General features: G+C 41.5%; 1 protein-coding gene across 2 annotated transcripts; it reads right to left on the minus strand.

Moving 5' to 3' along the window:
* Window positions 1-23,024: 23,024 nt before the first annotated feature.
* LOC142075056 (ubiquilin-1-like) lies at window positions 23,025-52,265 on the minus strand. 2 transcript variants are annotated; one of them, XM_075136047.1, is made up of 11 exons: window positions 51,970-52,265; window positions 42,200-42,351; window positions 38,599-38,714; window positions 37,177-37,439; window positions 36,202-36,360; window positions 35,275-35,515; window positions 34,594-34,736; window positions 32,888-32,971; window positions 28,585-28,700; window positions 28,086-28,254; window positions 23,025-26,230 (listed from the first exon to the last, which is right to left on the minus strand). In XM_075136047.1, the coding sequence occupies exons 1-11, from the start codon at window positions 52,126-52,128 to the stop codon at window positions 26,078-26,080; spliced, it is 1,755 nt and encodes a 584-aa protein (XP_074992148.1). In that variant the 5' UTR covers window positions 52,129-52,265; the 3' UTR covers window positions 23,025-26,077. The 2 variants fall into 2 exon arrangements, with proteins under 2 accessions (XP_074992148.1, XP_074992147.1); XM_075136046.1 differs by having other exon boundaries at window positions 23,025-26,233.
* Between the last annotated feature and the right edge of the window lie 5,428 nt (window positions 52,266-57,693).

Consider the following 57,693-nt stretch of genomic DNA (forward strand, 5'->3'; position numbering starts at 1 on the left):
CACATGACACAGCACATCAAGGACACAGCACTTTTTGCTATTTTTGCTGCATGTTTCCAAGTGCTTTGTAATTCTATATAAATCCCAATGGTCAATTTAATTTAGAGCATTTTAAATCATTAGTATTAAGTACAGCCTACTCTTCATCAGAGGAAATGAATGTCCATTCTGACAAAACAGATCATTTCACTGTTTTCTGTATTCCTTAATAGTGAAGAAAGAAAAGAAAATCTCCACCTAATACACTCAGTGTGAACAACTTTCTGTCACCACTTCGCCCAGAATTCATATATACATAATGTATGTTCTATTTCCCAGTCACTAATTTCAGTCCTCACTTGGGTCACCTGAGACTGTGATACTTTTTAAATGAATATTGGTAATTTATAAACCAGCTGCTGAGTCTGAATCTTTTCATAGTGAACTGAATATTTGTAGAAAAAATGCAAATTAACCTTGTGTGACTTTAGAAATATGTATATGTATATAAATATATTGATCCTTGATTAGTTTCCTTATAGGGTTATTGTAGCAACTGAAGTCCTGCATCTGTGACAAAAAAATAAAGTCTGGTATTAAACCATGAAAAGCCAACCACATATTTAATTCTACTTCTGTGCCCCAAATCTAAGGATGCTAACAAAACACCTCTGTTGCTCTCTAATTCTTTTTTGTTCTTGTTGTGACCGATCACTTTTCACAGTGATAAATAACCTCATACTAGCCTCATTTTAGTTGCTTTTTTTCTATGCATTTATGTTTTCAGTCCTCAGAGTTTTGATTAGGATTCTACCACAAAAGCCAAATAAGTCCTTGTCCTGGTTTTGGCTGGGATAGAGTTAATTTTCTTTCCAGTAGCTGGTATAGTGCTGTGTTTTGGATTTAGTATAAGAATGTTGATTACACACTGATGTTTTTAGTTGTTGCTAAGTACCTTGCTAGTCAAGGACTCTTCAGAGGCTGGGAGGGGACACAGCTGGGACAGCTGACCCCAACTGACCAAAGGGATATTCCATACCATATGACGTCATGCTCAGTATATAAAGCTGGGGGAAGAAGAAGGAGGGGGGGATGTTCGGAGTGATGGCGTTTGTCTTCCCAAGTAACCGTTACACGTGATGGAGCCCTGCTTTCCTGAAGATGGCTGAACACCTGCCTGCCAATGGGAAGGAGTGAATGAATTCCTTGGTTTGCTTTGATTGCGTGTGCAGCTTTTGCTTTACCTGTTAAACTGTCTTTATCTCAACCCAGGAGTTCTCTCACTTTTACTCTTCCGATTCTCTCCCCCATCCCACTGTGAGGGAGTGAGCGAGCAGCTGTGTGGGGCTTAGTTGCTGGCTGGGGTTAAACCACGACAGTCCTCTGATGAGCCCATCACATCATAACATCTATGGAATTTATGGAGTACCATTGATCACATCTAGGCAACATCTATATACAGATAGAGTTGTTCTGAATAAATCAAAACACTCTCAGCATGTCTGTTGGCAGAGTTCCTGAATATGTTGCTATGCAAAGTGCAACAAGAAGCATGAGCTATTATGCTTCACTGGGTAAAAGAAATTCTATAAATGGAGATTAGAGGATACTTTGAGGAAACTGTCTGTTCTACTTCTGATGTCATGTAAGAAAGAAGGAAGAGATAAGGACAAAATGATTTGTAATTATTACAGTCCCTCATTTTTTCCTTCACTACCACTGCAGAGGAGCTACTTAGTTTTATCTTGGCATTCTTGAACTTGCTTATTTCTACTGGAGAATACTCCAGCTACCTAGACACTAAATTTAACAGTTCTTATCTGATATTCTTGGTATATGCATGCATGCTTATGTGTACATGTACACACATCCTGCAATTACTGCGGTATTAATGGAAGAATTTCTTGAAGCATTCCATGTAGTCCAGCCAATACCCTGAATTAATTGTTTTTACATATTAGATAATCTCTTTAGCCTCATCACATTATAAATAATAAATATATTATCTATCTACCATGCAGTAGACACCTTGTTGATAGGGAGTAACATCATAAGTCTCAAAATGATGTAGTGGATATAGTTTGTTAAGATTTGTTGTTTAAAAGTTAGGTAACTAACAGGTGTTGCGTTTGTAGGTATGTAGATAAATTGTGTATCTTGGAAGCATTGTTAGGCTCCGGTGAGCAGTAACCACGGAAACGGAACAACCTTATAAGGAAGGAAAGGAACAGTGAAGAGACATGAGATTCTTTGGTTGAAATTATGTATATGGGTTAGGAATGCTTTATGAATAGATAGGCCGGACATTCAATAGATAAAAGAACCTTGAAACTTGGTACTCTACGTAAATTAGATGGAGAAGCTAACCTTGTAGGGTAGATAGGGAAGGTATACTGGAATAAGCTAGCTTGTTACAAGTGAAAAACATGTAAACCAAGCCAAGGGACAGACAGAGCATGCGTAAAGACTGCGTTCAACCAGAGGGCACTGTGATGAAGACTATCGACGACCACCAGAGGACCCCGAAAGACCACCAGAGAGCACAAGGGCGCATGCGTCAGAGACTTTTGCATATGTTAATGAATTCCGTGAAAGGACATGAATATTTAGATTATTTCTCGGAAATGTAATGAATATGTATACTCTAATTGCATTTAACCCCTATGGTTAAGTGATTTGGCACGCACACTAGGTGGAGCGATCCCCTGTGCGTCCAGCGCTGCAATAAAGAATACCTGCTTTCTAAAACTCTAAATTGAGTCTTAGAGAGTTTGTTAGGAACGTCTTCATTTCACTAGAAAGAAAAAAAAAAAGCAACAGGAATTTTCTGCTACCTGCATCAGTATCATTAGTAACTCTCCTAAAAATGTTATGCTTTCTTGTTTCAGCTTTTAGTATATATTCTCTGAAAGAGACTTCAGAGTATAGAGCTTAGTCTCCAGCTTTGTCAATGTTTAATATAATCCCTTGTATAAAATGATAGAGATCTATCTTAAAACCAGTTAAATTTTTGCCCCTACTGTTCCCATTATGGCTGTTCCAGACTCTACTGCTCTCATTGGCTTAAATATGAAACTGCCTCACTTGCTTAAACCTTTCTTTTTCTCTCTAGTTTATACTCTGACACATGTATAAGCAGTAACCATATCCTCTTATCCTTTGCTTTGCTGCACTAGATAGGCTGTGCACTTAATAACATCTCAAAACCAGGCTCTCCATTCTCTTGATCATTCTAATGCTCCTTCTCCTGACTGAGTTAAATTAATCTTTCTTGAATGCAGATACGTAGATTAGAATAGACCTCAAGTCTCATCAGGGTCCTGTATAATGGTATTAATACTGTCCTGAAAATACATAATCTGCTACTTCTTAGGGTTGTATTGTATTTACTTTTTTCATTGCCACATCATGCATTTCTGTTTTGTAACACATTTAGTAACCCATAGGAGGGTATTACAGAAAATGTCTCTCCCTTTTTTCCGTGATGGGACTTGCAAGAACTCACTGGAGCTCAATAAGTCTCTTCTACATGGCTCTCTTTAAGCACGCCTTCCAGTAAGGTGGCTACTATGATGTGACACTCCTCCCTGTGACCCCACTACATCTTATGCTTGCCACAGGAGAAAAAAATATATTGTGCTGGATCCAACAGCCCGAGGGAGGCGAGGCTGCTGCAGCTCCATGCCCCCAGATCCAACCAGTAGTGAGGCTGAAGGTGTATTCCCAGTAGGCACATGCACACAAAGCACACATGCTAATGATACTAAACTGGGAGGTGCTGTTGACTCTCAAGGGACAAGAGGCCTTGCAGAGGGATCTAGATAGATTGGAGCATTGGGCAATCATCAATGGCATGAAATTTAACAAGAACAAATGCCGGGTTCTGCACCTGGGATGGAGTAACGCCAGACACAAGTATAAATTGGGAGTGGAGTGGCTGGAGAGCAGTCTCTTCAGACATTGTGCTCTCAAGTCTGCACCGATAGCAACACAGGGTGTCAGTCTGGCCCTTCTCTATTTATTGATGAACACCGGTCCCCTCCCCCCCCCACCCCTCAATATGTAAATGGCTGGCTGCTCTGGCAGGAAAGGACCAGTCCTTAGCCTAAAAGCCTCACAGGTAGTAGCATTTAAATCGACAACCAGGTACCCCTACGGTGCCTTTGTAGCATCTTCAAATGCTTTTAAAATGAATGGGGCCTTGCCAGGATACATCTACCTGGCTAGGGACGCAACCTGGAGCTTATCTTGGGGGTTCTTAAATAGCACCATATATTTTGTGTTGGGAGTGATGGTGTGGCTCTTTTTACCCTGGCAAGAAACATTCTGGACAATCTACAGGATGCTAAGATTCCTGTGATGCACATACTTAGTAAAAGCTTTCTCAATTTCATCACTCTCATAAACAGAGTTCATCAAATCATCCAACACAACCATATTTACTTTATTAGGGGGAAATAAACGGTTATCACTAAGACTTCCACATAAGTCCTCCACAAATTTGATAAAAGGATATTTACAGAGCGGTTCCTGGTACAATGGCTGCCAACAACTGTAACACCACACAATATTCTCAGGCATAACAGACAGCAAGCGGTCAGCATTCTCCAAAAGACTTTTTACAAAATAACTTTTCCCACAGTTGCTAGGGCCTGCCAGAATAGCAGAAAAGGGGTGCTTCCAGTGCATATCCGTGATCAAAAAACATAGGGGAGGCTTTTAAAATTTTTAGTTAGCACCCTTTTGTCATAGACCACCTTCTGCGTCTCCTGGAGGGGCCTGTTTCTATTCTGCACTTCTGCTTGTTCCTAACAATAGAGTGCTGCACTATCATGGTCTTTTTAGGCTCGTCACTGTCTGGATTTATGCCATAATCCAACACAAGATCCCTTAAGGCCTCAAAATTGATCTGTTTTCTCTGTTTGTTGCATTTAGAATGATGCCTTTGACGTTTAAACAACACTTTCCTCCAGACTGCAAAGTAGCCGTAGGATTTGGGGCGCTCTAGGTGCATGTATGCTGTGGTGAAGCACGCTATAAAAATGTTAGTGTCGCGCTCCAGGGTCACACATCCTTTGGCATGCTTCCATGAGACAGTGGCCGCATCCTCATCAACAAAATCCAGGAGGACACATCGTAAACTGCAGAAAAGAGGTAACCATACAACTCATCTGGTTCTCTTACTGTGGTGGTGTTGGGTAGGTTGGATCGCTGTCTGCATTTTCCCCCACAGAGAATTTAAACACAGTTTTGCAATTTGGCGTTTGACAGGGTTTTTCTTAATATGTTCAGGCTGCAAAACGACATCTTCTTTCTGCCTGTAAACTTCAACATATTTAGCTTTTTGGTCATCATCTGTGCACCAGGCTGGGTAGCCTGAAGCTTCCTGCTTCTGGTGGAGGTGGAGCTTTATATAATCTGAGAAAAGACTGCTACCCCTCTGTTCAAAATGCCAAACTTCATAGATTTCACAAATCCTGTAGCCCTTCTCCAGAACCTTGTTCAGTTCCGTGGAACACCAGGTACCCACAAGGGCTCTTTCTTCATCACTGTGAGTGCAGAGGGCCTGGCAGGTTTCAGCACAAGTGTGGCACAAGGGAGACAATAGCTTGCCATTTACCCTCACAGGAAGCACAGGGAAAAAGAGCCCATGAGGCGGGTACACCTTTACTTTGATCATCCCAAAGTAGGCCGTCAGGGTGTCAACAGTCTCAAAAATAACTTTGGGGTGCCCAAGAGGTTATTGTTTTGTTTTGTTGATGAAGGGATAGAGGCTAGTAAAATCATAGTAATATATCTTTTCATCAGGGGCTGCTTTGTAATACAGACAAATGGCATTTGTCCTGCCGCCAAAAAGCGCATCTCTGGGGATCAGTGGCGTGGGCAGTTTGATCCTGGCTAATAACTCTGCAAGCTCCCCATCTGATTTTGTCATAGCGACCCACTCATGCTCCCATAGAGAGCTGATGTTAAAACCCGCTCTCTTTCAGTGGTTCATCTTTTGTTGTGCTGTGTAATACAAATATCCAAAGGTGGCCCCCGCCAGAGGATTCCAGTCATTTTCATGGTAGCATTCGATACAGCCATGGGAAAAGCATCCATTAAATATGAAAGCTGTCGGCATCCCATCAATGACCGCATAGCCATCCAAGAAGTAGGATCCTACTTGATATTCGCCACCTTGTAATGCATGATGGATTTGAATATTTTCCTTTTCGGGCACATAAATAAGCTATTGAATAGAGGCGGTTGAATAGCTCTTTTTCCTCTGATGAGAGCCATCTGGAGGGAGGATTGCTACCACGTTAGGTTTAAGGAACATAAAGCGGTACGTGGCCATTCAAGCAGTGGCCAGCGTAGCGTACTGAAAGGGATCTATACAGCAATAAGCCTTCACCTTTTCGTTGCACTCTTTCTCATAGAATGTGCGACGGGTCATCACCATAATCTCATTCCTGTATAATCAGCAGGCCTCCCTCAAAATTTTTACATCTTGCTGGCAATAGTAACTCAGTTCTTTTTGCAAGTCAAAAATCTTCTCCTGCTTAGTTGTGTGCCATGCCAAGAATTGCTTTTTCTCCTCAAGCATCATGCTGTCCACCCCATCATATTCTGGTGGTGGAAGAGGGCCCACATAACTGGGTAAAATTTTAAAGAGTCTATGAAACTCAGGCTGGGTACTTCTTTACCACCTTGGGGGATTAAATGCACATCCATTTTTTCCTTCAGAAGCTGACTAACAACAAAGTAGCCATCATAGCCTTTGGCATTATGCACTAGGATTGTGTAGCCCCAAAACTTTGTGTCCATAAACAGCTGAATAAAGTCCACGAGACATGTAGCCCCTTTCAACTCCCATTCCCTTTCAGTTTTCCTTTCTGCCCCTTCTTCTTTATCCCAAGGGGCATCCGGATCTAACTCCATAGCAAAAAAAAATGTAGTTCAGGACGTGTGTTCTGGTTTCCTGCATACATTCCATGTCATATAAAACATAACCCTGCCCTGCTTCTGCATTTTTCATTGTGGGCATGAAACACTGGTGCTGGTTAAATTACAGATCTGTTCATAGCACATTCCAGGCTTCCAGCCTTTACATTTGTGCTGGTTTTCTACATAGGCCTTGCACTTCTCTCAGAAAGCCATAGCCAAGCAATCAATTTGTGTTTTAATAGTCAGGGCCTTGTGCCTCTGTAAGTATTCCCCAGACCTGAACAACAGCCTGCAGCTGCGGCACCTTATCCTTTTCTCCAAGTTAAACGCACAGTCAAAAGACAAGCAGATCCAGCTGTATTGGATTTACGTGGCAAGGTTTTGGTAGTGGCAGGGGCTGCAGGGGTGGCTTCTGTGAGAAGATGCCAGAAGCTGCCCCCATGTCAGACGGAGCCAGTTCCAACCTGCTCCAAGACGGACCCACCACTGGCCAAAGCTGAGCCAATCAGCGACGGTGGTAGCGCCTCTGTGATAACATATTTAAGAAAGGGTAAAAACTGCTGCGCGACAGCAGCTGGGAGAGAGGAGTGAGAATATGTGAGAGAAACAACTGTGCAGACACCAAGGACAGTGAAGAAGAAGGGGGAGGAGGTGCTCCAGGCGCCAGAGCAGAGATTCCCCTGCAGCCCATGGAGAAGACCATGGTGACGCAGGTTGTCCCCCTGCAGCCCATGGAGGTCCACAGTGGAGCAGATATCCACCCTGCAGCCTGTGGAGGACCCCACACTGGAGCAGGTGGATGTGCCCTGAAGGAAGCTGTGACCCCGTGGAGAGCCCGCGCTGGAGCAGGTTCCTAGCAGGACCTGTGGCCCCGTGGGGGACCCACACTGGAGCAGTCTGTTCCTGAAGGACTGCACCCCGTGGAAAGGACCCACGCTGGAGCAGTTCAAGAAGAACAGCAGCCCATGGGAAGGACCCACGTTGAAGTTTGTGAAGGACTGTCTCCCATGTGAGGGACCCCATGTTGGAGCAGGGGAAGAGTGTGAGGAGGAAGGAGCGGCAGAGACAATGTGTGATGAACTGACCGCAACCCCCATTTCCTGTCCCCCTGGGCCACTCGGGAGGAGGAGGTAGAGAATTTGGGAGTGAAGTTGAGCCCAGGAAGAAGGGAGGGGAGGGGGAGAAGGTGTTTTTATTTCTCATTATCCTACTCTGACTTTGATTGGCAATAAATTAAATTAATTTCCCCGAGTCGAGTCTGTTTTGCCCGGGACGGTAATTGCTGAGTGATCTCCCTGTCCTTATCTTGACCCATGAGCCTTTTGTTATATTTTCTCCCCCCTGTCCAGTTGAGGAGGGGGAGTGATAGAGTGGCTTGGTGGACACCTGGCGGCCAGCCAAGGTCAACCCACCACACCGGCATTAACGTTTACAGCTATGGCCATGGTTATACAATGCGTGACAAAGCTCACAAAAGTTTCTCGCCCCAAATACCTTCCTGACATCTTTAACGCCATAATAATGTTCATTGTGTAAAAGGAGGAAACAGGTCTTGGGATATCTAAGACTGTTGCTTGGCTTAAAAATCCCCCGGGCCTTTTTCCCCTCAGAGAGGAAGATGATGCCTATATTAACATGTTGCAGACCCTCCAACAAAGGGATGTCACTCAGCATGTCCTTCCTGTGCACAGACCACCCCAGTTTGTCATGTAGCTCTTTTGCTCTGCTTAACAATTCTGCATCTGTCAGATACCTCACAGCTGTAAGCGCTGCGAGTCTCTCAGCAAAACAGAGATTATTGTCGCTGTCATTTAGATCAATTACATAACACCGCTTTTTGTCTATAATTTTGGAATGGGGGATAGACTGCAGGGTTTTGTGTACCCCACCCCCAACGGATTTTACAATGATGACAGCCAGGCGGAAAATCTGATCAAAACACAGTTGTATTTTACTTGACAGGAGTCTAAAAATTTTGCAACCTTCATATTGTTTAAATTAATAGCGGGAGAATATAGTGTCATGCATACTAACAGCCTCAAGACAGAGCTGAGCGTAATCACCAGGTTCAAACAGCTGGCGTAAATGATCAAAAATTTGCTCTACACCCTGAACAAATGTTTCATAAGCTTCATGTACTGATATTTGATCTAAATTAACATATCTGTATTCTTCTACTTATTGTCTAGCTCTGAACCTCTGGATTGGCCATCCCCACTTCCTAACATGCTCCATGGAAGCCACGGTGCAATCTGCTGACTCCTCCACCACCCTTGCTACAATTTGAGGGTGGGGGTTGGGCTTTCAAATGCATCTTCTACACTCGTGACAATGCAATCATCAGGCACAGTCAACATGGGTTCACAAAGGGAAAGTCCTGTCTAACTAATTTGGTATCCTTCTACGATAAGGTCACCCGCCTAGTGGATGAAGGGAAGGTAGATGTAGTTTTTTGGGATTTTAGGAAGGCTTTTGATACTGTCCCTCACAGCATCCTTCTGGACAAGTTGTCCAATTGTGAGATGAGCAGGTACACGGTGCGCTGGGTGAAGACCTGGCTGAACGGCAGGGCTCAAAGGGCTGTAGTGAATGGGGCTACATCTGGCTGGCGACCGGTCACCAGCGGTGTTCCTCAGGGCTCAATTCTAGGGCCAGTTCTGTTCAATATTTTTATCAATGATCTGGATGCAGGAGTTGAATGCACCATTAGCAAGTTTGCTGATGATACCAAACTGGGAGGTGCTGTTGACTCTCTCAAGGACCAAGAGACCTTGCAGAGGGATCGAGATAGATCAGAGCATTGGACAATGATTAATGGCATGAAATTTACAAGAACAAATGCCAGATTCTGCACTTGGGACGGAGTAATGCCGGGCACAAGTATAGATTGGGAGAGGAGTGGCTGGAGAGCAGCCCTGCAGAAAGGGATCTGGGGGTGCTGGTTGACAGCAGGCTCAATAGGAGTCAGCAGTGTGCCCTGGCAGCCAAGAGGGCAAACTGCATTCTGGGGTGCATCAAACACAGTATAACCAGCCAGTCAAAAGAGGTGATTATCCCGCTGTATTTAGCATTGGTGCAGCCTCACCTTGAGTACTGTGTGCAGTTCTGGGCCCCACAATTTAAGAAGGATGTGAAGGTCCTTGAATGCGTCCAGAGGAGGGCAACAAAGCTGGTGAAAGGGCTGGAAGGCATGTCCTATGAGGAGCGGCTGAGGACTCTGGGTTTGTCTAGTTTGGAGAAAAGGAGGCTGAGGGGCGACCTCCTTGCTCTCTACAGCTTCCCGAGGAGGGGAAGTGGAGACAGACATGCTGATCTCCCTGGTATCCAGTGACAGGACACGTGGGAATGGCTCAAAGCTGTGCCAGGGGAGGTTCAGACTTGACATTAGGAAACACTTCTTTGCCGAGAGGGTGGTCAAACACTGGAACAGGCTTCCTAGAGAGGTGGTCGATGCCCCATGCCTGTCAGTGTTTAAGAGGCATTTGGACAATGCCCTTAATATGTTTTAAATTTGGTCAGCCCTGAAGTGGTCAGGCAGTTGGACTAGATGATCATTGTAGGTCCCTTCCAAATGAACTATTCTGTTCTATTCTACTGATGCCATCCAGCGTGACTGCTTCCTGCTGCCCAGTTGTGTCTTTGTAGAACAGCCCAGTGGAGAAGTGCGTGGACAGTGCGTCACGGCTGTAATTGAGAAGCAACTCAATGAAGGTATGGTAGGGTTAGCCATTGTTGCTCTGGCTTATCAGTCGGTGCCCCAGTGTAACATTCAAATGGCTGAAAATAAAGGCCAGTGGATAATTCACAAGGCCCACGACCTCAATGGATCTGAGGTTGGACTCATCAGCTTTTACAATCTTGCAGCAAAGGTACAGCAGGCTGTGGTTCAGATCTATGTATCCTTCCCCATTCCCAGCTATGAAAAAGTCCAGAGGTGCAGACTCTGCAATAGTGGGAAGTGGAGGCACCTCAATAAACAGGCTTTTCTCAATGCCGGTCTGTGTTGGGGACATTTCAAACAAATCCAGCTCGGATTTGGGTACATTCTTCTGAGCAGCCATGAAAAAAAGCCATCCCTTTTAAAATATATTTCCTTTTCTAGTCGTAGAATGGGACCTCTTTCTCTGGGTTTTCTCTTTCTTTTGCACTGTTCAGCCTGGCTTGTTGTTCTTTTTCTTCTTGTCCTGGTCAGACTGTTGTCTGGTGCCCCCCTTCCTTTTTCTTTTGAAGGGCTGGAAGGGGCCTTCCCTCCAGGGGTATGACATGGCTCTCTTTCTTTCAAGGCTTTTTCTTTGAATATACACAGGTCCCGAGTCCTCCTGATTTGACAACATTTCCAACTTGTCCATGACAACCTTGGAAACATGTCCAAACACTTTTTTTGCAATATCTTGACCAGTGCTTTTAACATGTGCCTTAACTATTTCCAAGCCCCTTTTCAAAAGCGGGATGGCCTTTCTAAACAGGCTATGCAATATACCTCCAATGCTTGCACCATACATCACAGGAACACCTTGAAAACCAGGAAGACCATTGCTGGCCTGGGCTCTGTACATTGTACATGTATCCATGTACAAGGACAGATCTCCATAATTTTTTACCACTACTATGTCGGCGTGGTTTCTTAAAATATCAGAAGCTTCTGGGACCAAAGTTCAGCTTCGTGGTCACCTTCCCAAAGTGAAATGAGACATGCTTGTTCTGCTGAGTCTTTATCTCAGTGCAGATTGTGTCAATGTGCTGGCAGTTTACCAGCACGTAGAGTGGCTTATCATATGTCACTGTAAGGATCTTCTTGTTATTACCACTGGTTGGAACACAGCGCAATAAAGGAACCACAAATTCTCTGAAAAACTGGTGCTCTACAAGGTCCGTGTAGAGGTAGAGCGAGTTAAACCCTCCAGCGATGTCCGCCACACAGGGAAATTTCTTAGCAGCAACACCCAGGAGAAACCCCCAAAATATGTGCCAGTTGTAGAGAAAGTGTAAAGCTTTTCATATATTTTGAGCTTTGTTTTCTTTATGATGGGGTCATAGACTAGGCACACTGCTGGAGAGTTGACAGCTGAAGCTTTGTTGTGGGGGTTAATAAGATGGTTCATACGTTCCATTAACATGGAGAGGGACGGATAATAGCCTTTCTGCAAAGTATACTGCCATGTCTTGCCCTGCAGCCCTATTTCAAAGATGGCGTCTTCATTGATGTTATTCCAGCTGTGCTGGTACCGTATTTCTGCCAGCCCCACCTCCCACTTCCCCAAGAGCTCCAGGGGCCTCACCAGCTGTACAGTAAACATCAAGCTGGTGTTTTGTGGGAAGGTTCTGGTGCTGGCCTTGCTGGGTAGTGTGGTGTAGAAAACCCCATCTGCCATCCTTCTTTTTCCCCCAACTCCACTGCCAATTACTGGCATGTCCTGGACTTGGGAGGCTTCTATTCAACTGTTAAATTTCTGGGGCTGGCCACATCACTTCACCAGCAGCTGTTTCTTTCTTCCTTTCCCTTTTGCAGCAATGGTCCTCCCAATTTTGTAGATTCTGTCCTCCTCAGAATTCACTTTTTGAAGTTCTTTAGGGCAAAATGTCCCCTCAATTGCTTCGTGATCATAGTCTAATAAGCAGTACACAGGTATCTGTCCCCTTCTCGCAATTTCAGCTACTATGAAAATTTCATCTGAGAACGTCTGCTCACAACCTTTCTCAAATCTCTCTTGTTCTAGGCATGTGTCCTCCCTTTTTGAGCAAAGGCACAGATTCTTTAATTTTAAACACCCCCCCACATATGGTTTTCCATACCCTTGTGGAGTTTTGAAGTGTTCACGTCCACAGGCCTGGCTCTGATAGTTCTGTGGAAGCTATGGTTATAGCTCTTTAAAAACACATCAATATAGCAAAAAGTGTTGCATGCTGTAAAATATCTCCACATCTTGTTTTTGAGCATCCTGTTAAAACGTTCTATGACAGAGGCTTTTACTTCATTATTAGTAACAAAATGGTGAACATTACACTGCTTTAACAGCTTGTTTAAAGGCTGGTTTAAAAAATTATTTTCCTCGGTCAGTCTGTAATTTCTGAGGCTTGCGCCCCATGCTAAAAATTGTTTTAAAAGCCCCAGTTATTTCAGAACCTGTTTTGCCTTTTAGGCTAATGACCCCGGGCATTCTTGGATAATATGTCTATCACCATTCAGATGTACTTAGCATCATTGTTGTGTTTGGAAAAGAGTTTGCGCATCCACCAAGTCTGCCTGACATTGTGCATCCACCTCTGCCACAATCACCTTGTTTCTTTTAAAGTGCTTTCTTGTAGGCTTGTGTAAGCTGCAAGCATCCTGGCTTGCAAGCCAGGTGGCTACTTGCCTTCTTTTCAGATCAGCAATTTTCCTTTTAGCAGCTTCAAAAAGCGGATTTATACCCCCAAAGCTTCCCACCTCCCCAGGAGCATAGTAAATCTCTTCTAACAGAAGCGGCGGCGTAGATATGTCTACCGATATACTGCTACTTCACACATGTACAAAATGAAACACTGGACAATCAATTTAACTCAAAAACAGAGAAATTTTATTAACGGGGTAAGAGGGGAGTTGGTTGCCAGTCAGACTTCTCCAGGCTTTTTCCATTTTTTCCTTGAACGCCTCTGTCACTTCTATGCCCATTCTCCTTTCTTTGGCTGATGCAGGCCCAGAAAGGAAGGCAGACCAGTCATGACACACTCCTGACTTCTCCTCAGTCAGTCAGACGGAGCTTTTTGAAACATTCTATTGGCTTAAGGATAAGAAAACACATATAGCACCAGCCTGTACCCCAGAATGGTCTTACAGGTAGCTGTAAGATCCGACACAACGATGGGCAAAGGGAGCTGCCCCCCACCACCCGTCCTCTCTGTGTGACTCTTACCTCGAAATCCAGTTTGTAGTTCATGGGCCCATTGGCCGATTCTTCTGGTTTGCGTGGTCCTTTTCGGGAATCCCTTAGGGTCTTTTCCTTGTCGTCCCCACTCACATGTTCTTCTCAAGTTGGCATTTTGTTCTGGTTTTTAATTTTTGCAGCCAGTGTTGCCTGTGTCTTGCAGCACTGTGCAAAGCCCAAAGTCTGCCCCAGTAATCCTGTATGGTCATCCTGTTGGGCTGGGGCCAGATGCAGGGGCCTCTCAGTCCATCTCAAAGGATTGACCTCTTCTTTGCACGTGACAGGGTTTGTGCAGGTGGCTCCTTAGTGGGCTTCCTAGGAGGGGTCTATAGCCCTTCATAGTCCATAGTCCAACTTGTCCATGCTCCCCCACTCTTTTGTCACCCCTCCACCCTCTTGAAGTTCCCCCCCACCCCAGACATGTCAGGGCTTGTTCTGCAGCCTGGTAAAGTAGGGGTCTTCAAACCTGCCTTTTACTTTTGTTTAATTCCTTTCTATTCACATTTAAACTTTAATTATTCATCCCACTAGCTCTTATTAAAGAATGTTTAATCCATTTTATATGTATGCTTTTACCAGGGTATATATATATATTTAATTTCTACAGCTTTATAAATGTATATACATATAAATATATACACACAAATAGAACTATATATATAAAATAGTGTACCAATGTATAAATAAATAAAATAAAAAGTATACATATTTGTACACTCCTTTATATATATTTCTATATATGTATATATTGTATTGAAATGTATATAGTTTATATCTGAGCACTTCCTGGTCCAAAGGAAACAGGCAGCCAATCACAGGGCTGCCTGAGAACACATGGGTAGGACGGAGTCAAGAAATGGCCATCAGCAAATCACAGAGCAGTATGACATTTAACAAAATGGCAGCTCCCTGCCATAAAATGGCCCAAGCCCTGTCATAAAATGGTGGCCAAAACAAAATGGCACCCTACTGTGTATGTAGGGGAAGGACCTTCCTCGTCTGATGTACTTCGGGGTAAACCAGAAGTGGGGGGTGCTGTTCCCACCAGCCAAACACAACAGAGGATGTGACTGGAAGAGGGGACTTCTGGGGCAAATGGCCCATGAGGCTTCTGGGAGGAGGTGGGACTTCCATCAGAAGCTGGGGGCGTGGCATCTGTCACTTTTTATCTTCTGCATCTGTGGTGGGTTGACCTTGGCTGGCCACCAGGTGCCCACCAAGCCACTCTATCACTCCCCCTCCTCAGTGGGACGGGGGGAGAGAAAATACAAAGAAAAGCTTGTGGGTCGAGATAAAGGCAGTTTAATAAAGAAAAGCAAAGGTTGCGTGTAAAAGCAAAGGAAAACAAACAAACAAAAAGATTTATCCTCTATTTCCCATTAGCAGGCAATGTCCAGCCACTTCCTGGAAAGTAGGGCCTCAGTACATGTAGCAGTTGCTTCAGAAGACAAACACCTTAATAATGAATGCCCCCCCCTCCTTTCTCTTAGCTTTTATTGCTGAGCACGATGTCATATGGTATGGAATATCCCTTTGGTCAGTTTGGGTCAGCTGTCCTGGCTATGTTCCCTCCCAACCTCTTGCCCACCCCCAGCCTACTGGCCTTTGGGTGGGTGAGGGTTGGAGAGACAGCCTTGATGCCGTGGAGCACTGCTCAGCAGTAGCCAAAACACTGGTGTGTTATCAACACCGTTCTAGCTACAAATACAAAGCACAGCACTATGAGGGCTGCTATGGGGAAAGTTAACTCCATCCCAGCCAGACCCAATACAGTATCAGTGGTACCTATAATACTGCCATGCAGATTATCTCCCATACTGGCACAGTGAAGTTCTAGGGAATCATTGCGATATGGCTCCATCCACCTGCTTTTTAGACTGGCCATAAGCTCTTGAATGGAGTCACAGATCACATGCTCCTGACATCTGCATAATGTCAAACCACAATGTTTTTGAGTACTTCTAATTTAGTTTCTGGTTTGAAAACAGTGAGAAGGAGACACGATGCAGGGTTCTTTCTGGAGCTCAGTAAGAAATGTCCAATAACAACTGGCTTAATAAAATAGTTGTTTTAATAAGACAGAATAAAAAGAGGAATATAGGTAGCAAATATATCTTACATCCCTTCAGGTGCTGGGAATCCTGTGTTCGTGCTGCATCGGACAGAAACCGGATGAATTTTCCCACAGCATGTTGCACAGATTCTGTCCGTGGAGAGGTTTCCCCTTTTTGGTCCTTCGAGCTATTACAGGATTTTCTTACAAGAAAATCAACCATATTCATCATTTCTACTGTCAAACAAAGGATGTTCCCATGAGAACTTGTTGCTGCACTTTTAGATAAAGGCAAGGCCACACAGGTGGCACAATTGCCCATACCAAGTGGGAGCTACCAGCAGGCTCCTCTGTTAAGATGAGCTGGCTGAGTTTATCCTGCGGCAAAGGAATATGCGCAGCACAACACAGGCCTGAAGTCCATGCTGTACTTGCACCACAGCGCAGCACAGCACAGGCCTGGGCCTTCTCAGGTTAACTGTATTGAGGATCACGAACTTCTTGATGTACAACGGTCTTCCTGTCAGGATCACTACACAAAGTTGTATCCAAGGAAGGAAAGAGAACACCTCATCTCTCAGAGAGAAAAGAGATTATGAAGTGATATTTATATAATAGACTCTCTGTGCTCTCTTGCAGAACCACAGTTGGGTCACATTTGGCAGCAAAGATATGGTTGTATTATATTCCAGATGTGGGTTGCTGATCACCACTTTTTTGATAGGATTTTTTTCTTACTGCTTCTGGCAACCTATAGTTCACAAATAGCTAGTATTTACACATGGCATAACAATTATAATTTAACAGTTTAGTCTGTGTCCTCACTAAATTGGGTTTGGGTGGCTATCACCAATGCTGTGTAGTCTAAATTGACTGAAAGAACAACCATTACGCATCAGCTGTTGCTGTTTCTTATTAAGCTTACTTTGTAGTTATGGTTAGAGCATCATTACATACATAGAATCATAGAATGGTTTGGGTTGGAAGGGACATTTAAAGATCATCTAGTCCAACCCCCCTGCCATGGGCAGGGACATCTTTCACTAGACCAGGTTGCTCAAAGCCCTGTCTAACCTGACTTTGAACACCTCCAATGATGGGGCATGCACAGCTTCTCTGGGCAACCTGTTCCAGTGTCTCATCACCCTCATCAGAAAGAATTTCTTCCTTATGTCCAATTTAAACTTACCCTCTTTCAGTTTAAAACCATTGCCCCTTGTCCTGTCACTACAGGCCTTGGTAAAAAGTCTCTCTCCATCTTTCTTATAAGCCCCCTTTATATATTGAAAGGTCACAATAAGGTCTCCCTGGAGCCTTGTCTTCTCCAGGCTAAACCACCCCAACTCTCTCAGCCTTTCCTCATAGGAGAGGTGTTCCAGCCCTCTGATCATTTTTGTGGCCCTCCTCTGGACTCGCTCTAACAGGTCCATGTCTTTCTTGTACTGGGAGCCCCAGAACTGGATGCAATACTCCAGGTGGGGTCTCCCGAGAGGGGAGTAGAGGGGGAGAATCACCTCCCTTGACCTGCTGACCATGCTTTTTTTTATGCAGCCCAGGATTCATACTGTGGTTTAAGAGGCCTGTAATTTTTTAGGTATTGATAAATTCTGGGATCTTGATTTGCTAATCTGCTGATGACAGAAAACTGGGAAGAGTGGCTTATATACCAGAGGGTCGTGCTGCCATCCAGAGGGACCTTGACAGACTGGAGAAATGAGGTGGTGGACACCAGGTTGAACACGAGCCAGCAATGTGCCCTTGCAGCAAAGAAGGCTAATGGTATCCTGGGCTGCATTAGGAGGAGTGTTGCCAGCAGGTCAAGGGAGGTGATCCTTCTCCTGGAGAAGCTGGCGGCTCATGGCCTAGACAGGTACACTCTTCGCTGGGTAAAAAACTGGCTGGACGGCCGAGCCCAGAGAGTTGTGGTGAACGGAGTTAAATCCAGTTGGCGGCCGGTCACGAGCGGTGTTCCCCAGGGCTCAGTACTGGGGCCAGTCCTGTTCAATATCTTTATCAATGATCTGGATGAGGGGATTGAGTGCTCCCTCAGTAAGTTTGCAGACGACACCAAGTTGGGCGGGAGTGTTGATCTGCTCGAGGGTAGGAAGGCTCTGCAGAGGGACCTGGACAGGCTGGATCGATGGGCTGAGGCCAACTGTATGAGGTTCAACAAGGCCAAGTGCCGGGTCCTGCACTTCGGCCACAACAACCCCAGGCAACGCTACAGGCTTGGGGAAGAGTGGCTGGAAAGCTGCCCAGAGGAAAAGGACCTGGGGGTGCTGGTTGACAGCCAGCTGAACATGAGCCGGCAGTGTGCTCAGGTGGCCAAGAAGGCCAACGGCATCCTGGCCTGTATTAGGAATAGTGTGGCCAGCAGGAGTAGGGAGGTGATCGTGCCCCTGTACTCGGCACTGGTGAGGCCGCACCTCGAATACTGTGTTCCGTTTTGGGCCCCTCACTACAAGAAGGACATGGAGGTGCTGGAGCGTGTCCGGAGGAGGGCAACGAAGCTGGTGAAGGGCCTGGAGCACAAGCCTTATGAGGAGCGGCTGAGGGAACTGGGACTGTTTAGCCTGGAGAAGAGGAGGCTGAGGGGAGACCTCATCGCGCTCTACAACTACCTGAAAGGAGGTTGTAGCGAGGTGGGTGTTGGTCTCTTCTGCCAAGTAACTAGCGATAGGACGAGAGGAAATGGCCTCAAGTTGCGCCAAGGGAGGTTTAGATTGGACATTAGGAGAAATTTCTTTACAGAAAGAGTGGTCAGGCCTTGGAACAGGCTGCCCAGGGAAGTGGTGGAGTCACCATCCCTGGAAGTATTTAAAAGATGTGTAGATGAGGCCCTTAGGGACATGGTGTAGTGGGCATGGTGTGTTGGGTTGACGGTTGGACTCGATGATCTTAGAGGTCTTTTCCAACCTGTATGATTCTATGATTCCCCTGTACTCAGCACTGGTGAGGCCACACCTGGGGTCCTGTGACCAGTTCTGGGCTCCCCAGTACAAAAGAGACATGGACATACTGGAGGGAGTCCAACAAAGAGCCACAAAGATGATGAAAGGACTGGAGCATCTCTCATAAGAGGAAAGGCTGAGAGAGCTGGGACTGTTTAGCCTGGAGAAGAGAAGGCTCAGGGGAGATCTCATCGGTGTATATAAATACCTGAAGGGAGGGTGCAAAGAAGATGGAGCCAGGCTCTTGTCAGTGGTGCCCAGTGACAGGACCAGAGGCAACTGGCACAAATTGAAACACAGGAGGTTCTTGTCTGATCATAAGGAAAGACTTTTTTACTGTGAGGGTGACTGAGCACTGGAGCAGATTGCCCAGGGAGGTTGTGGAGTCTCCCTCCTTGGAGATGTTCAAAGGCCGTCTGGACGTGGTCCTGGGCAACTGGCTCTAGGTGGCCCTGCTTGAGCAGGGGTGTTGGACCAGATGACCTCCAGAGGTCCCTTCCAACCTCAGCCATTCTGTGACTCTGTGATAACTTCATCCCAGCCAGACTCAGTACAATTCTTATTAAGACTAATCTTTCATTAATGGTTGGAAGTTCATATAAGCCAGTATCTCATGTATGGCAGCATTGCACAATTGAATGAATAAACCATTGGCGTATGATGCTAAGCAAGAGGGAAATATCTCTTCTGAAACATCAGTGATGCAAAATTTTGAGGGCCTTGAATGCCAGGGGGAAGTTGTTCTATAATGACAATAGCAAATGCATTTGTCCACATTGTCATTTATTGCACTCGCCCAGCAGTAACTGTTGAAAGATGAAATGGGAGCAATAGTTTAATGCTTGGTAGGTATGACAAAAGTTGCTGGGAGCTTAAAGCTTAAAATTAGATTATATTGAAAATCTGATCAATCACTCACATTGTATTTGCCAAACTACTGAGCAAAGGTGTTACAAAATTGTGACTTCTATCAGATACTTCTAGGTATTTGTAATAAAAAAAGTACTATTTCACTAAAACCCTTTTATTGATAAAGTGTCTAGCACTTCTTGTTAGCCTTCAGGCAGTGGTAGCAAATTTACATTAGGAAGAAAGAGACACAAAACTGAACTTGGTGTGCATTATAATACTAATTTTCATTTCCAGTCAAATGCTTTAAATGTTAGAAGTGATTGTTTCAAATACATTTCATAAACATTTTTGAACTAACTTGTTTTGTTTCTAGGACAGGATTCCCTAGCTTTGTGCATTGCATGATATATTGAAGACGTAAGAAAACCCCTATCTTTACTGAGTTCTGGCTAAAGACAAAAAAACTTAAGTATTTTCACCATTGCATTCCAAATCAGAAATGTATGTAGTAGTATAATATTCTGCAGCTAGTAAAGCCATTATGTTTTCACTAATCTAAGGTATCATAATAATTGCTAAGGGTAAGCTAACCCCTGAATAATAGTGCAGGGAAAAATGCTGCAAATGATAGTTGTTTTTCTGCTGTCTGTATAAAGATTATTTCAAGGATCCAGTTCAGTAATAAACCTAACATTAGCTACTTCCGGACAGCATAACCACAGAATATACTGATAATGACTACAATATGTTTTCTAAAATATTAGTTTCAGTAAGGTACAGTCCAAAATGATTAGGCATTTGGTAATCATGATTGAATCTCTTTAGAAATGTTGATTTTTTTAAAATTTAGATCAGCTGACCAACTCATCATTCAACCTTGAATTTTATTTATTACATATTTCCTAAGCTCAGATAGTCCTACAACTGTTCAGACACAAGCAAAGATAATTCAAAGGAAGTTTTTTGAAACTTGAAAGTAATAGAAAAATATATAGCTTTAAACTCAAGTATTTTATTTTTCACTCTGCTTTAATTTAGTATGTTATACTAAACACCTAACAAGCCTTCTCTGTAAAGAGGAATCAGAAGCAAGTTCTAAAGAGCTCTAGCATCCTCAAAATGCTGAATTTGTGTTATCCATCTTTGGCCACGTCTTTTTAGATTATCTCCAATATTAGCTTTCCTTTTGATGTTTCAGTAGGGTAGGAGACAGAAGAATAGATTTTGTGAGTTTCATGTGGCAGGAATATGCTGAACTGCTGGGACTCAGCCCTTGGGGGAATTTGATTCCTATTCAGAAGTGTTTAGGATTTGAAAGTCAAATAGAGAAGGGGGAAGACTGACTGACAAGATACCTACTGAAAGCCATGGAAATTGGCACTTGACACAGCTAGCTAGAGCTATGACTCATCCATGATGTTTCTCTGGTCACAAATACGTTTCTGTGATGCTTCATTTCACCTGTTTGTACCTTTACTGCAAATAGAAAGAGGAGTATTACAGCCAGACACTGCCCTTTCCTTTTAGCCTGCTACAAGCATGCTGTGTCACTTCTTGGATCCTGGGATCCATTTTTGGGGGGTAGGTGGAAGGGGAAGCAAACCACCTATCCTACATACCATCAGCCACTTATCTCCCATAGTGTATGGGGCTACCCCGCTTACATAAATAATCTTAAGTTATTCTATCAAAACTTCATGTCTAGCCCAGTGTGGTGGGTTGACCTTGGCTAGCTGCCAGGTGCCCACCAAGCCGCTCTATCACTCCCCCTCCTCAACAGGACAGGAGGAGAAAATAACACGAAAAAAAAGCTCGTGGCTCAAGATAAAGACAGGGAGATCACTCGCCAATTGCTGTCACAGTCAAAACAGACTTGACTTGGGGAAAATTAATTCAAATTATTGCCAATTAAAAATAAGAATCATAGAATCATAGAATCATTAAGGTTGGAAAAGACCTCTAAGATCATCGAGTCCAACCATCAACCCAACACACCATGTCCACTAAACCATGTCCCTTAGGGCCTCATCTACACGTCTCTTAAATACTTCCAGGGATGGTGACTCCACCACTTCCCTGGGCAGCCTGTTCCAAGGCCTGACCACTCTTTCAGTAAAGAAAAAAGAGTAGGACAGTGAGAAACAAAAACAAAACTAAAACCATCTTCCCCCCACCCCCTTCTTCCAAGGCTCATTCATTCCTAACTCTTCTACCTCCCCCTCTCCGAGCAGTGCAGGGGGATGGGGAATGGGGGTTGCTGTCAGTTCATAACACTTCATCTCTGCAGCTCCTTTCTCACACTTTTTCTCCTGCTCCAGTGTGGGGTCCCTCCCACGGGAGACAGTCCTTTCCACAGGGTGCAGTCCTTCAGGAACAGACTGCTCCAGCGTGGATCCCCCACACCATCACAGGTCCTGACAGAAAACCTGCTCTAGCATGGGCTCTCCATGGGGTCACAGCTTCCTTCAGGGCATATCCACCTGCTCTGGCATGGGCTCTCCACAGGCTGCGGTGTGGATATCTGCTCCATGGTCCTGCAGGGGGACAACCTGCTTCACCATTGGCTGCAGGGGAATCTCTGCTCTGGCACCTGGAGCACCTCCTCCCCCTCCTTCTTCTCTAACCTTGGTGTCTGCAGGGTGGTTTCTCTCACATTTTTTCTCATTCCTCCCTCTCACAGCTGCTGCACAGCTTTTTTTTCTTTTTTTTCTTTTTATCCTGTTCTTAAACGTTATCAGAGGCACCACCAACTTCACTGATGGGCTCAGCTTTGGCCAGCAGCAGGTCCATCTTGGAGTCAGCTGAAACTGGCTCTGTCCAACATGTTCTCTTCTCACAGAAGCCACCCCTGCAGCTACTACCAAAACCTTGCCCTGTAAACCCAATAGACCCAGCTTTCTCTGCATCTCTTGCTCCCACAAAGCTCTCCTTAGTCTGGCTTCACACCATGGCTGTTGCATGTGCGCATCATACCTTGGTGGAGTGTGGGTTAATTTACTGAGAAATTTAGATTGTTATGTTGGAACATGATCCATTGCTTCTTGTGACATGCCTGCCCAAGGTCACTGCCCAGCTCCAGAAACTTTGCAAAAATCAAGTATACATTAACAGTGCCTAATTACAAGGTTTAATTACTAGCACTGATAAGTAGCTGAGGTTGACATTGGCTCACCTAGATGATAACACTAATTATGACAAGTTCTCATTTCCTTGTGAACCAAAATGTGAAAAATGTGTCATGATTTTTGAATAGGTTTATACCTAATTTTAATTTGACTACAGACATTTCAGTCACTGATTTATGATGACAACTAATTCCGGATTTGCTTTTTGGTGTAACACACACATCCACAGTTTAATGCTTTTATTTCTTTATTTTAGGAAACCTTGCCAGTAAAAAAAAAAAAAAAATAAATGCACAGGCCATTAGTTTACATCCAATGCGTTGCATAACTTGAAGTGAGCACATGTGCAGTACTGCCACTGCACAGGGTTACAGCAAACATGACATTTAACATTACAGTTAAATCTGAAAACAGGTATTGAAAGTATACCTTTAATAACAGAACTCTACTGTTCAGCAGACAATATAATAATTTTATAGATGATGGATCAGAGTTTCTAAAGATATTCAGTTGCTGCTGTTCTCAGGAATTAAGGAAGTGCTCATGGCACTTCCTTATGCTATATTAGAATTTAATTGGAGTGAAAGAATGGTGGCTAATATAGAAACTCTAAGACAGAGATTTTAGCAGGAGACAGGCTAGCTTGACTTCACTTTCAAATCACATCCTTACCTGCATTATAAATTTGATTTCAAAAGTCTGTCAAAAAAAAAAAGATACTTTTTTTTTCCTGCTGTCAGTCTAGAAAAATGTCTTAATGAAATAATGCTTATTTTCTTAAGTTAATCAAAACAACTTATTTTTCCACAATATTTAAATGGATTACAATATTAAGAGCTGGTTTATTACTCTTAATATTTCTATCATGAATGTAAAGGACACGTAAGATGAAATTTTCAAAAACTATCACCATTGTTTAAACACTTCTCCCTATGAGGTTAAAATTGCCATTAGTATGGGTCAAAGGGAAGCTATCTCAGCCCAGCCTGCTTTTGAAAATCCCATCAAGGGTCACACAGGAATTGAAATTCTTAAGTTTTAATTTTCATTCTGTCAAACATGGAGAGGGGCACAGTGATGAAATATTTTACAGCTTTGTAAAAAGCAGTGTATTTCTTTTTCTACAAGTATAAAAGGCAGGAACTTGAATGATGAAGTTCTGTTCCTGACACTACTGCTGACTCACTGGCATATTTTGAACAAGTTGTAGCTTCTGTATTTGTGTCCTTGCCAACCTCACCAGGGTGCTAAGACTTCATGAACTTCTGTTATATGCACTGAACACCAAGCTGGAAAAAGGGGGGGGGGGAAAAAGTGGTGGTGGGGAGACATACAAAATAGAACTCTCTGGAAAGCTTGGAGATAAAGTGTAAGAGGCATCCTATTGGCTTTGAATTAGCATCTTTCATGTGTAAAGTGTACCCATCGATGAAATGCAGTGGACAGCAAATCAGCCAGTACAAGACTGATGGATATTTCCTTCTTTAAAACAAACAAACAAACAAACACACACACACAAAAAAAACCACAACACAAAACAAACTCATTCTCATTCTTTTCAGAGTTGGACCTTCTCCTTTACTTCCCTTTTCTGGCTTGCTTTACTCTTCCACCTCATCCTATACCCAGTCCAATATATACTTATGGATAGGTTTTCATACAGCTGCTTTAAAACTTAAGATCAAACAACTTCAAATACATATTTCAACTTTTTTGTGATCAGAAAATTCTGAATATAGTCAGTTACATAACTCACAGAATTTAAGGTTAAAATCCTCTTTTCAATTGCCAAACTGTTTTTTTTTTTTAAAAAGTCCTTGTTACACAAGAGATGCCTCTTTAGCTTAAATTCATGAAAACTCTGCAGATAGTTTCTGTAAGATTCTACAAGTTAGACCTGAATAGAATCATCCCCATATACAGTTGCACATGGATTATTATTTTTAACATTGCCATGCAAATTTAGTCACTATGAAAATTAAAGAAATGGCACCCTCTTGTGGTACCAATAAAGACCAATAAAAAGCAAATGCTATTCAGTAACACACAGCAGAATGCTTTATTTCACTACTTTCACTTTATCTAAATAGTCTTCAGTATCATATGACCCTTCCTCTCTATCCTCCACTTTATACTCCAAGTGTTGTTTGCTAATATTAGCCCAAAGTCTGTAAATAGTCCCAGAGCTAACACTGAAAGGTCAGTCATCTTGAATGCTGGATAATCACCAATTGCAAACACACTGAAACAAGATGCTTAAATACTTTTTAATTCATTTATTACCTGTGCACAAGAGGTAACTACCAATAAAAACTCAAGAGATATACAGTATTTTTTTACATGGTGGTTAAAAGTAATTAGAATACCACATGACAATGGCTGAAAGTAATGTTTCCAATTACAAATCATAATGCATGTTAGAATCTCAATGGAACAAGCCAAAATGCCTTAGAAACAGTTTCAGAGCACAAGGCAGTGCTCCTTTACTTTGCACAAAGGTAATTTACAGTTAATCTGTAACAATGTTGCAATGAGACAATGTTACAGTGCAAGTTTCTTTATGGCTAGATGTGAAGATATAACTAGAACAGCAATTCTAGTATATTTTAAATGAACTTGCCTAAGCATTTTTTCTGAGATGTTTACCAAAGATGCTGGAAGATTCTACACTAAAAACCATGTCTTACTACTTATTTTTTTTCCCTGGCCTTTTTTGTTTACTTATAATTTCATTCTATTGCAATGTGTAAATTTCTAGAAATGAGCTGTCTCCATTGTATATGTTGTGTTTATACTTCATACAAATAAAAGCAAAAATGGTAGATTACTCAAGTGGTATAAATCTTACAGCATTTTGCTAGCAAAAAAATACATGCCAAAATCACCATAAGCAGCACTGGTACCCACAAATTATAGCCTTCAATATTTTCCTTTTAATTTGTATCCTACATAAATTACTACTGAAGGCTAATGGTTTAGTAGTAAATAAATTGGACAGTTGTAAGTCAGACAAAGCCTGCTCAACCAACTGTGAAAGCTGATATTGTTTCAAAAAAATTAAGAAATAATGAAGAACAAGTGTGATGCATGCAACAACTGAGTGAAAATGCATCAATTCCCCATTTGAAGAAAAAACTACTGCACTTGACCTTAAAATGCATGACTGATTTTAGTTATAACAAGACAATCCCAAGAGTCAGAATGAAATAAAGCAACTATTTTAAAGATTTAAGAGCTGTTATCAAAAATAAATTACATTTTTTTCAAGTTAAAGAAACACTGCTATGAAGGCTGAGAGGCAAGCAGCCTTTCAATAGCTGCACTGATATCTCCTCCTGTTGCTATTAGAGCTTGTAAGTTTGCTTCATGGTTCAAAAAGCCCATTGCACTCAGCTGCTCCAGTTGTTGCTGAAATCTAACTTCTGGATTTTGTAACTGCTAAGAAGAAAAATCTCAAGCTATAAAAGCATAATACACATTTGGCAAAGTACAGGATTTAAACAGAGTTGGTTCTGAACCACTTCTTGTCTTTACTAATTTCTGAATGCATCTTTTTCAAGTTCCCCAAACTAGACTATGACAAATTTCATTCACAATTGAATTATTGATTAAACAAGTCAGATGAGCCTCAAATTTTAAGAGTATCTTCACTTATATGACATTTTTGAACTACAAGAAGAGCTGCTTGTTAGATAAAAAAAGAATAGTTAAATCTGATAAATGCATCCCAAGAATAGTTTCTTAAAGATGTGCATGCAGACCTTTTTTTTTTTTTTTTTTTAAATGAAAGAGTCTAATCTAGTAATGTGGGACAGCAGGATTTTGAGAATTTCACTGTTGGCAACAGTGAATGTGGTAGGCTTTTTTTTCCTTGACATAAAAGTTATCTCTTTAATGCTCCAAGTATTTGTTGACTAAATTTACCAAAATTCTAGTTAGAAAAACTTCAGCCTAAGGCAAAGTGACAGCTGTGCTTTATGAGTTGACCTTGCTCAAATAAACTGCTCATAAACTAATAGCAAAATTCTCAATAATTTCAGTTGTATGATCTTCAACTCAGAGGCATTTTTGAAACAGAACAATTATATGAAAACAATATGCTTTAGGTATATAGGGTCAGAGTAATACTGAGAAGCCACTTTTCAAAATGAGTGAGACAGTTTACATATCAACACAAGATTTTTGCAGCTACTGCTAATTTTCCTTTTGTTCTACTTAAAGTTTCATCCATTGAGAAATTCCTACCAGTATTTAAAAACTGCATATACTTCCAAACCAATAAAATGCAAATATACTGGCTGAAATTTAAACATTCCTCCCCCCCATCTGCTTCCCCCAAGCAAAACCAAATAGAATACCGAATTGGTAGTGTAAGATCTGGCAGGATAAAAATATCTACGGGAACATGGTTTCCTACAGCTACGCCTACCACCACTTTCTCATGGTTACATAAAATAACATTTTCCTGTCAGATCAGCAAGCTGAACTACCTTATTCTGTGGCAACAGAGGAGGTAAGAGCAGGACTGTCCCTTTTACCAGCAGTCTGCCATTACACTGGATATGTACCACAGTGTAATGGTGCTGTTTCACACAGCACTCTTGAGATACCTTTCCACTGTTATGGGTGTGCCCCCTTTAAAGCCAGTCTTGCTCACCACCCTACATTTACCTACAAAGCTGCCACCTTTGCTTGACTTCTGGAGCTCTCCAGAAAGTCTGAATCCCACTTGGTATGTTAACACAATGTACACTGTGCAGTCTGGACCTGCAGGATGTCAGGGAAGCATACTACAAATTCAGGCCCCAAATAACCTGAGCGTGGCCATTGTGAAGCATGGAACAGAGGCTGTCACAGCTACAGAGTAACAACCAGCAACACAGATACAAAGTACAGAGATAATGATGTTCAGTACGCTTAAGTTCTTTTCTTGTCTGAGCCCACATTTCACTTGCCAGGGAACCAGTCCTCCCTTTAACACCTTAATCTGCTTCTTTCCAGGCATTTCAGAAACTCAAGGGTATGAAAATAGGTGTACAACAATCAACCATTCAGAGGACACTTTTACTCAGATGTGATGTTTTTCCAGCATTTATTTGCACAGCTAGAACATCACTTTTAAGCTTCCTCTGCTCTCCTTTGACCAGAAGCATTCTGTTGGTTTACATGGGGGGGGGGGGTGAGCTGGATATATAAAAAACCCAACCAAACAAAAAAAAACAACCACCACCCCATACCCCACCCCACCCCCACCCCCCACCCCCCGCCAGAATACAGTGATCTACTTTACCTGAGCATTTGCACCAGCAAGTGCCTGCAACATTTGTTGGACAAACTGCTGGTGACCAGGTTCAGCAGCCCCTGATGTTGGACTTGTATTTTCACTGGGAACAGAACTAGGTACAGTGGACCCTGTAGGAGCTCCAGTGCTTCCCAATCCACCTAAACCAGGATTGAATCTGCACAAATGACAAAGAGAAATACATCACTAACATAGAAAATGGCTTAGTTGTAATGTCTCTTCCCATTATATTCTGTCAAATAAAAAATGGATGACAACTTAAGTAAAGCACCAAAACAAAGACCATAGCCATCATTGCTTAAAAGTGCATTGTAGACAAAAGTGTGACAGATTCTACAACAAGTTTAGGGAAACTAAAAAATGCAAGAGGAACAGTCTGTAAAAACTGGATAAACCTCTACGTGTTAAAAAGAAAGACAAAAAGCTGAAAAAAAAAACCAAACACAAGAGAAAAGTTCTTGTATAAATTTGTATGACCAATTCTTACCCTGGTATAAGTCCCGGTGCTTCCGTTGCTAGTGTCTGCAAGCCCTGCTGAATCTGTAGCAAAGCCTGCATTGCTCTAGGGTTTGACATAGCTGATAACGTGTCAGGATTCTGCATCTAAAAACAGGAGAGAAACTCATAATTGAATAATATAAAGACATTCAAAGTTGATCTTTATCACTAGATGTTTTATAGAATCTGATATCCTTTCAGAACTTGTTGTTTCTCAACTTTGTATTTGAATGTTTACATTAAATCCTTCAGATTTTTTTTTTTTGAGAAAAATTTCACAGGAGGTGACCAATGAGCTCTCTAGACTCCTTTTAAATAATGAGAACATAAGGAAAAGTATTTCTCATTACTTCTTCTAGTAGACTTTATCATCTTCCAAAGCCACAGGAGTGTATTAGTTCAAGGTAATTCTAAATTAGACTCCTATATCATACTACTGGTAAGCAACAGGGCTGAATACAGTGAAATCTGACTAGTAGGTATCTAATACAGAAAGTTATAAAACATCTTTTTCTAGCTAAATTCAGACCACAGCTATTTGATCATGATAATTTGTGCATGTGTTCATATCTGTAGTGCCATCAACACCTACAGACATACAAATACTCTGCAAAACATACTAGCAAACATATAATATTCAAGGACCCTCACTCTACTGCAAATTCAACTCAAAACTGGCTTTTGCATCCACAGATAAAAGACATACTTTTGATTTCTGAAATTAAACATCTAAAAACCAGACTATTTTAGATACAAAACCAAAACTAATGGCTTATGCTCACCTGCTTATAGATGCCACATGCAAGTGACAAGTTATTTGTTTCAATTAGAAGTCTTAGTAGCCAGACCTGCTTCAAATAGCAGACAGGCTGATTAATCTCAGCAGTCTTCACTTGGTAACTAGACCAAATTCCTTCTGCTGCAAAAACATTTTTTGATTCAAAGAACTGCACAAATTAAGGTTAAGCTTCCTCTGGTGCAAAACAGAAGAGCAGAATAGGGCACAAAGATCAAATGTTGATTCTGTCCTGAAATATGGGTGTGTAATGAGACTTGAGCACGGCAAGTTTTTAAACACACTCCATTTGTCTCTTGGATTTGTATCTTCGTGATAGCTAAAAGTCAGAGGAGAATAACTAAATGTATAGCTGGTGAAGTTAATCCAAATCTTTAAAGGAGGAAAGCATTTTAGATTCACTGAAGTAAGCTGCTGTGATTACTTTAAGAAAATAACCTTTAAGCCATGACTTACTGTCTGACAGAGTTGTTTTTACAGAAAACTGACCCAACGATCCTCTGAGCACTTAGTTGACTTGGATATCTATTAATGTTTTTAATTTCACCTGTAGAGTAGCAGCAATTCTAGGTAAAACTTATGTAAAAGGAGTAGAAAGAGTAGCTCACAGATGTGTTTTCCTAGTTGTGCTGAGCAACTGGCCATTTATTGCAAGTGTTTTCCATTATACAGAGGAACATTTCATAGTTTCCATCACCCAATCCCATAATATAATGACAACAGATGAGTGAGGAAGTATGGGCTGTGATACTGTCAACATTCTGAGAACACCCAGGTATTTCTCCAGTTTACTTCATCTGTTAATGTTGTTGATCACATGACCTAACATGCAGAAGACAGCAGAGAACTAGCTGTGCAGATAAACCCCAAGGTGATACTAATGGAAAGAGATACAAAAGCATTAAGAACATCTGGGTGAAGATTAGGGGGATGGAAAACAAAGCAGATGTCATAGTGGGTGTCTACTATTGATCGCCCAGCCAGGATGATCGCACTGGTGAGTTATTCTACAGGCAATTAGGAGAAATCTCTGGATCGATAGCCCTTGTCCTTATGGGAGATTTCAACTTCCCAGGCATCAACTGGGAATACCATACTGCTGTGATGAGCAGGTCTAGGAAATTCTTGAAGTTTGTGAACGATAACTTCTTGTCACAAGTACTCAGTGAGCCAACTAGGAAAGATGCCCTCCTAGACTTGTTGTTTGTGAATAGAGGACTCGTGGGAGATGTGATGGTAGGTGCCTGTCTTGGCCACAGTGATCATGAAATTGTTGAGTTTAAAATTTTCAGTGTAATGAGAAAAAAGGACAGCAGAGTTGCTAACTCTGGATTTCAAGAGAGCAAACTTTAAGCTACTCAGGGAGCTACTTAGCAGTGTCCCCTGGGAATCTGCTTTTGAGGGCTTAAGGGTCCATTGAGTGCTGGTCAGTTTTTAAGAACCACCTTTTAAAAGCACAGGCGCAGGCAATCCCATTGTGTCATAAGTCAAGCAAGTGGGACAGAAGACCAGCTTGGCTGAACAGGGAACTCCTTGTGGAACTCAGGAGGAAAAAGAAATTGTATGATCTCTGGAAGCAAAGTCAGGCTTCACAGGAAGATTACAGAGCTGTGGTTCGTATATGCAGGGAGAAGACACGAAAGGCCAAAGCTCAACTAGAGTTGAAACTGGCCAGTGTTGTGTCAGACAACAAGAAGGGCTTTTTTAAGTATGTTAATAGCAAGAGGAGGTCCAAGGAAAACATTGGACTGATACTTGTTGAAGATGGTCACCTGACAAATAGGGATGAAGAAAAAGCAGAGGCATTCAACGCTTTTTTTGCCTCAGTCTTTAATAATACTGATAGACCTTGGGCCGCCGGGTCCTCTGAGTTGGAGGACCACGACTGCAGGAACAGTGACTTTCCATTTGTGGACACTGAATTTGTAAGGGACCAGCTGCATCAGCTGAATGTTCATAAGTCCATGGGGCCTGATGGGATTCATCCCAGAGTACTGAAGGAGCTAGTGGATGTTATGGCAGGACCCCTCTCAATCATCTACCAAAGGTCTTGAGAGTCTGGGGAAGTCCCTGCTGACTGGAAGCTAATCAACGTTATTCCAATTTACAAGAAGAGCTTGAGGGAAGATCCAGGAAACTACAGCCCTGTTAGTCTCACCTCAGTACCTGGAAAAATTATGGAGAAGATCATACTGGGTGCTACTGAAAGGCATTTAAAGGACAATACAATCATCAGGCACAGTCAATGTGGGTTCACGAAGGAAAAGTCCTGTTTAACTAATTTGATATCCTTCTATGATAAGGTCACCCACCTAGTGGATGAAGAGAAGGCGGTGGATGTAGTTTTTCTGGATTTTAGGAAGGCTTTTGATACTGTCCCTCACAGCATTCTTCTGGATAAGATGTCCAACTGTGAGATGAGCAGGTTCACGGTGCACTGGGTGAAGACCTGGCTGAACGGCAGGGCTCAAAGGGCTGTAGTGAATGGGGCTACATCTGGCTGGCAACCAGTCACCAGCGGTGTTCCTCAGGGCTCAATTCTAGGGCCAGTTCTGTTCAATATTTTTATCAATGACCTGGATGCAGGAGTTGAATGCACCATTAGCAAGTTTGCTGATGATACTAAACTGGGAGGTGCTGTTGACTCTCTCGAGGGCCAAGAGGCATTGCAGAGGGATCGAGATAGATTGGAGCATTGGGCAATAATTAATGGCATGAAATTCATATTGTTATTTATTTTACTCATAACACTGCCTACATGCAATGAGATCCTGGTAACACACATTTAGTTTGATTTGCAAGGACTACCTAATGATGGAAACTCATGCGCTGGATTAAATTTTTAATTCCTAAAAATTTTGCTTAGTCCTATTTAAAGGACACAGTCCTAGTATACACTGTGACAGTTAAGATAAAGCAAATACTGGGGCTGCAACCACAATGGTGTAAGAGGGAAAGCTGGTGGTAAGGCAATCTTTACAGGCAAATATCTTCAGAACCCACTCCACTTCTTTTGAATTAGCTTATGACTTGCCTCTTTCAAGGCATGCTGTAAGGTCTCTTTACTCCAAATAATCAGGGTAGGGTGAAGGAGGTATGAGAAAAGTACCGTAAAAGCTTATCTTAGTAGCGGGAAAAGTAATCTTTTTTCTTTAATTTGCAAAAGAAATCATGTAGGAAACAGGTTCTCTCTGGCTGGTGCGCAGTAAGAACAAGTCATTTCTTCTAAGCAAAGACACAACAGCAAATCAAAGCAGTTGTGCTAGTCACAGACAAAAACCATCTACCAAAAGCCAGATTTAACTTTTGAAAGGGATGGAGAGTTAAATCAAGCATTTAATTATCAAGGAACAATGCAACTCAGTGTCTAAAGCTAATGAGAATACACATAACAGAATCTAGCTTTAAGTGAAATCAAGGAAAGGCACCAGTTTATTGCAAAAATTGCTCACTGAATTTCAGACATTTATTAACAACACTTAGTATCTCATCTTACTTGTTGAAGGAAAGTAGGAAGCTGTTGTCTCATTTGCTCCTGAAGTTGAGGATTTCCAGCAAATAAAGGATTATTCAACATCATCTATGGGACAAAAATATTTAACATCATAGATCAAGCAGTAGATCAAAAAGTAAATACTAGAGTGGATTTTAAGACAACTATTTACCACATATGAATCAGAGAACAAGATAATATAGTCTATGATAACCTCAGAGTAATTATCTTCCACTTCTCCTTTGGCCAAAACTTGTTCTGAAACAATGAACCACCAGCCTGAGAATTGACTGAAATCATTGGTGGTGTGGCATTGGGTTTTTTTTTTTGTTTGGTATTTTTGGGTGTGTTTTTTGTTGTGGGGTTTTTTTTTGGTGGGGTTGGGGGGGGTGTTAAACTTTTGAAATGAATCCTTGCCAGATCCTTGCCAAAGCAACCTCATTTATGTAACAAGAAAAGCCTTTTCTGGTCAGCCTCCACTACAGATGTGATGGTTTCCCTGTAAACATCGTCTGCAAAAAGCCTGGAATATTTTCCAATTAAGTGTTTAATATACAAAAGATAATAATATTATCTCAGTTCAAGATTTGACTTTGGATATTATTGCTGTAAGTAAAATTGGAAAGCACTTCTACAATACCATTCATAAAACAGCAGTAAGTATTAGCACTTTTATCGTGAGCAAGGATCACAGATGAGAAATGAAAACCAGAATAACAGCCAGATATGGCACCAACTCCTTCCCCTCCACTTCTGTCCTCCCAAGCTAGGGTGGGTATTTATTTACTAGCAGAGCTACCTTAATTTATAATCAAAGCATTTGTTTTGTTTAACTGGTTCTTATGCTAGGCCACAAAAGTTTAGGGCTGTATGAAACATATACAAACTTACAAGTTGTTACAAGAGAATGTCATGATGTCCAACTACAAATTGAAGAAACTTACTGCAACAGATTGCTAAAGGTAACTAGGTAATAATTTCAATAAGTCAGGCATTAACATACTTTAAAAACTGGACCATTCACAACAGACAAGTTATTGTTGAGAAGTTGGCACAATTACTCTGTAGTGAAAATATAACTGTATCATAAATTCAATTCCTTTTTTCACTTCAGTGCACACAACACATTGCTACACTGTCCTGGTTCCGGCTAGGACAGAGTTAACTTTCTTCCCAGTAGCTTGGGGGGGGTGTGCTGTGTTTTGGGTTTGGTATGAGAGGAGCCTTGATGGCCCATTGATGCTTTGGCTGTTGCTGGGTGATGCTTGCACCGGGGACTTTTTTCTCAGTCTCTCATGCTCTGCCAAGTGCAGGGGAAGCTGTGGAGGGGGGAGCATAGCCAGGGCGGTTGACCCAGCTGGCCAATGGGGTATTCTATACCATGTGACATCATGCTCAGTATAAAAACCAGGGGTGTGGGGGGGTCACCCCCCTGTTCGTGACACGCGGTCAGCAGTCGGTGAGCAGTTGCATTGTGCATTGCCTGCTTTGTATATTCTGCTATTGTTGTTGTTCTCATTGTTATTATTACTGTTCTACTTCGGTTTATTTCAATTATTAAACTGTTTTTATCTCAACCCGGGAGTTTTCCTACTTGTGCCCTCCCGATTCTCTCCCCCATCCTACCAGAGGCGGGGGGTGAGCGAGCGGCTGCATGGGGTTTATTTGCTGGCTGGGGTTAAACCACGACATACACCAAAAGCATTTACCTGTACTGCAAGATCAGGATTCTGGCTCAATGACTGCATCATGCTTCTCATATAGGGTGCAGACAACATATTTTGCATAAGTTGTGGATTTTCTGTTATCTGCTGTAACAAGCTCTGCATTCCTGGTGTGTTGAACATACCAACTTTAAAAAAAAAAAAAGGTAAAAGATCGCTTTAGTAAAAATCTTTACTATAATCAAATTAATTAGACTGCCTAGAACTGGGATACAACTGTGTGGTTTTGGTTTGGTTTTTTTTGGTTGGTTTGTTTTTTTTTTAAATGAGCTTTAGCTCCTTAAATACATCTCAACGTGGTTCTGCTTACACAGATACATCTGCCCTAGAAACAAGTTAAGCCAGAGGTCATATCCAACAAGCAGTCCCACTAAATATCTACATTATTAGCTGTTTTCCTGTTTGTCTCCAAACAGAATAAAATACTATCATTCATCTACAGATTCCCTACTTTTGTTATTTTAAGGCAGTACATAAGTATTGTTAGTACTCTTGGTTTACTTTTCATGTTTGTTTTTCTGCAGAGGACTTTGATACTAGTCAAATGTTCTATGGAAATAAACAGCAATACAAACTTTGAATCAAAACATCTCTTTCTAATAACAGAATCATTTCAGCAAACTCCTGAATATTTGCAAATATATACAATTGCAATAACAGACACACCTCCTAGTCCGGGTCCCAAATTTGGTATAGTTGAGCTCTGTCCTGTACTGGTAGAGGTGCTATTTCCGACATTACTACTGCCACTGCTCCCACCACTGGTGCTGGTACTTGTGGAACTCTGAGAGCTGGACTGAGGAGCCCAGGGATTTGGTAAAGGATCTCTATTTTCTGTACGAGATGGCTGACTGTCCCCTCCTGATGATGCATTGCTTACTAAGGAAGCAAATGGGTTACCTCCAAACTACAGAAGGAGAAACAAACACATATCATCTATTAGTCAACTATTTTTAAGTCTGCTAGAAATAGCAAATTACCTTTCCAAAATTACACGTGAAGATAAATGTTGATGGCTCTTAATCAATTATAATCACCATCCTAAAATAAGCCATTGTAAATATTCTGAAAAGAGACCAACGTTGAAAGAGATATTATCTCCAACAACAACAACAACAAAAAAGATAAGTTAATCACACCTCGTTTTAAACAGTGTTTGCTACTACACCAGTACTTCGATCACAGTAAGATTATATCTTGCATAGTGGTTTCCAACTAAGAAAAATTTCAAAGTCTTTTTCCTTCCCACCTTAGGTTCCAAGTTACTAAACACACTCTTAATTTTTCCTGGACCTCAGGAATTTTATAAGTCCAAGAATTAAAAATAAATAAATTTAGAATATATGTAACAAAAATTTATTAACATTAAAATAGCTTATCAATCTCACAAAACAATCTTTATTCCTTCAAGTTTAAAGAGCATAGGAACAAGCCACACATTGACTTCAAGCTTCAAGAAATTAAGCTTTGTCAAGTACACATTTGAAAAGTTACATTATTTATCTTCTTTCATTTTGGGAAAAAAAAAAAAACCCACAACAAAAAAAAAACCCACCACATTTACTTTCAGTGGCCCCTACAATCATTTCTCACCTGTTCCTGTGCTGCATTCAACATTGGCTCCTGAATATCTGTGTACATACGTCGCAAGGCATTGTAGCCACCTGGTATACTTTCAAGGTTGCTCAAGGCTCGGTCTTGGTTTCGCATCATTTCCTGCATCATTGCAGGGTTTCTAGCAAGTTCTAGTGTCTAATGAAGTAGAACATTTAATTTGTATTAATAAAAAAATCCATTCTAAAGCAAAAACATCAGCATTTAACAGTATCTCGGTTACTAATGTCTAATTCCATTTGAAATTAGGATTAAAGCCAAATCAAGATGTCAGCTTAGTGGGAGGGGAGTCAATGGAATTTGATATTTAGCCAACATTCTGCCACAACTGTCAGTATGCTGGCTGAGTCAGAAAGCATTGACTAAACAGAAGAAAAAACCCTTGAATGTACCATCCTGTTCTTTCTTGTCTCTTCTCAACACAATATATTTCTACCATTTCTAACATCAGTACAGAATGCAGCTTATAACATGAACTTGAAAAATAAATACCTTAATTTTCCAAAGCCTCCATTTGTTTCTTGATGGCCTCTGCCACATAAGGCATATCTTACATAACACATAACTTTAGAAGCAATCAGAAGTACCCACAGTTACATAAACTGGAAATAAGCAGTATTTTGGAGAATTATTACTTTATAGGAAACTCACTGTTGACTAGACAACAGAAGATTTCAAGCGGCATCCAACTCTAAACTCAGAAGATATGATTATACAGTCTTCAGCATCTTTCAAAACTACGCTGCATTTTTTTTTTAATTATCAGCTTATTTCAGACACCAGCAGCTAGAAATAAAAACATCAGTTTCCTATAGTGACCTTTTACAGATTGTCTAACAAGCCTAAATTCCTCAACAATATTTTGGCACTCATCTAAGCATGTCCAATTCTTGCTCTTTTGTTCACAGTTACAGTATAATCAAAGGTCATGAACTTAGAGATCTTTCTACATACCTGTCTCATTATATCTGGATTATTCAGCATGTGACTGATTTCTGGATTTCTCTGTATCAGTTGCTGCATTTGAGGGTTAGCCATAATTAACTGCCTCATCAGGTCAGGATTTGAAAGCATGCTCTGAACAAATGGATTTTCCATTATCTGAACCATCATTTCTGGGTTGGACATAAGTTGTCGTTGCATCTGACTTTGTAACTCTGAAAAATTTGATGCATTTAAGCCCAGGCTACTCAGGCCTGCCAAACCTCCAAGGCCACCTTTAAGAGGAAAGAAAGAAGAAAAAAAAAATTAAACTTTCAGCTTCTAGTACATTTCTAAACACATCCAGGTTCTTTCTAAGTACAAAATACATAAACATAACCCACACTTCAAAATAATGAAACTCAATGGAAATTCTATCTTTGCAAGGCTGTTAAGGAGTCATCCACTAAGAGTTTGCTTCTTTACATAACAAGACACCTAGAAATCCAAACCACATCTGAAATATAACTTGTTACAATTCTAACAGCTTTTCTTCTACTTTACTATAGCTGAGGTACAAGGGATGTTTGAGTTTTGGGGCCTCAGGTTAATTCCCAACACTTTCCAATACATTTGTAATAATCATTTATAGACAGACCACCGCCACAAGGAATCTCTTAATACGATGCATACTCCCTATTCTAACCAAAAATTAGAGCTCTTCTTTTTGCTGATGCAACAAGAACTAATAATGCTTTAAATTCTCCTCCTTTGCAGAGTTCAGCAAACACAAAAGTTTCACATTTTTAGAAGGTACTAGTCAGTCTGGAGAACCGTTTACAACTAAAAAAAGCCAATTGCTTAACATAGTTTTTCCGGGGTTTTTTGTTTTGTTTTTTAAAAAGAAAGCAAACAATGAAAGAGCATGAATAACAAAACCCAGTAACTATGGAAAGAGATAATATTTTTAAAACAATAGACTTCTGTCTCTATTCCTGAAAGAGAAGACCGATAACGCAATCAGACTCAGAACCTGAGAAATACTGGTTTGTAGGACAGGAGTAACTTTGTTACTTCTGTTCCAAGTCTTAACTTGATGTTATAGGTCCAACTTCAATACTCTCTTCAGGCCAATTCAAATGCACTGTTAAGGAGGAGGAGGAGACTGGAAGGAGTTTAATTACCTATAGTGCCAGAATACAAGATCAGTGGCACCTTACTACTGAAGATGAAACAGCACAAGCCTGAAGTTCTGTACAGAAAAAATAAGGAAACAACTTACCTCTGATAACTTACTGATCAGAAACTTATTACAACCAATACCACAGATTTTTGTAATCAGTAATTTTATAATTTTTCTTAAGTCCCGTTTGCATTAGAATAAAGCTCCAGGGATACTTACCTGAAACCAAGATACCCAAGATAATCACCATGTTACCTAAGAAATATTCTTACCCAAGCCAAAAGAGTTGCTATTTGTTGAAGTTGGTGTTGAAGTATTACTGCTTGATATTGATGTGGTAGCAATACTACCAGTGGTGTGTGTTTGTTGACCTGGATGGTCTTGTGATCTATAAAAAGCAAGTTAAAAAAATTACAAGTTGAACAAGGTGTGGTAGGTTGACCCCGACCAGTTAAATCCCCACCCAGTCACAAGCTCATTTTCCCCCCACCCCAGGCAGGATGGGGGAGAGAATCGGAAGGACAAAAGTGAGAAAAACTCAAGGGTTGAGATAAAGACAGTTCAATAAGCGAAAAAAAAAAAAAATATACAGAAAAGTGATGCAAAGGCAATCGCTCACCACCTCCCACCAGCAGACCAATGTCCAGCCAGTCTCTGAGCAACAGCTACTTTGGAAAAGTTCCCCCCCAGTTTTATTGCTTAGCATGACATTATATAGTATGCAATATCTTTGGTCAGCTTGGTTCAACTGTCCCAGCTGTGTCCCCTTCCCAACCCTAGCCTACTCACTGGGGGGGGGGGGGTGAGCAGGCACAGAGTGAGAAAGAGAGAAGGCCTTGATGCTGTGTGAGCACTGTTCAGCAATAGTTAAAACATCAGTGTGTTATCAACACTGTTAGGTCAAAAATCCAAAACACTGCACCATAGAGGCTGCTATGAAGAAAGTAAAACTCTATCTGAGCCAGACCCAGTACACAAGGTCTGGCATTTAATATAATGTAATAATGACATTTAATACAGGAACAGTATCATACTTGAGAATCTTAATTTACATTTTTATTATTAAAAAAAAAAAAAAAAAACAAAACCCCTATTATCTCTAGATGTCTTCCAGGCCAAACTCAAACAGGAAGTATACAGATGATGGAAGCAAGGACGGGTAACCTGGGAGGAATACAAAGACATTGTCCAAGTCTCTCTTTCTTAAACAGAGTTAGGAAAGACAAAGCCCAAATGGAATTGAATTTGGCAAAGGATGTCAAAGACAACAAGAAGGGCTTCTATAAGTACATAGGTGACAAAAGGAAGACTAGGGAAAATGTGGGACTGCTGCTTAATGAGACAGGGGACCTGATGACACAGGACATGGAAAGTCTGAGGTACTGAATGCCTTCTTTGCCTCAGTCTTTACTAGCAAGACTGGCTTTCAGGAATACCAGGCCCCTGAGACCAGGGGGAAAGGCTAGAGCAAGGAAGATGTACCCTTGGTGGAACAGGGTCAGCTCAGGGAATACTTAAGCAAATTGGACATACACAAGTCCATGGGCCCTGGTGAGATGTACCCATGAGGGCTGAGGGAGCTGGCAGATGTCATTGCAAGGCCACTTTTTATAATCTTCGATTGATCATGGTGACTGGGAGAAGTGCCCGACGACTGGAGGAAAGCAAATGTCACTCCCATCTTCAAGAAGGGCAAGGACGAAGACCTGGGGAACTACAGGCCGGTCAGCCTCACCTCGATCCCTGGGAAGGTGATGGAGCAGCTAATGCTGGAAACCATTTCCAGGCACAGGAAGGACAAGAAGGCCATCAGGAATAGTCAGCATGGATTTACCAAGGGGAAGTCATGCTTGACCAACTTGATAAGCTTCTGTGATGAAATGACTGGCCCTGTAGATGAGGGGAGAGCAGTGGATATTGCCTATCTGGACTTCAGGAAGGCTTTTGACAGTGTCTCCCATAGGATCCTCATAGAGAAGCTGATGAGGTAGGGGCTGGATGAGGAGAATGGAAAACTGGCTGAGTGACCAAGATCCAGAGGGTGGTGATCAGTGGAACAAAGCCTAGTTGGAGGCCAGGAGCTAGCAGTGTACCCCAGGGGTCAATACTGGGTCCAATCCTGTTTAACATCTTCATTAATGATCTGGATGATGGGGCAGAGTATATACCCTCAGCAAGCTTGCTGATGACTCAGAACTGGGAGGAGTAGCTGATATGCCAGAGGGCCATGCTGCCATCCAGAGGGAACTTGACAGGCTGCAGAAATGGGCTGACAGGAACCTCATGAAGTTCAACAAGGGGAAGTGGTGCAAAGTCCTGCACCTGGGAAGGAACAACCCCAGACACTAATATAGGATGGAGGCCACCCAGCTGGAAAGCAGCTTGACAGAAAAGGCCCTGGGGGTCCTGGTGGACACCAGGTTGAACACGAGCCAGCAATGTGCCCTGGCAGCAAAGAAGGCTAATGGTATCCTGGGCTGCATTAGGAGGAGTGTTGCCAGCAGGTCAAGGGAGGTGATCCTTCCCCTGTACTCAGCACTGGTGAGGCCACACCTGGGGTCCTGTGACCAGTTCTGGGCTCCCCAGTACAAAAGAGACATGGACATACTGGAGGGAGTCCAACAAAGAGCCACAAAGATGATGAAAGGACTGGAGCATCTCTCATAAGAGGAAAGGCTGAGAGAGCTGGGACTGTTTAGCCTGGAGAAGAGAAGGCTCAGGGGAGATCTCATCGGTGTATATAAATACCTGAAGGGAGGGTGCAAAGAAGATGGAGCCAGGCTCTTGTCAGTGGTGCCCAGTGACAGGACCAGAGGCAACTGGCACAAATTGAAACACAGGAGGTTCTTGTCTGATCATAAGGAAAGACTTTTTTACTGTGAGGGTGACTGAGCACTGGAGCAGATTGCCCAGGGAGGTTGTGGAGTCTCCCTCCTTGGAGATGTTCAAAGGCCGTCTGGACGTGGTCCTGGGCAACTGGCTCTAGGTGGCCCTGCTTGAGCAGGGGTGTTGGACCAGATGACCTCCAGAGGTCCCTTCCAACCTCAGCCATTCTGTGATTCTCAGACATCTATAAACTCATCACTTCTTCAGAACAGTAGTTTCTAACATTAAGAAAATGGATGGGCATCACTGCAACTGTTACCACCTTTTCATCCTATCTCTGGGATGCCTGTTAATGAATTGCTTCCTCAGTCCTTACCTTGCTTTAGGGATCCTGATGTACTCCTACCCCCTCAAATAGTACTAACTCCATGTCCAGGGCTTAAAGAAGAGAAGGCTAGCAAGATCTATAATCCAGGATTTATTCCATACCACACCTTTAGTAGGATGCCCACTGAACATCAAATTAAGGTAAAGTCTTATTTCATCACAAGACTAATATCAGAATTTCAATATTCTTTAAGACTGTAAGAGCATGGTAACAATGTAGTTACACAAAGTTAATGCCATCATAAACTAGCACAAGCACTAAAGCCTGCTTGCCCAATTCGTATGCTCACCACACCTGTCTACTGCAGGGGCATAAGCATGGGTGCTACCACACAGTGAAACAGATCAAGGACTGTTCAGATCGTCTTCAAACTGTTATTCTGCACCAACTGTAACTAAGGAGCTGATTCAAGTGATTTAATGTTATCTTCTAAACTGAGCCATTACTATTAACTTTCAAAAGGCGTATGTATGATATCTAGGGACACAACCTTACAGAATTTGGGTTGCTTCTCTTGTTCAATAGCAGGAGTATTTGTACTGCTTTTGAACACATTTTAGTCAAACCTAGGTTTGCCCAACAGAAAGCTATCACACTAGGAATTAAGAATATTTTTACTACTTAGACGTAAAAAGAAGATTGCTCATCAGTCAGGTTACCTGCTTTGCGTTTTGATGACCAGGTGAACAGTGAGTCCATCGTGAATCCCATGCTGAATCAAAGTATCTTGATCTTTTAAAATTTTTCCAGCAAATATCAAAACAAGCTGATCAGTGTGGGACTTGAAATGCTTAGAGATTTCTTCCTTGAACTAAACAGAAGTTAATATTATATAGTTATGTAATTGAATACTGAACTATTAATTTTTTAATAATTTAAGGAAGAACTATTTTGCTCACATTTATTATATTAATTCACTTGCACGATATGTTTTGCTTTATACAACCTAGAAACACTTCACTAAGTTATCTCAACTTTCTTTTTATCCAAAGGAAGATGGGAAATCAAGTCATTCTTTTTCCGTACAATTAAAGTCAAGTGTTTCATATCTAGATCGCTAACTATATAGCTGGCAATAACAGAAATTGGCTTTCACTTAAAGACTATACTGTCATTTCAGTCAGGCATGTACCCATGACGCAATAAATACACATGCCATTGAAACCATCCGTTGCTGACATGCTGAGGATGCAACAACACGTTATGTTAATTCAGTCCACATTTGTGCAGGCACTGAAAGGATCAGTATCCTTTCTTCTTGGACATATTACTGCTATCTTTCACATGTCAAAACTAGCAATCCTTTCCATACAGTCAAAAATTATTTCTTAGGTGGCTCTGCTCTCTCATCCAACTCATGACAGCTACATGAAATGTGCTTCCAGCCCAGGGCATGGTGAATAGCCACATATTTCAGCTGACCGTGAAATCATACCTTCATTAAAACAACTGAACCTGGAAAAGCAATTGTATTTCTTCCTGCCTTCTTAACCAATAACAACCACATTATGCTTTGACTGACTTCTGACTGAGATTCATTATTCTATAGAAAAGTACTCTCGCAGAAAAAGCAATTAGTTCACAAAATGTAAAAAGGCAAATATAAGAAAACCAAATCAATTTATTCAACGTGACTAGTCAGTAGACTAAATGTTTCTGAAAGGATCTTAGGCAGTTAGGAAGCCCTCCAGAAGTTCTCAATATTTAACATTTCTCAAGTAGTATGGTCAACTTGATTTTTAAAAGAATCCTATTCCAAACATCTTAGTGAACTCCAAATATATATATATCTATAACATACAGGAACCCCAAATATTAATTTTGCAATGACTTATTATTAAATAATTATTTTTTATAAGAGGCAGGGCTAAAAAAAGGAAATCCCCACTATATTATATTCTGAAGGCGAGTCCCTAATTGAAAAGGTTTATAGTATAGGAAGAAATAAAACAGACCCCCAAAAAAACAAGCCTGAGACACAACAGAGGTAAGAAATCTCTGTGCCTGGGTAGCAGGAAGCATTTGGTCAGTTAGAAGTCTGCTCACATAGAGTTGGTTCCAGTTCTTAGAGAAACATCTTTTAAGTCAACCTTTATACTGGTAATATTTAGCCTTGCAAGCATTCTAGGACGCCATTTAATCCGTTCCTGCCTGAAGTGGATTACTTACCTAAATTATTCAGACATTGTGGCTAGCCAGCAGGTACCCACCATGCCGCTCTATCACTCCCCCTCCTCAACTGGACAGGGGAAGAGAGAAAATATGACGAAAGGCTCGTGGGTCAAGATAAGGACAGGGAGATCACTCAGCAATTACCGTCCCAGGCAAAACAGACTCGACTTGGGGAAATTAAATTAAATTATTGCCAATCATATCAGAGTAGGATAATGAGAAATAAGAACAAATCTAAAAAATACCTTCCCCCCACCCCTCCCTTCTTCCCAGGCTCAACTTCACTCCCGATTTCTCTACCTCCTCCCCCCGAGCGGCACAGGGGGACGGGGAATGGGGGTTGCGGTCAGTTCATCACACATTGTCTCTGCCGCTTCTTCCTCCTCACACTCTTCCCCTGCTCCAGCGTGGGGTCCGTCCCATGGGAGACAGTCCTCCACAAACTTCTCCAACATGGGTCCTTCCCGCAGGCTGCAGTTCTTCACAAACTGCTCCAGCATGGGCCCTTTCCACGGGGTGCAGTCCTTCAGGAACAGACTGCTCCAGCGTGGGTCCCCCATGGGGCCACAGGTCCTGCCAGGAACCTGCTCCAGCACAGGCTCTCCATGGGGTCACAGCTTCCTTCAGGCACATGCACCTGCTCTGACATGGGGTCCTCCACGGGCCGCAGGTGGATATCTGCTCCACCATGGACCTTCATGAGTTGCAGGGGGACAGCCTGCCTCACCATGGTCTTCTCCATGGGCTGCAGGGGAATCTCTGCTCCGGCGCCTGGAGCACCTCCTCCCCCTCCTTCTTCACTGACCTTGGTGTCTGCATAGTTGTTTCTCTCACATATTCTCACTCCTCTCTCTTCCAGCTGCTGTTGCACAGTGTTTTTTACCCTTTCTTAAATATGTTATCACAGAGGCGCTACCACTGTTGCTGATTGGCTCAGCTTTGGCCAGCGGCAGGTCCGTCTTGGAGCTGGCTGGGACTGGCTCCGTCTGACGTGGGGGCAGCTTCTGGCATCTTCTCACAGAAGCCACCCCTGCAGCTCCCCCCCTCCTACCAAAACCTTGCCACACAAACCCAATACAGTAGGTTATCAAAACACAGCTCTACTGCAAGAATCACTATCTTTTTTATATCCCTTTCCAATCAAAGTGAATTGTTCCAGATCAGACTTGCTCTGTTTCCATCTGTAGTTTGTGAAGTGCTTTTACAGAGAAAGGAAGTGTTGCTAATCCCTCCTCCTAAGTCAAAGTATAGAGGACTGGAGTGGTTTGCTGAAGGTTGTCTGGAAGGAATAGAACTGGCTAGAACATAAGTCCTCTTTCCACTAGATAGCACTACCTCAGTTTTCTTTTCTGGACTACTAGCTTTGTAAACTCATCAAGAATTGGGATTTGTTTCTTGAAATAATATTTTATAGGTTTGGTTTGATTGTGGAGATTTGAGGAAACAATTTGGTTGCGTAACTAGCATGCTTAATTGGCAAGGGCTAACTTTTAGGCACAGGAAGATAGTAACTCTCTGACAAGTCATGAAAGACTGAAAAGGCTTCTATAGAAGCCGTATTTGGGTGAGCTTTCTAGCTACGCTTCATCTGCTGAAAACCATAGGCAGTGTCAAAAGTCCTATCCTGTGTTCAAAACAGAGTTTGGTTTGGGAAGAGTCAGCAATTTTGTTGCTTTTTTTTTTATTGTCATCTAGATAATATTTTCAAAGCAGTCACAGTTTTAGGAGCCTGTTTTACATTAGTTTTCAGTGGAAGTTGGATGTTTAATTCTTTGAGGCCTCTTTAGGACTGTTAATGTAAATTTTTTTTTTTTTTAAATGCATCTTATATTAAACCAAGGTTGAGAGGAATTGGGAAAGTATCTCATTTTTTTTCTTTCACAGCACTTTGTCATGTGAATGGGCATTAATGCTACTATAGTTGCTGCTTTTGATGGCATACTTTGAGTCAGCAAAAGGCTTTTGAATCATTGTATGATGGTAACATATCAAAAGATGACAATTTGGGTTTTAAGATTTTCTGCTTTACCTAGGATAACTTTTTTTTTTTTAAACGGGACCTTCCTGGGCCAACTTATCAGATGTTAATAAGTTAATGTTAACTAACTGGAAGGCATGTCCTATGAGGAGCGGCTGAGGACTCTGGATTTGTCTAGTTTGGAGAAAAGGAGGCTGAGGGGCGACCTCCTTGCTCTCTACAGCTTCCTGAGGAGGGGAAGTGGAGAGGGAGGTGTTGATCTCTTCTCCCTGGTACCTAGTGACAGGACGCGTGGGAATGGTTCAAAGCTGTTTCAGGGGAGGTTTAGACTGGACATTAGGAAGCACTTCTTTACTGAGAGGGCGGTCAAACACTGGAACAGGCTTCCTAGAGAGGTGGTCGATGCCCCATGCCTGTCAGTGTTTAAGAGGCATTTGGACAATGCCCTTAATAATATGCTTTAACTTTTGGTCAGCCCTGAAGTGGTCAGGCAGTTGGACTAGATGGTCGTTGTAGGTCCCTTCCAACTGAAATAGTCTATTCTAATGTTTAAAGTATGGATCTGCTCTGCAAAGTGACTGTACAGAAGTGTCTCCTTTTTAGTCAGCTGTTCTACTTCATGTGTATACAAAGACATTGGCTTTGTTCAGTGATAAAATGTTTACTAGAATTAGTTCAGCTACAAGTGCAAGTTGGATTCTTTTTGCTTCCCCCCTGAACTGTGCATCAACAGACTGCATCACCTATGCATGTCCAAAATCTTCAGAGCCAATCAAGTTGAGCAGGTGTAATAAGTTCTAACTTGACTTGTGGAGCCTGTTCTCTTCTGTTACTGTGGAACAAAAGAGCAGAGTTCTGTTGTTAAGAGTTTTGGGTTTTGAGATCATGTGAATTTGAGGATATTTGGTATGGCAATCATTGAGAGTGTAAACAAGAAGTGGTAAAGTGCTGCTAAAAACATTCTCAGGGTAAAAAAACCTATACTATTCCTGTCCTTAAAAAAACCAAACCAAAACAAAACCACCAAACAGGGGTGAGAAGATGCCAGAAGCTGCCCCCATATCAGACGGAGCCAGTTCCAACCTGCTCCAAGATGGACCTGCCGCTGGCCAAAGCTGAGCCAATCGGCAACAGTGGTAGCGCCTCTGTGATAACATATTTAAGAAAGGGTAAAAAACACTGTGCAACAGCAGCTGGAAGAGAGAGGAGTGAGAATATGTGAGAGAAACAACTGTGCAGACACCAAGGTCAGTGAAGAAGGAGGGGGAGGAGGTGCTCCAGGCGCCGGAGCAGAGATTCCCCTGCAGCCCATGGAGAAGACCATGGTGAGGCAGGCTGTCCCCCTGCAACTCATGGAGGTCCATGGTGGAGCAGATATCCACCTGCGGCCCGTGGAGGACCCCATGTCAGAGCAGGTGCATGTGCCTGAAGGAAGCTGTGACCCCATGGAGAGCCCGTGCTGGAGCAGGTTCCTGGCAGGACCTGTGGCCCCATGGGGGACCCACGCTGGAGCAGTCTGTTCCTGAAGGACTGCACCCCGTGGAAAGGGCCCATGCTGGAGCAGTTTGTGAAGAACTGCAGCCTGCGGGAAGGACCCATGTTGGAGAAGTTTGTGGAGGACTGTCTCCCATGGGACGGACCCCACGCTGGAGCAGGGGAAGAGTGTGAGGAGGAAGAAGCGGCAGAGACAATGTGTGATGAACTGACCGCAACCCCCATTCCCCGTCCCCCTGTGCCGCTCGGGGGGAGGAGGTAGAGAAATCGGGAGTGAAGTTGAGCCTGGGAAGAAGGGAGGGGTGGGGGGAAGGTATTTTTTAGATTTGTTCTTATTTCTCATTATCCTACTCTGATATGATTGGCAATAATTTAATTTAATTTCCCCAAGTCGAGTCTGTTTTGCCTGGGACGGTAATTGCTGAGTGATCTCCCTGTCCTTATCTTGACCCATGAGCCTTTTGTTATATTTTCTCCCCCCTGTCCAGTTGAGGAGGGGGAGTGATAGAGTGGCTTGGTGGACACCTGGCGGCCAGCCAAGGTCAACCCACCACACCTACCCTTATACTGAAACATCAAAATGATATTCAGTCTGGATAAAAGTATCTGCAAAGAAGAGACTTTAGAGTATTATTTAAATAGGTATTCATATTTTATTATACCTGCCAGTCAGAAAACATTTGTCAAGTACCTCGGTTAGATAGATGCATCTTGAAAATATCAGTTAAGTCAACTGTCAGGGAAGTCAATATACTTTCTTCTAAAGGTTTCTATGCTATCAAACAGCAAATTACCATTATTCTAAATCACTTTTAATAGATTTTCCAAACTCTGAGAAAAATAAAATTACTTAAGCCCTGAATAGTTAATCAAACAGGGTTTCTTTATTTCAAAGAAGTGCGAATAACCAGAGCATATTACAAGGCTGACTCCATAAACAGTCACACAGATGTATCAAGTTATGTGCTTCAGTGCATTGAGACATAAGATGGTGAAAAAAACCAATGCTTTAACTTTGGTGCTAAACAATTAATGCACTCAAGTTCCTTTAGTGCCAACAGAAAGCTAGATCGTAATACTGAAAAAGAAGAACAGATTGGACTATATTAGTTCCAACCTCTTTTGGTCGTACCGTTCAGTAATCCCTAGACTACAGAAAAGACAGAACTGGTTATGTTAAAAGAACTGAAATTAAGCTGCCTTTATGAAATAAAACATTATAAGAAATATTAAAAGCATACAGAAGTTAGGAAAGATGTTCCACTATCAAATCACCCAATGTTCCCCCTAACACATACACATAATCTTTATATGCCAAACATGGCCAACCTGTGATTGTGAAAACCAGGCACAAATCTGAAACACTGGATTTAAAGTTTCAAAAATAATATTTATTCAAATTTTAATCAGAGAATACAACTCTAACCAGATCTTTACTTGTCAATGAACAGAGTCCCAACACAATGTATACATTTACACATATAGTTCAGTAGGTGAGTTTGTTTATAATTCAGTGTAGTACAGAAAGCACAATTTTCAGGTATATAATTAGTTTAAAAATATACTACACGCTGATAATAATAATCTATTACTACTGAAAACTATATTCCTCACTGAAGAAAGGTTGACGTTAAATAAAACTAGCAAAAAAATAATTTAAACTGTTTTCTATGGTTATATGAACTAAACTTGATTTCACTAACTTTTCCAAACAGACATTACCCTGAAATTTTCAGATAATCATAGGATTGACAATAATTCTCTGCAAGAACTGCAGGCTTTTAAAATTAATAGCGCACATTTGCTATATCCAAACTCTGTTAGCCTAATAATTAAAAATATAAAGCATAATAATTAAAAATATAAAGCAATCTATGTTATTCTCTAAGAGTTATAGTGTTCACAAAATGCATAATTTGATATCTTAAAGTCTGCATACATGCTGGTGGATAGTAACTCTGAATCAATTACAATAACATCTTGAACTTTGCCAATGTTGCTATGTTGGCATTCCAAGAATGCCTACAGGGTAAACAGACTAAATGAAGAAAGTAAAATTGCTTTTAATATAACCAGTTCCAACACCTCATCACTCAAAGAATTCAAGTCATTCACTAAGAAGAGACAGTAATGCACGAGTAGTCTGTAACATGACTGCTCACTCTCTCTGTGTATGAGTCTTACCAAAACACACTGTTAAGTCAAGCCCACAGAACCCACAAAATAAAACAAAGGAAAAAAATGAAAGACAAACAGAGCTAACTGAGCTAAAGTCTCCTGTGTATTGGGATTTCAAATCAGCAGGCTTATAGGTATTCATCTTTACCTACCATGAATAGAAGTCTTTGTACAGAGCAGTGTATGGACCTGCAAGTTCAGTATCATACCAAGTCAAGAAAGCAAATATTTGGTCCTTGTCTTAATACTGAGCCAAGCTGTGCTCAGCATAATCAAATAAGTTCCATGGAAAATAAAGACAGATGGGTGACACTTAAAATCAACTGACCTCCCAGAGCAGTTTGGTACTTGAGGGTTATTTTCCATTCTAACCTACATACTGCCTGTTCTAGAGGCACAACATAGGATCAGCAATAACAAACCCTACGTTACTGAAATCTTCTAACATAGGAAAACCTTCTTCAACTTTGAACGGTTGCAAACCTGACTTAGATCAATGGAGCAACATAAAATACACTTTGTGCAGCCCTAAATTTAGCCCCAATAACCCAAAATATTTATCTAAAAGTCTTAGGGGGTTGTTTTGGCTGTATTCTGAAGTGACTGTAAACAAAAACAAGTCACTAAGTCATAATATTAGCTACAGGAACACGCAGCAAAATAAAAGCTATTCAGTTGTAGAGTTTAGGCCTTCGCCCCCCCCCAATGGGGGGGATATTGCCAGCTTGCCTATACCAACAGAACAATCCACTTGCTGATCCCAGATGCATTTGAACAGATGCTCAATTTGTTTATTTGAGGCTAACCTATTTTCAGGGCTGGCTCTAGAAATATCACATCTATTGTTATTATGCTATATAATGCTTATTATTAACAACAACTTATTTTGACAGTTTAAGAAAAACAGCCAATACTAGTCACACTACAGTCTTGCATATTTTTTTGTGCTAACTGTAACTTTGTCCAGGAATCAAAGCAAATGGCAGACCCACAGGGGCAGCAGCAGTCTTACTTCACAGGAAGAGTCAACTGCAAATCTAATCTGTTAATATCAGCTCAAAGGGATACCAAGACAATATATAAAGTTTAAGATATCTATAGACAATGAAGACATTTTAAAGCAATATGTTCTATTAATCACTTAAATTTTTATGATTGTTTTCGGTAAAAATTTATGGTTTTGTTAGCTTGTATAACTATTTCAGTTTTTAAGACAACCGTCTACTAGAAAAACCTGATATTCCCATTGGGACTCACATTTGAAATCACGTTGTTAAAGTTAGATATATTACAAATTCACGTCTTAAATGATTTTGTTTATAATTCCTGAAGTCCCCAATATTATTGCAATCAAACTGCTTTTCAGGACAAATGTGATCCTTAAATTAGAACCAGCATGTTTTATAAAAAACAAAACGCAACTACAAAGAATTTTACAACTAGGTGGCGCAAGAGTCTGTAAAATGTATAGAGCCAGCACCCTGGCTAGAATATCACTCAGAGCTTTTTAACTCACGTTTTGCATTTCCCCTCTGAAAAAAACCACGTGTCTTCCGACTCATCAGCAACTAACGATTTAAAGCTCCATTTCTATACATCAGTTGCACTCTTACATATATAACCGTTTTTTTGGTGAGGTTTGCAGTTACCAACTGCACAAAAAAAATAACATGATGTCAAGTTGCATACATTGAATTTCAGAGAAATTTTATAGAAAATTAAGTAAGCTCTGAATCTCCTTCAGGGAACTTCACCTTTTTAAGTATTTTAGCATAGCAATATCTACATCCTTCAAAAGTAGGAGAGACTGGCTTTATAGATATCTGCCTTATGCTTTGACCACACCTTTCCTATGATTTGTAGCCTTCTAATCTAAACAAATTAAGTCCTGGTAAATACTCACATGGAAGGCCTCCAAAAAACTGAAGTGCTGCAGGAAACAGTGTCAATGATTCAGTAGGTGCCACTGTTTCTCTTGAACCAAAGGCACAATGAGATACTAACTTTCATAAAAACTTAGAACAAAGACCCTAACAATTCAGAGTTATCAGACACCAGTACACTGAAGCACAGCAGAAGCTGTGCTTTATTTGTAGTGGAAGTTTTATACAGTCTAAAGACGTGGCTTTTCTAAAATTAAGAGATCTTTGCCATAGCCTACTCGCTGTTTCTAAAGCCAATTTTAGATCAAGATAATTATTGGCACTATAGCACTGCCACGTAGGTGATTGCATATGTTTTCTACAGTTGTACTAGTTAGCCAGCGAGCCTCCTACTGCCAGACTGAGTCAGCTCGGCAGGGCAACTCAGAATTACGAAACGAGCTACGTCCACCTCCCGGGCCGACTCTCAGCATCGCAACAGGGAGGAGCCGTGAAGAAGACGACGCAGAAGGTTTTTTCACCACTCCCGATAGCCTCAGCAGCGGCCCTCCACAAGGCCGGGCCAGCCCCGATACTCGCCCAACAGCGCCGAGAACAGCTCAGATAAGCAGAAGCTGCTTTGTCATCGCGAAGGGCCCTCGCCCTCCAGCGTGGAAGGCGGAAACCACAGGCCAGGGCTCTTCCCCCTGGCTGCGCTCCCCACCCACCGCCCCCAACCCCTCACCTGCTGGATGCTGCTGGTCTCGGGCACAGCGAACTCTTCCTTCTCCTTGGGAGTCTTCACCGTGATTTTGATGATCCGCGGCTCGGCAGCAGCGAAGCCCTGAGCGGAGGACTCAGAGGAGCTGTGAGCCCCCGCGGAGCTCTCTGCACTCTCCGACATGGCGGGTGGGACCTGACTCGCTCCAACCGCACGGTTCCAGGCGAGTCCTCCGCACCGCGGCCTCGCTCCCAAAGCGGCGGACAGAAACAACCCAGCTTACCCGCAGCGCGCACTGATGACGCCCCGAACCGGGGAAGTTACTAGAAAGGGGGAGCTGTCTCTCCGGGCGTGGGTTCGCCTTCGGCGCGCTTGCGCGCTAGGGGCGGTAGTTTGAAGATTTTAAATCTTAAAAAGAGATAGTGACAAATAGTTCCTTAAACTGCCATATGGAAGTTTTAAATTTATTTTCGGATATAGTCAGGTGACTTCAGTACTCTGAAGTTCCAAGTAAATACATTTAAAATGTTATTATGAATTTTACAGTATTAAAGTGTTGATGTCCTACATATAATTACACTATTACTTGCATATAATATAATGCACAATGATATTGTATGAAGTAACAAAGCCGTGCCATGACCTGTATGACGTTCATGTTAAAAAGAGAGGGAGAAAAATTATATACAGCTTCTGAATCTATGTAAAGAGAGATCATAAAATTGCCTTTTGCTTCTAGGTTACTTGTTTAGCATCAGCTTAAGGGTAAAACTTAATATCTCAAATAACAACCTTTTACTACTTTAAAAATAGAATTACTATGGAAGCATTCCATAGCTGGAAATCAGATTTTCCTCAAACTTAGACAAAAAAAAGACACCAAAAAACCCTCCATACCACCCCCCCTTAATCCATACTTAAATTTAGTATCACCAAATTAGGTCTGTGATAAATGATTTAGTCCCAAACAGGATTCCAATTTAAGTTTACAATTTATTAAACGAATAGAGGCAAGCAAACGGCGCTGGGTGCGCCAGGAGTCTCTGCTCTACCAAGATGCACACCGTACAGTTCCTGCCTTCGGTTTATATCCCCCCTGCTAATACATATTCATAACTATTCCACGAATGGTGTATCTTCTTTGGCGCATGCCCTCTTGCTTATCACTATGCAGTTAGCAACAAAACCAGTTTAAGCTGGTATTCCAGAGGTGGATTTTGCAAGAGGCAAGAACAAAAGTTGAAACTTAATTTCAAAGATTGGGCTCCTCCACCCAAACAACCAGGACGCAGAGGCCCCGCAGACACACCCACCAAGGCACCATCAGGACAGTCCGTCTGGAACAGACCTGATGACTTGAACTATCTTCTTTTTAAGGCAACCATTAGCCTGCGGTTATACAAGAACAATCAAAATGGTTAAAGATTACATATACAGAGAGGGTCACACTTCACCATGCGGCCCTAGCATTGTTCTATATTGACACAAATCAAGTGAACACATTTCACAGGTCCTTTCCCAAAACATTAGTGATTTTCAAATCCATCAGATAGATAGGAAATTCCAGATTCCTATCCCTGTTTTAGTATCAAATATATGGATGGCTTCGAATTCTAGAGTCAAATGTCCTTTCTCCCTTATTCTTAAGTTATCCTGGAATTACCTTTTCCTACAATAGTCTGATTCATCAAGTGATTTGTTGGCTTGGTCTACTATTGGGATAATTTCTCAGAAACTATTTAAATTGGTGCAGTAAATTTTTACTAAACCAATTAAAAACCTGTTAAAAGGTTTTAAAACTGGAATAGCGAAAAATGGCTAAAGCCTATCCCAAGTTTTGTCTGTCCTAGAGCTTCAATTTGTTACAGTAAAAATTATTTCAGGCATATTTAACCACTGAGCCTTTCCTTGGTCATGCTCTTTCCTTTTCCACACATTAGAACTTGACCCTACAAAGTGTTGAATTCTGATCCAGCAGAGCACTTTGATACATCCAGCAGAGCTAGTGATACATTGTCCTATTGACTGGCAGAATGAGGGCCATTATGAAATAACATTTTGCACTGCAATCAAGTAATGATTTCAAGCAGAAATCAAACAGATCAAAGGACAAGGAGATGTTCCTCATCCATGGCTCTTAGTTTATATGCTATCTTATGCTGACTATATCATTTTACACTGCTGTATGGTATTATTACTTGGAGTACAGTTTGTACTGAAATAGCGCAAATGCTACCTGCTTTAACTTAGTGGAGATTTACAAGTTTTCATGTTTATAAGTCAGATGAGAGAATTAATCATCTGTGTTATTTACTGAGAATACCTGAGGGACAAAGAATACAAATTCATATAAAATAAGAACTTGCAAATCATAAAAAGCCCTTAATTAAGCAAAGAGGAAGTTTTAATGGTAGTTTCATCATCTTAATTTTGGTACAGATAAAATGGAAAAGGGAGTTTATTTGCCTATACCGAAAGTGTCAAGGTAGAAAATACCCTGAAACATGACAACATGCTTGTGTGTTCAAATTGAGATAGTTCAGAATACAGCTTAAACACAATGCATAGAAAATGATCCAGCAAAGGATTTTGAGTTCTTACTCCTCCATAGGCTGTTTTTATTTTGAACAAGAACTTTTCACTTTTCATTTCTTTACTCTTGGTTTTACTTTTTTTCCCCACTTCCTTCCTTCCTCCTGTGCTTTTATTTCCTCTTTCTATAATCATCTATTATGATAGACGGGGATGGGGTAATCCTGCTTATAGGTACAAATTAGGGGACGAGAGGCTGGAGAGCAGCCCCGCAGAAAGAGATCTGGGGGTTTGGGTTGATGGCAAGTTGAACGTGAGTCAACAGTGTGCCCTGGCAGCCAAAAGGACCAACCGTATCCCGGGGTGCATCAAGCACAGCATAGCTAGCCGGTCGAGGGAGGTGATTGTCCCACACTACACTGCACTGGTGCGGCCCCACCTCGAGTACTGTGTGCAGTTTTGGGCGCCTCAATATAAGAAGGACATCAAACTATTAGAGTGTGTCCGGAGGAGGGTGACCAAGATGGTGAAAGGTCTCGAGGGTAAGATTTACAAGGAGTGGCTGAGGTCACTTGGTTTGTTCAGCTTGGAGAAGAGAAGGCTGAGGGGTGACCTCATTGCAGTCTACAACTTCCTCAAGGGGGGCAGCGGAGGGGGAGGTGCTGATCTCCTCTCTCTGGTAACCAGCGACAGGAAATGGAATGAAGCTGTGTCAGGGGAAGTTCAGATTGGACATTAGGAAAAGGTTCTTCCCTGAGAGGGTGGTCGGTCACTGGAATAGGCTCCCCAGGGAAGTGGTCACAGCACCAAGCCTGTCAGAGTTCAAGGACCGTCTGGACGATGCTCTTAGTCATATGGTTTAGTTTTAGGTAGTCCTGCGAGGAGCAGGGAGTTGGACTCGATGATCCTTATGGGTCCCTTCCAACTTGAGATATTCTATGATTCTATGATCTGCACAACTTTTCTGCATCAACTTCTGATCCTAAAGAATATAATTCAGAATAAGTTTGATATTAGAGACAGCAGTTTAATTTTTATACCATTCCTTTTTCCTCACCTACAATTACAGCATTTACTACAGCAGTTCAGCTTTTTTATGTACAGATGAATATACAGTACAAAGTGCTTATTAATAAACAGATCAAGACCCAAGCCAGACAGAAATCTTGCGCAACTCTCCTTCCGGTGAAGTCTCTAAACTTCAACAGCCAGGTCAGACCGCTAATGTGAACTCTACCAGGTGCTGTAAATGTTCATTAGAAGTCAAATTCTGAGCATTCTTCCATATAATTTAAAATACTTTATACTCCTAATAATTCCAAATAATGTAATTTTCAAAATTGTTTCTTTTAATTGTTTCTTGTTAATAGGTATCCGAGAAGAAAATTCTGCCTTCTATCTAATAGACCTGATTTACTTCAAGTCAAGCATCTTACCAGTTTTCATTTCACCTTAATTCCCAACTCTGACTAGACATCTCCAGTTTGTGATTTTTTTCCATAGGTAGTTGATTTAATCAAATGTAGTCACTTAAATTTGCAAAAAAAACCCCCCACAAACCAAAACAAACAAAAAACCCACACCCCACACACAACTGAAAATGAACTTGCAGTGACCATAGAATGTTTTGTATCAAAATCAAAATACTGGCTCAAGCCAAGTTGAACCAAATTGAGAATATCAGTAAAAGGTTTTGAACCAGTTTAGCTAAACTTAGTTTAAAGTTATACCTTAAGTTAAAATGATGCAATTCTGAGTTTAGACAAGGCCTCAGGTGGTATAATTACATTAAAACGTACAACCAAGATCTCAAAAGTTTTGCTATAAACTAGACATAACATTCCTTATATTTCTGAACATTAAAACCAGAAGATAACACATTCACACCTTTCATGTTTTTCATGCATAGGGGAAGAAAGAAAAAAAAGTATTAACTTCTACTTTCATATGTCCAAAAGGAAAAAAGAAAAATAAAAGAAAAAAAAAGAAAGAAAAGAAAAAAAGAAAAAAAACCCACACAAGATGTGTATTAAGTTTCCCTTCCCATTCCTGAGTTGAGGTTAGGACTCTTGTTTTAGAGTCAATTAAAAATGTTAAATTGAAAACACTGCGTGCTGAAGTGTAACTGGATACACAATAACTATCTTCTATTGTTGTTATGGGGCTCACTTTATGAATATCCTGCCTTTAATATAGCAAACCACAGGAATAATGCTTTGCTAGAACCAGAGTGCAACATCCTTGTTAGTACATCAATAATTCCAATAAATGAAATGCTATTATCTCACTTTGAGTGGGATTTGTCTTTACTCTCTAGAAGACATTAAAGAGCTCCATAAAAGTAGCATTAGACAGGAATAGAGCCCTGAGCTTCTGAACTATGACTGCTAGTTCTTAGCTGGAATCACTCTTTCAAAGTCTAGAGAGAAAAAAAAACCAACAACAAAAAAACAACAACATTCATCAGTTTGATTATCCTGAACAGTAGACAGGCAGTTTCCAATTGGACTCTACTATCTAAGCATTATCCCTACTTATTTTTGTTGTTTTATTCACACTATTATCTCAGTAAATAGGAGTCTTTCTCTTCCTTCTCTCTATTCAGGATTTCTGTCACCCCACCTTTGGTCTTGAAATTCTGGTAATTTTTATTTTATTTTTTTAAAAGGCATAATCTTTATTTGCTGAGTCTTCCTATATATGTTGCTACATACATGATTTACAGCTTATTTCAAAGCAACTAGGAGAAATACAGAATACTATTGAAGATTTGTACTGGAAATCAGAAGAGTGACAAATCTGGCTATCAGTAAGTTATATACACTCACAATCTAAAATGACTCAGATTATGGGAAAATAGCAAGAGAATTGCTAAATTTTCAGAAGAAAGCATACTGGGAGTGTGTGTGTGTGTGTCTCTCTCTCCCCCCCTCCCTCCCTCTTCTCCTCCCCCCTCCCCCCCCGAAACAGACTGCAACAACTATAAAATAAGCTTTCTCTTTATGAACATTCAGTTATTACAAATGTAAAAGGAACAAGATATGGAAAAATAGCATTCCTCCCCCCACAACAGTCATACACAACTAACTTCTAAGAATAAGGGTGACATAGTGGAGAACAAATCAGCTGATTAAAGAATTTCCTTGCAATTTATACTGGACTGCTTGGCTAATTTCTCAAGTGGTGAACTGGGAAAGGAGGACTGAGATTAATTGT

Source organism: Calonectris borealis, chromosome W, assembly GCF_964195595.1.
Source record: "Calonectris borealis chromosome W, bCalBor7.hap1.2, whole genome shotgun sequence".
NCBI classification, from domain to species: domain Eukaryota; kingdom Metazoa; phylum Chordata; class Aves; order Procellariiformes; family Procellariidae; genus Calonectris; species Calonectris borealis.

Coding starts and splice junctions, on each gene's coding strand:
- LOC142075056 (XM_075136046.1), bottom strand. CDS start 52,128: ATGTCGGAGAGTGCAGAGAGCTCCGCGGGGGCTCACAGCTCCTCTGAG. Junction 38,715..42,199: donor GTCATCAAAACGCAAAGCAG/GTAACCTGACTG, acceptor TGCTTTTTATAG/ATCACAAGACCATCCAGGTC. Junction 37,440..38,598: donor TAGCAACTCTTTTGGCTTGG/GTAAGAATATTT, acceptor TTCCTCTTAAAG/GTGGCCTTGGAGGTTTGGCA.